Below are 58,072 nucleotides of genomic sequence, written 5' to 3' on the forward strand. Positions count from 1 at the left end.
CTCATGAACACAGAACAATCTGGCAAAGCTGACCGCTCGTTTGTGTTATTGAATGCAAGCGGAGCTGACAGTAATGAACAGTCCACTTAAAACATTTCTTAGAGATATTGTAAATCTAAATCATTGCGATACTACCTACTCGGACAGTAGGTCACACGCATCCACTATAGTACTGGAGATAAATGTATATACAGCAATATTCTCACAAATAAAGGCCAGCAAGTTCGTACACTTTGGCAGAGCCCACTGGTGGCATTATTTAACTTAAATCTGTTCAGCTTCAATTAACTTGAATTTGAAGTCTTCTCCAAGTAAGTATTGGTTACATTAACAGTTATCTAGCAACATTGGATCCTAAAAATCCTGAGAGATGCTCTTTCAGTCTGACACAGTGCCATCGTCGACCACGAGGAGCTGCAGTTCATTTATCCACCTGTCTGCTCTCAGGATCGCACCTGGCTTCTCAAGGATTGTCCTTGGTTTAAGGTATAAGGAAGCACATTCACATTTCTGAAGCTGGCGTGGGATTTGTCCTCACATATTTTGTGAAGTGTTTTTTTTTTTTTGTCAGTAGCATGCAGTGTATTATCAGTTAAAGCACATTTGATTTTCATTTGACAGTATTAATAGTCCAGGTGCAAGATGAGTTCATGAAGGATGAATCTGTTTCTAGTAGTTGTGGAACATTTCTGTAAGAGTACAGAGTAACTCGGCACAGCATCAGAGTGTAATGCACAAACCAGACAGGGTCTTTCTCTTGAGCCTTGCAAGTGTTAAGACGCTCGCTCGTGGTGTGTGTGGTCACTGCTGAGTGCCCAGTCTCTGCCCTGTTACTCAGGCTAATCTAATGGCTTAGAACACTAAAACAGGTTTAGGATATCTTAGTCCCATTTAAAATAAAATAAGTGTTGCCCATGAAGAGTTTATTTGGGTGCAGGTTACGTAAAGCTTGCATAAACTGTAGCAGTGACTGCAATCCGACACAGGGCTGTCCAGCCAATCACAGCAGGCAAGGCAGTGGAAATACTGTCACCTCTGTCATCACTGGCACAGCTCAGCAGTGGTGCAGAGTTATTGAAAGGTGGGACTGGGAGCACCCCGAGCACCCCTGTCCTTTTAATTGATTCATTGTTTAATGAATGCACATCAGTCACTGCTGTGTGCCGACCTCATAAACACTTCCTGGAAAGAACTACAGCCATGGTGCCAACGTGTGTCTCTTTCTTTCAATCCGCTCCAGCCCTGGGCCTTGTTCCAGCCATGCTGTTAGTTACTAATTGAAGCAGTGCATAGCTTCAAGGTCCTGGTTTGGAATGGAGTCTCTAAGAGCACTGCACATAGGTGAAGAATAGCAAGGTGTAGTAAAGCATAGGTAAGCTTTGTAAGAGTGGTATGGTAAAGCATATCTCCCACTCATTGAATGTTATAAAGTTTGTGTAGTAGCCTACATAATTAAACAAAACAGTGTGGTTTATATCTGAATTTATATATATATATATATATATATATATATATATATATATATATATATATATATATATATATATATATATACATATATATATATATATATATATATATATATATTGACCAGTTCAATATCCTATTCTGTTTTGTGCCATGCCTACGACCTAGTCCAGCAGAATTGGTAAGATGGGGGACGCACATTAGAGTTGCAAGCTGCATTTAAGCCAATACGTGTAACATTGTTCTTCTTCACCTCTCTTCCCCATAATCCGCCTTTTCAGAGAAACTGTAGTTAGTCAGAACACATAGGATATTACACAGGTAACAAATATATAAAAAGTAGATGGTATAAAATATCCTTAAATGTACAGAACTACACCATAAAGTTAACAACCTGGTTTTTTGAAGCGGATCCAATTGATTCTATTAGTTAAGAAATAATCCCACAGAGCACGTTTTCTAGTGGACTGTTTGATTAGCAACAGTCTACAAGCAGTTATCTGATTTTATTTTTAATACTTCCCAGTTAGAAAGGCTACACAAAATGTGTATATGTAAGACAGAAACCCCTATCTCCAGTACAATGTACAGCAGTGAGTCTCTGCTTTGGACCTGTACTGCTGTCTCTTTGCATGTGTGCATAAAGAACCCCAGTCTGTTTTCAATGAAGAAACAAACATGTATTTGTAAGTCTGTGAAGCATTTTCTGATTATCCAGTTCATTGTAGCGGTGGAGGTTTGGTGCCACACTATTATTTAAATGTGTGCTGATGAGCTTCTCTGAAGAATTGGCTGCGTTCAGATATACAGCTTTAGCAGCCACATTATCACTGACAGAACAATTGATGCTTTCCTAAATTATTTCATTGAACTTTAATCTTCAGTAAAGTGCCTCTTGTCCGTTTGCCAGCTGATCTCTGCATTCATTCACAGTGCAGAGCCAGAGAGTGCTAGTCATGTGAGATAATCAACGAATTCACAGTGTAGAGCCAGAGAGTGCTAGTCATGTGAGGCAATCAACTAATTCACAGTGCAGAGCCAGAGAGTGCTACAGTCATGTGAGGTAATCAACTAATTCACAGTGCAGAGCCACAGAGTGCTACAGTCATGTGAGGTAATCAACTAATTCACAGTGCAGAGCCAGAGAGTGCTACAGTCATGTGAGGCAATCAACTAATTCACAGTGTAGAGCCAGAGAGTGCTACAGTCATGTGAGGTAATTAATAAAGCCACTTAGTGAAGCTGTGTGCATTGTGTTCAGTATGGATGAACTATCTTAAAATAATGTAAACAGCATGTGTTCTTTTCTTATGTCTGTCATATTTAGAAAGTAAATAATTATTTGTGACCACAGTGCTACCTGCACCAATGGACTTATATATGTATATACAGTAGTTCCTGTGCTAGACCACACGGACCCTGTGAATTTCTAAAGCACTAGTTTAAGCTTGATATTCCATTTATAGTGCGATTTTAGCTTTAAAACCCTCTTGACACATAATTTTCAACGAGAACCTTTAATCTCAACTCCATACTCCTGAGATGCATATTTGTGTACGTCATGCAATAAGGTCTGGTTGTGCAGTGAAGAAAGTGTCTTGCTGAGTACAGTGCTTCAGCTTACAACAGAGTTAACCCCCTGGACTACAGTATAGCACAGCCATCGCCACCACTTCACTGTGAAGTCTATAGGGTTAAAATTGGTTAATACAAAAACACAGGAATGTTTTGAAAAGTTTTCAGCAGTTTAGGAAATTTGGCAGCATCTTAAGGGAACTGCTGATTGTGATCTAGAACAGTGTGTATTTCTGTGAGAAGAAAAAGGCTAAATAAAGGGACTTAGACTAGGATCGGAAATAGCTTTTATTATTATTATTATTATTATTATTATTATTATTATTACTGACACGAAGTGTAGGTTTTGTAAATAATAATAATAATAATTTCTTGAGCATTCCGTATTGCCATCTTGTTTCACAAAGACGATTGCACAACCATGCCTTTGAAATTTGATTACAATCAGGTTAAAAGATAAAAAGAAACTATACAAATAATTTGTGACTGACAGAGATCTCTTGACAGGATCCCTGCTGGAATGGAGTAACCCAGAAAAAAAAACAGAAACAACACAAATATATTTGATAATGTTGCAGATATACTTTTTAAAAGTAATTTGAGTTTTACTAGTCTGTGTATGGTATGTGAATATAAGCCCTTAGTGATGCAGTGCTGGTGCTCCGGGGTCTCTGAAGCCCTTAGTGATGCAGTGTGTGAGGGGATGCAGTGCTGGTGCTCCGGGGTCTCTGAAGCCCTTAGTGATGCAGTGCGTGAGGGGATGCAGTGCTGGTGCTTCGGGGTCTCTGAAGCCCTTAGTGATGCAGTGTGTGAGGGGATGCAGTGCTGGTGCTCCGGGGTCTCTGAAGCCCTTAGTGATGCAGTGTGTGAGGGGATGCAGTGCTGGTGCTCCGGGGTCTCTGAAGCCCTTAGTGATGCAGTGTGTGAGGGGATGCAGTGCTGGTGCTTCGGGGTCTCTGAAGCCCTTAGTGATGCAGTGTGTGAGGGGTTGCAGTGCTGGTGCTCCGGGGTCTCTGAAGCCCTTAGTGATGCAGTGTGTGAGGGGATGCAGTGCTGGTGCTCCGGGGTCTCTGAAGCCCTTAGTGATGCAGTGTGTGAGGGGATGCAGTGCAGGTGCTCCCGGGGTCTGTGATTGTCCAGGCAATGCATCCTTCAACATTATTAGCTAAAGGCAAATTTTATATTTTAAAATTAACTGCAACTTCAATTGATTCCATATAGGAGAACACACGGCCATTTGATTTATTTATTTATGTATGTATGTATTTACTTACATTTCAGGTGAATTAAAAAAAACAAAAAAACAAAACAAACTTTTTTTTTTTTTTTTTTTTAAAAAGCAGTGTTTTCTACCACTTCTTATTAATCATGCCTTTGTAATGTTTATGTACTTTTCTGTTTTGTGTTCCATCTTCTTCCCAGAAATAAAAACAATGGAGCATTTCATTTTAATTATATCCATTGAAGTGAACCATAGCAATAAAAAAAGATAGGGTGATTAGAAAGTAAGTATCACATCAATGACATGTTGTGTTTATGTGGTAAACATACTTTTCAATCACCCTGTACTCTTGGCAATAAAGATGAATGTGGTAACTATTTCCAAGCCTTGTGTAGTTACTGGTGGTCTGTTTACAGTAAGCGCCTGACATTGCAAAGTCACTGGAACCTTTTGAAAAAACTTTTGGGCAGACTGCAAACAGCCATGTTGATTTTCTCATAGTGGAGTCAGACAAAATGTCTGTCTCTGTGAATGTGAAATCTTTGTAAGTCTAAAGAAATGTGGGTGAAGTCATCCAAGTGTTGTTGCGTATGAGACTGAATGCTAGAAGATGTTCGTTTCTGTTAAACACATCTACCTGAACAAAAAGCAAGGGCTGTCTTTTGTCTCTATAAATGTATTACACCATTGAATTCAGCTAGAATGCTTGCAATTATGTGATGGAGTTCAGTTTTCTCTTGCAAATCCACAGTTTTCATAGAATTATTCAGCTTCAAGACTGAAGTCAGTTTGGCTTTGCAAAAATGTCATTAAAGACGCACATTTAAACAGCAAGCGAAAAAAATAAAAATCCTTAACGACATTGTATTTTACTAAACATTTAACTGAAATTTATTGGAATCTTGCATTGTTTTCAGATTTGTTCAGAAACGTTTGATGCATTGTAAACCGCTCTAATTGATACTGTATTGGAAAATGAATGTAACATTTTAAATCAATACAAAAGGGAAGTAATGACTATAAATCCCTCCTGTCGCTGGATACGTGGTCAGCAAAACAAGCGAGTCTCCTTGGCTGTGGAAGTCGCACCAAAACACAGCAGTAGTGTATGATCATTTAAACACAGAATCTATTAAACTAATGTGTAGCCTTAACTCTACTGTTGTACAGTGTATGTATAATGTAATTGTTTAATAAACCCAAACAAGTTGAAGTTCTGTTTTTATAAAAGTTTAGTAACAGCATTCAATATTTTAGTTACATATTTGTGGGGTCACATTTGTGTCTGTTCTAACAACGCCTCCTGATTTTAAGGTGCTGTGATGTGTATTTAAAAAGGTATTCATGATTTCTTTTGTTTTTGTCTTTCAGGGCCTCCAGTAAGTACTGTGGATTCCCCTCATGAATCGAATCCTGCAAACAGGGATGCTTTATGTACAGTCCTGGGCTGTTTCTTTTTAAATGTGATGCTGTTTGGGAAGGAATTGATACCAGATGATACAGTTTCAGTTGTAGACTGTAGACCAATATTATTATTTTTAGTTTTGTTTCAGCCACTTCCCGCTATACCCCGAGGGGTTTTCACTGCACTGTGAGGCTACAATCACTTTTTAAATAAGCAGCACTTTAAGTAGGCAGTGCTTTAGGATGCAGTAGGCCCTCTAGAATTTGTTAGAGCTGTCATTGTAAAAGCATTCATCACCTCTTTTCCAATGAGTTTAGTATGTGAGTCACTGTAAGTAACAAATCCAGCGATTTTAAAGTAGCAGTTTGATAATGAGGTTGGTTATTTTCTCTGTAGGACTTTTTCCCCATGATTACTGTAAAAGCGCATTATCTGCAGATGCCTTTACCACATGGTATAAGATGACGAGGAAGAAGACGTTTTTGTTCATTTTTAAAGGTGTTGTAAATGTTCTAACTGGAAAGGGCTGCTGTGCTCTCTGCCCACCAATAATACCAGAGGACCACCAGGGGCTTGTCTAAAGTAGCTTCAGAGACCTTTTCAGTTTGTGGGTTTGGTATTAAAGAACATAGTATGCCATATTAGTGATCTTAACTTCCGCATTCACTTTGTATCATTTTCTGTTTCACAACCTGTGACCTCAATAGAGCACTCAGAATCATGTCTAACTCTTTAATAGTCATGTCTAACGCATTATTGGTCACCAGAGTGTAAATATGAACCTGTTCCCCAGTGGAAGTAAGAAACACTACATTTGTGTTCTGTGTGTTGCTTCTTACTGATGTAACAAAGTGGTTACTCTGTGTGCCAGATGTATGTGGAGGTCATGATTCACCAGGATGCAGTGACTGAAATGGAATGTGATACATATTGTAATGAATCTAAACCAGAAGAATTATTCCGATATTTCACTCCCATTACTGGGAGCTCTTTAACATGGCCACATACTAACTTTACTAGTGTTATGGTGTGGTGGTTCTATTTATTACTACATCCTGACTTGGAGTGCATGTTTTTAACCATTCTGTTTGTCCTTTATTTCATGCTCATAGGGAACACCAGGACGAGATGGCTACCCGGTAAATAAGCACTTTAAGATATCTGTGGCACCTTCATCTAAAGCCATCTCTCTTCCACACACACTTCTCTGTTTCTCTGTCCACTACCTCTCTCTTGTTTCCATCTTTCAATATTCTTTTAATCCAGTTTCCATGTTTCAATAGGGTATTTCCTGTAAAACGTTATAAAACAAATCCATTGAGGTATACCAGACCTTGAAGATGCTGCTTGTTGCATCCTACACTACTGCTGCGCGCTGGAGCAATAGCAGGCCAGTATTTAGAGCGGTGTACTGTCAAGCAGGTCCCAACAGGGGAAGAGACACTATCCGAGCCCAGAGTAATTAAGCTATTATAAGGTTAAATTGGTGCAAACTTTTAAAAGTGTATGGACAAGACAAATCATTGGGGAACTTCATGTCTCAGCTGTAGCACTGTGTATAGTGAGAAGCAGGTTACTATTGCATGTAATGGATAAAAAAAACACTTTGTTATAAAAATATGAGTGTGCCTCCCTCCACTTACATTGACTGAGCATAAGCATCTGTGCTACATTTACAGTGCATAATAGTCTTGAAAAGTGACTTACATATAGTTGCATCAGGTAAAGTAGCCACTAATTACAGATGATGGTGGTGTTCTTTCTACCTGACATTATTTGGATAGTTTATATATTAAACCTTTCTCTCTAAAAGGAATCCAACTTGAATTCAGGCAGGGTGGCAATTGCCAGTCAAAGTCTCATTTAGAAGGTGCCGTGCTTCCTAATCCATTCGCAAACACACACTGCTTCTGAAAATCAGTTCTAGCAGGCGACTGAGAGAAGAGAATGTTGCTCATATTTACTTCTCAATCAATTTGCCTTTCACGTGCGGTGGGGCTGTATCTTGGCCTGGTATGCTAGTGCTCTGTTCGTATGCCTTGGTTACCATACATATCTGGTTGATTTTGTTTTTCTGCCAGATGGGATTGCTCTACACAGAGGTCCCCACATTGTTTTGCCTTGAAGTTAAATAAAGATTGGGCTCTGTACACAAGATGTTATTCCCTCTAAATGGTTGGGCTGCTTGCACAGTTGCCAGAGAGTAGTAGGGAATTCTCCCCTGGCCTGTGCTGCCAGAGAGTGCTGCAGTACTGGATGCAGAGCTGCTGTAGTGGGGAAGTCTCCCCTGGATGCAGAGCTGCTGTAGTAGGGAAGTCTCCCCTGGCATCTGTCTGTTGCATGGCACAGCTGTGTAATGTTCTAAATATATGTATTGCCATTCCTTTCAATAGAAATCTGTCAATTTATAGAAGTTTTATACAGAATATTCTATAGATAACAATATCCTAATAAGGATTGAATAGAAAGAATTTGCAGCATACCACCAACAGCTGACTTACTTTAACTTACAGAAACGCTACTATATTTATAATTTCTGATCTAAACCGTGGCGTACCTGAATAAAGAAGGATTCATATTTCTGATCTAAACCGTGGTATATCTTAATACAGCAGGATTCATACACAGAGTTAAATGGTGGCGGTATTTAGATCTACCACTGTTTTAGATTATTAAAATAGATGCCAATAGGCTATAGCAGGGTGGCAAAGTATTGTATCCTATGTGATGCACCAGTGAGCATGAAGGGGTTAAAAAGAATGACACGACACACACTTCAGAAACAAATGTAAAACAATCTGTTTAATAAACAGTCTTGCATGGCATGTGAAATCACTATAGCCAATCAGTAACAACAAACAAGCTCGGGGGTGCTTGAGTTCCTATTGCAGTGTCACACACCGGGGCGTTTCACTGTGTGTTTAACCTACAACACATCTGCGGCAGTTTAACTTGGAACTCATACTTTATCAGCCAGTAGCATCACACTTTACCAGATTCCAATCAGAACATTAAACTAGGGGCTCGGAGACGCAGTGACGAAACTGTTCCATGTAACCCAGAAGAGACTGGGGGCAGTGTGGCCTTAACAGGTCACAGAGCATATAGGAAACAGGGACAGCACAGCTGGCGTTAAAACAGTCCTGAGAAATGACATCTACAATCTGTAAGTGTGAATTAGTAAGACACTAAGCAATGCTGTCGGTACCCAGTGTTCTCTTGTTTTCTTATCAGCAGAGAACGATATCTGCACTGGCCTTCAGAATAGTGTTAGCCTTGGCATTGCCCTCTAGTGGCAAACATGTGCAACAGAATCATTATTGATTTCTACCTCTAGCTCTAGTATGATAATAGCCTTAGACAAGAGTGTAATATATTTAACTATTGAAACCTTTGCTCAAAACTCTTAAGTTACATGTATTCATCAGGCTGTGCTTGGAGCTGTCACTATCCTATTGCAAATGTCCTTTCTAAGCTAATAGGGCTTTAGAATCTGGAATCTTTCACAACAATCAGATTCTATGCAAAGAATCTGTGGCTTTATAATAGCATTATAACTGACTTGTAATACACATCCGACCCCATTAACAGAATAGTACAGCAGCCAGTTGCTGAATGATTTGATTGTATTACTAAAATTCAGGACCTTAAAGGAAAGACCAAAGCACCTGACATATAAAAGCTATAACTGTTGGACATGTAGATGCTGTCTAGGTATTCTAAATACCCAACCTACCTCTCTATTTAAAGGTGTCTTTTCTGCATGTACTCCCATTGTTTTGAATCATGTATCGCAGGATTAGTGTTGGGGGACACTTCAAGTTCAGTAAAGAGATTTCTACTGTACTTAGGCATTCTGCTGATTTATGATTAGGATGATATTAATAAAGAAAACATGGTCTAATGTTAGCCTTTCTCCCAAGTGGCAATCATGCTCTGCTCTGTTAACCCACAGACAGGTCAAGACCAACAGTGGTTCCTCTACCTCCTGCTGTTTAGAGTCAGGGCTGTCTTGCATGGCGGTGCGTTTCCACTGCTCATCACAGAACGGGATTCCATTAATCAGACAGCACGCTAAAAAGCCTATTCTGTTAAACATCAAAAACCGCCCTAACAGTCCTGACTTTGTGGAAAGAAAGACCACAGATGATTTCTAAGGCTGCGGATCATTTCAGCACAAACCTTTATTGAATTAGACGTAGAACAATGCGTTGCATGTGAGGTTTCAAAGGGAGGCAGTGGGTTAGGGAGTTTGTCTTTATCTTTGGCTCAACCCAAGGCAAGACTCAGTCTACCTCACATTGTGAAACGGATCTAACAAAGTACGTAGCAGTATTTTAAGCCTGCTTGCTCTGTAGAATGTATTCAGAGATCAAAGTGTGGTTGTACAGTTTCTAGTGAGATCCTTTTGTGGCTGGAGTAGGCTATGCTTGCATTTCTTTCCTGAAGTTTACGCCACCGTCTTTTTTAATTTCCCCCTGGACGATTTGAGTATAAATTTCCTCCGAGAGTTACTGTATCAGAGAGGCCTGCTGCAGGGTTTTTGGAACCTGTAAAGGAATTAATTAACAAAGGTTCTTTAACTTGAAACATATCTGCTCTAATAATTAACTCTCTTGACATTATTTAACCTGTTAAGGCCCAGTGATCAGAGAATGATTGCATGTGTGCTGTAATAAAAATAAAAAAAATGTCCATTCCAAGTTTTATAAGCAGAAACAAAATGACATCCTAGCAAGAAGCAATAATGCAGGAATTTCACTGCTAACAAAACTTTAGCTATATAAATATTATTTTCTGTGAATCTCAGACTTAAGTGATAGAAATTGACAAGAGCTACATTTGAGTGTTTCCAATGGAAATGCTTGATCTTTTGTAAGTTTTTTTTTAAATATTTGTAATATAGTACAGCTATCGCCAATACCTGAGATGTCTTGGTATGATAGCAAGAGCATGTGCACTATTTAATACCAGGACTTGGCAGCAGAGTTTACAGTCGTGTAAACTTTGTCAAGCACAGCTCTGTCTGTGAAGTTTTACCTAAATTGGTCTGTATCGCATTTTGACATAAGAATAAACCTCAGTATGCAGGTCTGCCTGCTTGGCAAACCATTTTTTTCTTTATTTAGTGCGCAAACAAAGCGTAAGGTTTGACCAATAATTGATAAGCGTGATATTAGACACAATTTGATTATGCTTGATTATTATTATTTTTTTAGCCGAATATTGCTAATTGATAATGTCATTATTATCCAGCACCAGCAATACATGAAAGTGGGTCAACACACCAGACTGATAGAGGTGAATGAAAGAGAACTAACAACACAACACACCAGCTGTCCTATTTTATACCGTCTCCTGACCCACCTCGCGAGGGGGTTCAGAGACGGCACTGAACCGTCATAACTGTAACCAGTGCTATTCTATATCACCTTTTCTGTACTGAATAAAAGACGGTTCCAGCAGTATCATTTTTTTTAATTGATAGCTAACGGTAAGCCATGGACACCTTTCATAATTTGAATGTTGGTGAGTATATCCCTTCCCTTCCTGTGTTAGTATGGGTATTTGTGGCGTATACCTCCCTTTTTTAACAATCTCCAATTTTTCGAAGAAAGTTCTTCCTGAAAATCGATTCGTAACCAAATCGACTACGATGCTTCTGTTGTCTGACATTTAAAAAAAAAAAAAAGTGTAAAAAGCAATTCGAAATATTACTTCAAAGTTCTCTATCATTTTTAATAACGGTCTCTATAATAAGCAATATCACGGGAAAACGATCATATGTATTGCTCGCCTCTGCTCACTAGTGATTGGACAGCTGCAAAAAAAGGGCAGATCTTTGACTTTCCCATTGGTTAAACTTACTCAAGCCGAGGCAGAGAATACCTTCAACTGTTTGTCCCACCTCCGCTCACTTATGATTGGACTGCCTTGGAGAAAATGCAGACTTCTATTGGTTCCTGTTTCAGTACTGGAGCAATATATTCAGGAATCTTCCTGAAAGGGTTACAATTAAGGAGTACAGCATGTTGCTCTCATGATAGTGTACTGGCACGGCACACATTAACGAATGGGCCTCTACCAAAGCATACACTCTTAATGTTAACGGATACTCTTGGCAAAAAAACAAAACTGTGATGAAGTATGTTTATTTCTGAGATTAGTTAATTCTCATAATTGGAACCAATACACTGATTAAGGCTTTTGCTGGGAGATTTGCCTACTTCAGTTTTATCTTGGAACTTGCACCAACTTTCAAAGGAAAGTATCCTTCACCTAATTGATTGGATGGAAAAACAGGTGTAGTTGTGGCACAGCTACAAAAGCTTCCTCAATGGTGCAACAGTACTAGGTTTACCCCTGTTTCCACACATCAGACCATTCATCTGTACTGTAGCTGCTACAGTATTCATCCATGATATTCCAGTTATTAATCCCCCTTCTTTTTTAAAGTTTAATAGCACTTCTTGAAAACCATCTTCATTGTTGTGATTTATATCAACTCTTATTATAACAGAAATCCTTTTGCCCAGTTTTCAGCCCAAACTGCACAAGATCTCTCATAACAAAAAGAGAAAGCCAACACACAGCATATTAGTGTGGGTTTAACTGGGAAGCCAGGCAAAGACCAGGCAAAATTCAGTGTTGGAGCAACATAATTTAAAACCATGCAGAAACAAAACAAATCTAAACATGTTAAAAATAAATATGTATTGTATTTTAAAGCAGACTGTGAGCAGTACAAAGTTGAATATAAAATCCAGTGTTAAATTCTGTACAGATTGAAATGCATTTGAGCAGATGTGTGCTTGCTGTGCTAGCTGGTAGTGTAGTCCTACATCACTGAGTCTGAAGTTCGTTAGTAAGGGAGAACATAAGAACATAAGAAAGTTTACAAACGAGAGGAGGCCATTCAGCCCATCTTGCTCGTTTGGTTGTTAGTAGCTTATTGATCCCAGAATCTCATCAAGCAGCTTCTTGAAGGATCCCAGGGTGTCAGCTTCAACAACATTACTGGGGAGTTGGTTCCAGACCCTCACAATTCTCTGTGTAAAAAAGTGCCTCCTATTTTCTGTTCTGAATGCCCCTTTATCTAATCTCCATTTGTGACCCCTGGTCCTTGTTTCTTTTTTCAGGTCAAAGAAGTCCCCTGGGTCGACATTGTCTATACCTTTTAGGATTTTGAATGTTTGAATCAGATCGCCGCGTAGTCTTCTTTGTTCAAGACTGAATAGATTCAATTCTTTTAGCCTGTCTGCATACGACATGCCTTTTAAACCCGGGATAATTCTGGTTGCTCTTCTTTGCACTCTTTCTAGAGCAGCAATATACTTTTTGTAATGAGGTGACCAGAACTGAACACAATATTCTAGGTGAGGTCTTACTAATGCATTGTAAAGTTTTAACATTACTTCCCTTGATTTAAATTCAACACTTCTCACAATATATCCGAGCATCTTGTTGGCCTTTTTTATAGCTTCCCCACATTGTCTAGATCAGGGGTGCCCAATCCTGGTCCTGGAGGGCCGATGTCCCTCCTGGCTTTTGTTGCAACTGTGCCCTAAATGACTTAATTGGACCAATCAAGCCCTTATTAGAAGCATAATTGGTACAATTAATCAATTTAGTGTACAGTTTGAACAAAAACCAGGAGGGCATCAGCCCTCCAGGACCAGGATTGGGCACCCCTGGTCTAGATGAAGACATTTCTGAGTCAACATAAACTCCTAGGTCTTTTTCATAGTTCCCTTCTTCAATTTCAGTATCTCCCATATGATATTTATAATGCACATTTTTATTGCCTGCATGCAATACTTTACACTTTTCTCTATTAAATTTAATTTGCCATGTGTCTGCCCAATTCTGAATGCTGTCTAGATCATTTTGAATGACCTTTGCTGCTGCAACAGTGTTTGCCACTCCTCCTATTTTTGTGTCGTCTGCAAATTTAACGAGTTTGCTTACTATACCAGAATCTAAATCATTAATGTAGATTAGGAATAGCAGAGGACCTAATACTGATCCCTGTGGTACACCACTGGTTACCTCACTCCATTTTGAGGTTTCTCCTCTAATCAGTACTTTCTGTTTTCTACATGTTAACCACTCCCTAATCCATGTGCATGCATTTCCTTGAATCCCTACTGCGTTCAGTTTGAGAATTAATCTTTTATGCGGGACTTTGTCAAAAGCTTTCTGGAAATCTAAATAAACCATGTCGTATGCTTTGCAGTTATCCATTTTCAATGTTGCATCCTCAAAAAAGTCAAGTAGGTTAGTTAGACACGATCTCCCTTTCCTAATACCATGCTGACTGTCTCCCAGGATATTGTTACCATATAGGTAATTTTCCATTTTGGATCTTATTATAGTTTCCATAAGTTTACATATAATAGAAGTCAGGCTTATTGGTCTGTAATTACCTGGTTCGGTTTTGTCTCCCTTTTTGTGGCTCGGTATTACATTTGCTATTTTCCTGTCTGTCGGTACAACCCCTGTGTCAAGAGACTGTTGCATGATCTTAGCGGTTTGTAAATAACTTCTTTCATTTCTTTGAGTACTATTGGGAGGATCTCATCTGGCCCAGGGGATTTGTTTATTTTAAGAGCTCCTAGTCCCTTTAACACTTCTGCCTCTGTTATGCTAAAGTTATTTAAAATTGGATAGGAACAGGTCGACATGTCGGGCATGTTGTCCGTGTCCTCCTTTGTAAAAACCTGTGAAAAGTAATCATTTAATATATTTGCTATTTTTTTTTCTTCATCTATGATTTTGCCATTTGTGTCTCTTAGATGTTTAACCTCCTCTTTGAATGTTCTCTTGCTCTTATAATATTGGAAAAATATTTTGGAATTGGTTTTAGCCCCCTTAGCAATATTGATTTCTATCTCTCTCTTGGCCTTTCTAACTTCCTTTTTGACTTGTGTTTGCAGTTCCAAGTATTGATACCACCTAGTCGTTGGTATACAAAATAGCCTTTATTTGCATTTGTTGGCATTTTCAGCAGCTTCTTGCCAGTGAAAAGTCCGACCCCACAGGCAGGGGTGTCTCAGCATTTGAGCGTGACTGGCCCGCTGTATTCAAAGCCAAGCTCTATTTGGTTGACAAAACTTTGGGAAGCTGTGGAAAACCGCTGTGTTTTTTCAGGTGCCACCACAAATCCAACATATTTTCCTTTAGGAAAAAATATATATTTTTGTGGTCTCGACTCCTACCGCAAAGGGTGGTCCAATCGTGCCAACGTGCTTTCAGTGCAGTGGCTTGGAAACATTGACTATAATTTTCGTTTCTTTTTTTTCATAATGAAGTGTCGAATGTGGAATAGCAGTTCTGTACTGAGGGGCAAAGGGCAGCTACATTGGGATGAGCTACTGGGGGAATATGCAGTGGAAGTGATAACGTTGTTATAAATGGTATCCCAATGGCATGAACCAATACACAGTGCGGCAAATAGGTGTCTTAGCGGTATCTATTACAAGTCACATACAACAACCAATCAGAGTTAATGTATACACTGTCCTCTAATACAACAGCAGAATCTTTGTTTGTAATAAAACCACACACACGTTTCTTTTGGTTTGTAATACAGGGTTATAGCGCGCCGAACGTCTGTGTATGTGGGTAATGTCTGTACCAGTAGAAGTGAATGGGCCGAGTCTGAAACGAAGTCGAGGTCTGTTTACACTGTGCATGCCGATATAACAAATACACAGACACGTCCAGTCCGATGACTATTATAAACTGCTTCATTATCAAGTTTTTAAAAATCCAGCTATATTTGTTTTTTAATCATTACCAACCTGTATTTAGTCCATTTCTTTTCATTGAAAAGTTTGAGGACAGTACCATTAAATGACTGAGGTGGGTGGCTGATTGTGATGTCACCGATTTTGCATTTCAGTTGAATTCCGAGGTGAACTGCACGTATGATTTTTTTAAAACAGGTGAGGTGAACCGCGATGATGTGGCGAATACAGCACGTAAAAACGGAAAGCAGCATGGCTGATGTCATGAATAGGGTTTCTGCGTGGTGTCGTGGAATACAGAAGGTGAAACATGGGATCTGATTGGCTGAATATAGTTTGGCAGTCTATAGTTAAAACATCTCTTAGCATTTCTCTTACCAAACTGAATCAGATGACATCACCTCTATAAGAGGCACTATACATCAAATCTAATAGTAACTAGTAGAAGCATCTTTCACTGAAGCATCAGTGGCAGGGCATGCTAATTTGCAAGCAGCTGACTTATTGTTTCACATGTGAAGGAAATAAACAGATCTGAGCTGTACTTATACAGAGTAAGAACCTCGTCTCTTCCCTCTTATTACAGACAATTCAAACGCCATTCTGTTTCAGAACAACAAGCATTTATTCGTCACATAATAAATAACAGGCTTAGACATATTTCCACACATCTAGCAACTAATGAACATGAAAGATATGTTCATCCATAAAACCTAAATATGTTATTTATTAAAAAAAAAAGTCAGCATATATTGCAGATAATCACCACCGACAATTATTTAAGAGCACAGGATTGTGCGCAATTGATTCGTGCTGGACATAAATCTAAACCAGAAATAACTTTAATAGAAAAAAGCATTTGACTATTTTCCCAGATGTTGGTGCTGTGCTTGTAATGTGTGCAAGACATGCATTACAGTTTTGAACCCACACAATGAACGCTGTATCCAGAAGCACAGATTTAGAGTCAATTTAAAAAGTTCTAATTTTTTGGCGCAGTGCATATATCCGGTAACATTGTTAGATAACCAGGTTTAGCATGTTTTTATAGACTCCTGTACCTTGCGTGCCTGCTGTCCCAATTAAGAGTCTGTAACTTTAAACAAACTGGGTTGTCACGGCAAGAGGGCTGGGCATGTGCGCTGACCGGCAACCGAGCACCTTAACCACTCTGCAAAGGAGCCAGGCTCATCTTCATGTGCAGCTCTGGAACCTTAAACCTCATCTCATCGACACAGAATTCATAAAGGCAGCACATCACACATCAGCAAGGTTTTCCACCTGATATCCTGCTCTGTGGAATGCACTGAAGGCTGTGTAAAACATAGTAAAAACAGACACGCATTAATTATTTTAGTGTAAAAATAACTGGAATTCCAATAGATCTGTTGCCATTTCATTTGTTTTATTGGTCTCGCATGCTCCCACATTGTTTGGCAAGAACTCCTTATTATTTTCCATTTTAAGGATTGAAGTTCACAAACCGCTTTAAACAGTAAACATATGAAATAAACGGAACTGTAAAAAGCAGATGGGTATCATAATTAGGGGTTCTGATTTTTATTTTTTGAGTACTGCCCAAAATACTGCAATAAATCACTCCCATTTTAGAGGAGGGTATTTGATTTTGAGCCGACATTGTGAAACTTGGGCGACACGTGGCAGAAGATTTGATCATTTCCATTTGTTTTTGCAAGCTGCAGCTTTAAAGCTGGACAAGGATATCAAAGAGAAGCCACACTGGACCTGACATACAGCGATTTTAGAAAGACCTGTAACATTCTTGGAACTGTAAGAGTCATTCCGATATGTTCCAAGTGTATTTGTGATGATTCTAAGAACAAATGTGCTACAACTGACATTCCACTTGCTGACTTGTCCCCAGGCAGGCACATGCAATTGCATCTAGTACCTGTTGCACATTAACAGATGGCACTATGTTTTAATGTACTCAGGTCATGGAGGGTGATTATTTTGGTATTTTAGGCCTGGAGATCGGTGCCTTGACTCTCACTGTGAGGGTTTGGCTTGCACACAGCCTCCACCCTCATTAGTGTCATAGAAATGTTCATCTTTATCAGCAATGCTCTATTCATTCCAGAGGCTCTTTCACAAGCAGGTAGCTCTATATTTGAATTATTTAAAACTACATGTTCTATGTGAAACAGAAAGCTTACTATTAACAATTGCAGAATGGGTTGATGGAGTTTAAAAAGGAGCTTATGCTGAACAGCATGTCCTAGCATAACTGTTTCCATTCCCAATCCACATTGTTCAAATAGAAATTCACTTTACAAAAACGTAAGCAGTGTTCTGTGCTGACAGGATCACCATCTTCTGTAAATCAAACTAATAAGCTGCAATGGGCTCTGTTTCCGGATCGTGTCTGCACGCTCTCTCTCTCTCCATAGCCCTGAGCTTGGGTTATAAAAGAGGGGAGACCACATCCTTCTGCAGCCAGGATTTCATTTGAGACCATGCAAATACTTTACATTAACTGACTGGAAATTAGGTAATTTGAAAACTCTAGCAGATAGGCGCGACCTACTTCCCTTCTAAAGAGGGTAGGTAATGTACTCAAAGGAGACGCACTGTAATATTGTTTGTCTGCACTTTTTTTTTTTTTAAATGTTGTCTGCACTTCTTTTGTGAGGTGTTCTTAATACTGTCTAAGTGGTCTAAACAATTGATCATAATGCTGGTGGTTATGAAACATTGAAGCCATTGAGACGCCATCCAGAACAGTGTCTCGTCTTCCAGTGGTTATTCAGTATAGTGTAGCTGCTGTCTGTCAAACACAGGTTTAGTAAGAGAATGGCTGAAGTGCTCATTTTGCTTTCTGACATACTATTTTTCCCTCAAATTTGTTTAGTTTTCTCTGTTTATATATATATATATATATATATATATATATATATATATATATATATATATATATATATAAAATGTATACAGACGTGCTCAAATTTGTTGGTACCCTTACAGCTCATTGAAATAATGCTTCATTCCTCCTGAAAAGTGATGAAATTAAAAGCTATTTTATCATGTATACTTGCATGCCTTTGGTATGTCATAGAATAAAACAAAGAAGCTGTGAAAAGAGATGAATTATTGCTTATTCTACAAAGATATTCTAAAATGGCCTAGACACATTTGTTGGTACCCCTTAGAAAAGATAATAAATAATTGGATTATAGTGATATTTCAAACTAATTAGTTTCTTTAATTAGTATCACACATGTCTCCAATCTTGTAATCAGTCATTCAGCCTATTTAAATGGAGAAAAGTAGTCACTGTGCTGTTTGGTATCATTGTGTGCACCACACTGAACATGGACCAGAGAAAGCAAAGGAGAGAGTTGTCTGAGGAGATCAGAAAGAAAATAATAGACAAGCATGGTAAAGGAAAAGGCTACAAGACCATCTCCAAGCAGCTTGATGTTCCTGTGACAACAGTTGATGTCAGTTTCTGATCGCACCATCCGTCGCTTTTTGAGCGAAAGTGGGCTCCATGGAAGAAGACCCAGGAGGACTCCACTTTTGAAAGAAAAACATAAAAAAGCCAGACTGGAATTTGCTAAAATGCATATTGTCAAGCCACAATCCTTCTGGGAGAATGTCCTTTGGACAGATGACTCAAAACTGGAGCTTTTTGGCAAGTCACATTAGCTCTATGTTCACAGACGAAAAAATGAAGCTTTCAAAGAAAAGAACACCATACCTACAGTGAAACATGGAGGAGGCTCGGTTATGTTTTGGGGCTGCTTTGCTGCGCCTGACACAGGGTGCCTTGAATCTGTGCAGGGCACAATGAAATCTCAAGACTATCAAGGCATTCTGGAGCGAAACGTACTGCCCAGTGTCAGAAAGCTCTGTCTCAGTCGCAGGTCATGGGTCCTCCAACAGGATAATGACCCAAAACACACAGCTAAAAGCACCCAAGAATGAATAAGAACAAAACATTGGACTATTCTGAAGTGGCCTTCTATGAGTCCTGATCTGAATCCTATCGAACATCTATGGAAAGAGCTGAAACTTGCAGTCTGGAGAAGGCACCCATCAAACCTGAGACAGCTGGAGCAGTTTGCTCAGGAAGAGTGGGCCAAACTACCTGTTAACAGGTGCAGAAGTCTCATTGAGAGCTACAGAAAACGTTTGATTGCAGTGATTGCCTCTAAAGGTTGTGCAACAAAATATTAGGTTAGCGGTCCCATCATTTTTGTCCATGCCATTTTCATTTGTTTTCTTATTTACAATATTATGTTGAATAAAAAATCAAAAGCAAGGTCTGATTTCTATTAAATATGGAATAAACAAGTGTGGATGCCAATGACTTTTGTCAGTTTCAAGTTATTTCAGAGAAAATTGTGCATTCTTCATTTTTTGTGGAGGGGTACCAACAAATTTGAGCACGTATGTATATGTATGTTTGATGTTAGTACTGGTCTAGTTATTTCTAGTTTACAGCCTAGTTGTTTATAGTTGTCATGCGGCCTATGTATTATTATTATTATTATTTGTTTATTTAGCAGGCGCATTTATGCAAGGCGACTTACAGAGACTAGGGTGTGTGAACTATGCATCAGCTGCAGAGTCACTTACAATTACATCTCACCCGAAAGACGGAGCACAAGGAGGTTAAGTGACTTGCTCAGGGTCACACAATGAGTCAGTGGCTGAGGTGGGATTTGAACCGGGGACCTCCTGGTTAGAAGCCCTTTTCTTTAACCTCTGGACCTAAAAAGCCTCCTCTATTAAGATTGCATATTAAGATTGCATGTGCCTCAGACGTTGTAAAAAACAAAAGATCAAAGTAACGTCCAGATTTCATTGCATCTCAGGTTTGTGGTGAAAGTGATATTTATAACCCTCAAAGGAATAATTATAATAATAATAATAATAATAATAATAAAGTATTGTCAAACTATCCCTGTGGTGATGGAAATAAAGGGCTTATTGAACCCCGTGTTTGGTACCAAGTTACCAATTCAAATAGATTTTTCTAATTGCAAGACCATCTGTTTTAAAAAGGAAAGTATGTTTTCTAACAAGATTTCTTCAGTGTCACAACTCTTTGTGGCTTTTCTTTAACAGTGATTATGTTTACTTGTGGTGGTTTTGTGGGGTATCACAATCAGGCTTCTGGTATGAAGAACTTGATTTTAGGCTTTCCATAGATCTAGTTTACCTGAAAGTCAAACATTGATGTCTGCAGTCTATAGGTCAGCACCAGTCTTTATCTACAGAATGGAGGCAGTGAGATATTCATTACATTTCTCTGAACTGGGGTCAATCTTTGATTTAGATTAAAGAAGCGGCAATTAGGTTTATTTATTTAACATCCCCCAGCAATGTTGAGATTGAGGTTCAGTTCTTTGATGGCAATACACTGTTTTGCATTTTGATTGTATTTAAAGGTAATTTTCCTTTGTCATGGCCAGTATTACATTTTAAAAAAGCATTTCTGATTTAATGAGTGTACTATAGAAATAACGATGGAAGTAATTAAATTATGCTAAAACACAAAATAAATACTTGATATTTGGACACAGTGCAACATTGGGTTACAATGGAATCAATTTCAAATTTGGTGGAACCTCCATGATATATACAGGATGAGCTCAAATACTTGTATGTACTCCTATTTGACAAGTGCCATTCACAAACATCACAAAAGCTCCCATGCACAGCGCAGCTCAGCCTATGAAAACGCAGACGGGGGAGTGGGGGGGGACACGACACAGCAGTCCACAGTTAAGAAGTGAATCAGCAGCAACTGAAACAAGTCAACATCTAGATTTGTATTTATTTAAAAAGATTTGAGGTTGAATATGTTTCAAAGCTTTGATTTGCTTGTGGACTTGGACGTTCAGGTCTTGGGTTCTCTCCTTGTACATTTCTGTGAGCACACTTTACAGCTTCAAGATCTTCTTTTCAAATCCTTTTCTTTCACTGTTTCTTTAACTTCTTTTAACTGTAATGTGTGAGGAGATTCTGCATTGATTTCCATTCATTCATAGCCAGAATTATGTACTGTATTTACAGTAAAACCTGTCTAATCCAGCCCATCTCTAAATCGGTATCCTGTATAATTATTATTATTATTATTTATTTATTAGCAGACGCCCTTATCCAGGGCGACTTACAATCGTAAGCAAATACATTTCAAGTGTTACAATACAAGTAATACAATAAGAGACATCATTGTGGCTCCTGACCAAATCCCTATTAAAACGAATGGTGTGGTACCCTGTACAATCCGGGAACCTGTCTATTTCGTAATCTGGCATCAATTATACGTCTCGTTTGCCTAAAATCAATGGAAATTTGACTGTGCAGTCTGGCAGTTTTTATAATCAAGTATGTTTCATGAATACAGTGCAGTAAAACCCGTGTTTGCATAATGGAGAAAGGAAATCATTGCAATCCTTTAATTGCAGGATACACCTGGACTGTACATCTACTGTATGTATTGCAATAGTTATTTAAAGTGTTCAAATATTTAGTCATTTATACTTTAGGTTTACAGTACTTCTGTAAACCCTCACACTGTAAACTCCAGTCCCAGCGATGCCCGATTAGACAGGTTATTCTGGTAAACCATATTTAATAACGTTTAATAATAAAATGAGATAATATCTCTTTGTATGAACATGTCCTTTGTACTAAAACATCTTGTTCTCAGATCAATCTGCTGCTGTAAAAATTGTCACGCTTAGTCTACTATGAGTTCATTACAGCAGCATCTTTATCTTTTATTTTCTTTATCAATTCAAAGTTGTTTGTTGTTCTTTTTAGGGTCCACTTGGTATGGATGGGAAGCCGGTGGGTATCAGCAATAGAAATTCTCTGTTATGATTTAGATTAGAATGTGTTGCAGGCAAGTAGAGCTGAAGAGGAACTCCTGAATACGGAGGAACGCGCCTTAACGGTGAACTGTCAAAACAACAAACAGCACAGAACCTGAGTGATTGCAATAAGAACCACGTAGAATGATTGCAAACGAAATGAAATGTGAAGCTGCTTACTCTTTCATTGAACAAAACATTACTCTCCAAGCTACCGCTGCCCCTCAGTTTCATTCTGTCACTGGTCTAGCCTTCATTGCACATTGTAAAATTAGTAAGGAAGCAGAATATATGGTTACCATCACTTTATGGAACCGCACCTATTTGTCTTGCATGGACAATTTCTGTTGAACTGTTCCCGATGTCCAATGGCCATGTTTGTGTATGAATAAGCTGCATTACTGTGAACTACTGTGAGATTAATCTTGAAGAATGACAATAAGATGCATCTGTTTCCATATATGTGAAAGGATAATGGCATGGCTGTGGCATGTTATGAGGTAATAATGGAACTCCCAAGTCAATAAACAAGTTCCATTATTACCAAGGAGCACAGAGCAGTGCAGTTATCACTATTACACTACAACGTTTTAAAGTTCCTGTATTCATGTATTCACAAGGGAGTTCCGTTATTACCGAAGAATACACCATAGAAATACCATTATCACAATAATACTACAGCTTTTTAAAGTGTTTCTGAAAGATTGCTGTCCACTGAAACAGTTCACCCTTTGTAAGCAGGACTCCAGCACCTGTAATAATGGGTCAACTGACCGCCATAGAGAACAATGGGAGAGTCCGGATGTTGTAAAATATTAGTTGGTATTCATGTGGTCTGCCTGGCCCCACCACGTTCAAAGGGATTTCTTGCAATTTTGAAAGATTTTGAGTTTGGTTTGTTTTTTATATGCAGACAAGGCCAATGCTGCACATTCTAATTTGCACTAAGAATGCTAATAGTTGTGAAAGCCAAGAAAAAGAGCTGTTTAACCTAAATACTGTAGTGTTGGTACGAAGCAGTGCTGAAGTACTGTAGTGCTGATTCCTCACACCTGCAAGCCTTCTGAGCATCGTTAAGTGAACCATTCTTTTAAAGGAGCACGTTAACTTGACTGCTACTACTGCGGTTAAACCCTGAAGAAACGTTTGGCTCTGCGTGAGGTTCTTTCCATCTTGCTTGTTTCAACCAACATACATAAATAGAACACTGAATGTGTTTTAAATGTAACAAGTCAATCTGTCAACTTCAGATTGGCTTCAAAATATATACAGATTCCTTGTGGCCAGATCTCCTCATAACAATCCTTTTAAGCTGCCCATTACACACAAAAAACAGTCGAGATGTTTGTCGGGCTATATAAATAACTGACAAGCAAAGACCGAATGCACAGCTGGTGGAAGCTTTAACAGTATGAGAAACCTGTGTTCGCTTTCAAAGCATTTGTCTTTGATTAGGAATCAGTTTAAACATATGAAGGGAGCACAGCATATTCAAAGGCTAGCAATCAAAACCATTTGATAGTCCACAATTTCAGGTTCGCTTCATTTTGCCTAAAGTAATTGAAGCTAACAAAACAGTTAATACAATGTCTGTGACGTACACATGCATTCATTGTATAGGTTTCAAATGTGCAGTTTTGAAAGAAACACATGCTATAGCAAGCATGTATTTTCATTTAAAAAACATGATGGCTGGTACTACACAAGGTTAAAGAAATCTTTGTTTACAAGGCTTGCTTTTAGACTGTCTTGCACTTCCTGCCTAATTTAACCTAGAGAGTGAAATTGTCCCCACTTCATCAATGGCTTCTTCCCTGTCAATAGCAAATCAGCTGCTTCCCCTATTGGCTGACACACAAATAACCCAGGAAGTGCAAATGTAACGGATGACCTGAGAAGGCGGCATGTACTATAACATGTGTTTCTTTCAAAGCTGCACATCGGAGGTCTATGTAGACAATGGATGTGCAAAATGGATAATAAGAGGCAAAGGATAGGTTTTTTCCAAAACACCAGTTTATTTTAGCAATGTTTCTTGTCTGTTTTTTTTTCATTCTGTTTCACTAAATGGTTAATTTCTGTTCTCCTTATCCGAAGTATCCCAAATAGTAAGAGGCAAAGGTTCTCATTACTGTAAGCTTAATCTGTTCCGTTAATATTGTGCTTGAAGACAGATGGACCCTTATGAATGTGACAGGAGTGTAAAATGACACAATTAACAAACCATTTGCGCTTGCTTTAAAAAGCCGCCTAATGATTCTCTCAGGACAGTGTCTGGGAGCTATCAATAACAGATGGGCAGTTCATGCTTTGTTTTCTATTGCAATCTGAAATGCACGCCTCAGAGTTTTGACTTTGGAAACTCTAACTTCAAGCCCCAGGTGTGTGTTTGGCCAGTTACTGAAAGTGGACTGGGATGTATAGGGCAGGCGTCGACAGGAAACGGTGTGTTTATCCCTTCAAATCTTTGGGGGGGAAAAGGTGTACAGTCAACTTTTTTTATACAGTCATTTGCATCAACAGGAGGAAGATATGTGTTAGTCAATAACATACTGACTTCATAATAATAATAATAATAATAATAATAATAGTGTTAGCTTGACAGTAAGTCACGTTCACTCTTAGTTGCATCTCTTTGCTGTTCGAAATGCATTCGCAAAAAGAAAGAGGCATGTTCCAATTTAACATCTGAATTTTATTAAAAACACGCTAAAAAAAAAAAAATCTGACAAATGTTCTACTTCTAATAAGTAACATTACTTTAGGAAGGGTTTTACTTTAGAAGTGACACTTCTACTGTTCAAAAGGTGAAGTGTATCAATCTGTGTTACAGTTTTACCCTGGAATTTATGGTTGAGTGAAAGTATGAAGGATATAGTGATGGAAACAAGCATGAGTAACTGAACAGGCGAGAATTACATTGATGAAATGTAAGAGCACTCCGCTTGGAAAGTGTTCAGTACGAGGGATTAGAGCTGGAATTCCTCTATAGAACTAAGCCTGGTGCATTTGGAGGTCCACAAGCAGTGCCCTAAAGCTGAAGTAATTGCTTGTTTTATTTTTAACAGGGCCCCCCTGGACCGAAAGGAGATAAGGTACGAAACATGTTCCACGAAAACAAATGCATTTTTAAAGCTGTCCCGCTTTCACTATTGTTTCACTAGAATGAGGTTAATACATCCGAAAAGAAATCAAGCATATTAAATGATGATTTGCTTTTCCGCAGGGTGACCAAGGGGACGCTGGTCCAAGGGTAAGTGCAGATCAAACAAAAAATGTGTGTTGCTTCTGGTAACTCATGATGTGCTTAAATGGAGTTTTGTGAAGTATTTTCCATTCCCGAACACACAATGTATTACACAGTCAGTTTATTGCTACAACACAGCTGCCTGGCTTTCCGTGCCTTCATATGCATTCGCATCGCTTCGCCTATCTCAGTGCTTTGCAGCTAGCTTGGTCGAGCACTGTTTAATGATCCTGCATCAAACACTTAAACTGAATTCTTTAGGAGTGCTTTTCTAAACACTCGCTACCCTATTGGAGAAAGTGAAGGTACTAGACAGGGACTTCCTGGAGATTTCCTTTACTCGTCGTAACATTTGATTTGGTTTCGATTTACAAGAAGTCTCTCTCCACAGACAGCTGTCGTAAGTGTTTATGAATGAAAGCCATTGCAGCTAAAGCTATTTAAACATGTAAGCTACGCACATCCTTCCACTGAATACATCTCAAAAGGGTTTTAGCATCTTCATTTTAAAACCTGATGTCTGGTATGAGACAATCCCTGTTTTCAGCCCAGTCTTGCACTTCCCTGGTTATTTCCCCTGGAGAATGAAATTGTCCCCAACAGTCCAGGGCCGCCTTTCCAGTAAGTAACCAACCAGCTGCTTCCCCTCATGTCTTCACTTTCCGTAACCATTTGCAGTATCAGATATCCTGTTTTAAAATGAAAATACATATTTGAAGCCTATAGTGAATGGAAGAGATCTTCAGCATGGTAGTGGCTTCTAGTATAAACTAAGGCGTGCAAGAGAATTGCCTGACACATTGGAATTCTGCACAATGAAAGACACACTGAGCTTGCTGAATAAACTCTTATTAACAATCAACTTGCTAAACTTTTTCAGACATTTACTGCTAAACCGGTTCAGACGTGTTGGTCTCGTTTCAAAGTCACATTGCAGGGCCAGGGGCTATCTCTGTCCTCTAACCTCATGCTAACAGTTTGTTTGAACAGTAAAAAGATTCCTTCCCATAGTTAGAAAATAAATATATCTTAAATGTATTTGATTGTATTTCACGTTTGTGATCGATAGCTTCAGACAATCATTACCTAAATAAACTTCTGTACATCGAGAAAGACGCTTTGTGAAAGTGTTATTTTGGCTAAACTCTGAAATGTATGGAGTATATGACATGTATATGTGATGAACACAGAACCATGTTTGTTTAGGACATGTTTAAAATCTATGAAAGAAGCTGTTAAGGGACCCACAAATATGTTTTGAATATTTAAAAAAGTGATTCACTCTGATTTAATCAACAGTTTGCCCATTTGTAATGCTATTATTTATTTCAGGCTCTTTCATGTAAACTGTTCCAAATTTGAGTTTTAGTAAATGTGCCAATGATTTACATCACAATGCATCCAAGTTTTCAGAGGGTAGTGTACAGCATGTTCATCTTGCTATAGGGGGCATTTCAACCAATCAAAACCTTTATTCTCCAGATAAGGTGATTTGAGAACAAATTTGCATTTACAATGACTACCTGGGAAAAGGCTCACACCACCACAGCAAACAACATCAAACAATAAATAAGGAGTAAAAAAAACATAAAATCAATGATAAAACATACTAGCTCAGCACAGATGTCAGTCTGCAATGAGTCGACCCTACAGCTAAAAGCAACCTCAGATATGAATGGTTCTAATTTGAACTTTTGTTGAAAGTCATTCCAGTCATTGGCGACTGCAGACTAGAATGAAGTGCCTGATACCTGGTCTACATTATTATTATTATTATTATTATTATTATTATTATTATTATTATTATTATTATAGATAGAAAAATAGTTGTTCCAAGTATAGAGCCTTGAGGGGCTCCTGTTGTGACTGCAGTCCAGGTTTAATCATTAGGACTGCCGATGGTGGCCTTAATACTGAGAGTGGCATTGCTGTCAATAGGAGAAAATCAGGACTGTAAAGAACATGTCTGTGGACCAATGTTACAAATCCCACTGTTATTATACCTGTAGCTTAACACTTAAAATGTATCCTGATAGTGGGGTGGGGAGAGCCCCAGACCAGCTGCTGCGAGAGGGGAAGTGTCTTATTAGAAAACCAATTTGGGCTATTTTAAAAACCATTAGTGTTATTTTACTCCAGACATAAATGTAACATTTCTGGTATAATGATCTGAGAACCGTTCTTGACCTTTGATAGTTTCAATGTCTGACAAGCATTTCCCCAAACACTTGCTATATATATAGTGAGTGTAGCAAGTGGAAATCAAGGTCACCTCCACACTGAAATCAATGCAAACTTTACCCGTCAGTGTGCCTGTAGCGTGTTTGTAGTTACCCCAGCAAGAAAAAATTCAGATCCAGTTTGTCTACTTTTGTTAAAAAAATCTGACAAACGTTTCAACGAAATCCTACTTGGCAAACCCACAGGGACTATTGATCAATTTTAAATGTGTGTACATTTTAATGTCAGTTTTGAATTTGTATAGTTTGAATTTGTACCGTCACATTTACAGCATCGCCATTCTGTCGACAAATTATAAATTCAGTTAGTCCGATTCAGATCAAAAGCAGAACATAATTCTTTATTTTTAATGTATTTATGATGCACTGTAACAGGAGTGTTTGTTACATGTGTGGGTATCCGCTGATTAACAGGAGAGACACAGAGACAGATGCTGAAAGCCTGGCCACATGCCATACCTCACTCATTACCAAGGGAGCTATTGTTTTTTAGGTTTGAAGTTTTAGTCACATACTGTGCATGACTCGGTTCATGTTGAGGAGCCTGTACTGCACACCGCTGCTGTTCATTCCATTAATGCTGCAGTACCTGTTTGAGTAAGGGCTGTGCTGCTGTATGTATAGCATTGCCTCACCCTGTCCTGTGTTGTGTTCATAGGGCTACCCTGGCTCAACTGCTGCAGCACTACTCAGTAATCAGATTCTTACAGTGAAGGTTTGTGGGAGCGTTTGATACAACCGGGTCAGACCTCTGTCCTCTGACTGCTTCTCCACTGTCCCTCAAGACTTTACTAACAACTGCAATCTCACTGCCGCCTAAATTTAGTTCATCTGCAGCACTGAAGTTCAACATGATGTTGATAGTAAGCATACTGTCAAATAGACAAGTTAAAGTAATTTGTTCATCTTGGTGAATAATACGTGTTAATACGTATCGCAAAGCTTCAACTCAAGTTTGATTAAGGATTGAAGGACTATAGGAAAGATTGACTCTTGCTGAATTACAGTTGAAAGGGGTTTTATGAACTGAAAACTAGATTTTATTGTTCAAAAGGAGCTTTATAAAAAAAACAGTCCTTAACAGAATAGTCCTTAATGATCCCGTAGGTTTTTGTGAATTCAGACCAGTGTATCAATGCATTACGATTTTGTTGTCCGTTTGGTAGTTACCAGTAAACAGTCCGTTAATAATTCTCATTGTATTCAGAGTTATTCAGTATTCTATTCCTGTCGCTGTACGTTTTAGTTGATCTTCTGCATTCAAAATGAACAACAAACATGTCAACCAAATATGATACTGAGGCAGACTTTTCTTCTTTTGTTATTAACCTCATTCCATGGCCTGACACTGAGCCATTTCTACTCCGGGGTGACGTTGTTCTTCTCCAGCCTCTGTACTGTATTGTAACTGCCTGGTTCCTGTTTCTCTCTACCCTCCTCCTCCTCCTCCTTCTCCTCTGCCTCCTGGCACCAACTCCCTGGCTAGATGGTCTTTCCACGCTTCGATCACGGATTCCTCTCCGGCGATCAGCCGAACTTTCAAAGGAGGATTCTGAAGGTAGCGCTGACTGTGACCTGAGTCTGCTTGTTCTCCTGCTCTCTTTCTGCACATTGTGAAACTGTCTTGTGCATGCCTCTTGTAAATGTGTGTTTTAAAACTGAACAGCTCACAGACCCTCTTCTTTCTTGAATGTGTTTCTGAGGACCCTGTTTTAATGATCAGCGATCCCCACTTGTGGCTTGACCAGCCCAGGACATTGTTCCAACCAGACTCTGATCTAAATGGTGGCAGATCTTAATGCACCACTGATTTAGATAATACTGTACAATAGGGTCCGCTTATGAAATACAACAGACCCTATTCCAAAAGCTTTAACTCGTGAGTTATTTGGGAATGTTTATTTAAAGTCAGTTTTGATGGATTCAATATATGCACGCACTGTGAAATTAGCAGTTTCATTAATATCAACTTGAACAGGGCCCCGCATCTCTAACAGTGCATGTCGTGAGAGTCCGAGTGATTGTATTTAGATACGCCGCTGTTTAGATCATATACATGAGATCCTTGTCTGATTATCTTCTCTCTCTTCTTGTGGTCAGGGGGATCAGGGGCAGGCCGGCCCCCCAGGGCCACCTGGCCCTCCAGGACCCAGGGGACCTCCAGGGAATACAGGCAAAGATGGACCACGCGGACCTCCTGGAGAGCCGGTGAGGGGCTTGTTTGTCTTAAATGCAGTGTTCCAGAATCACGTTCCATTGTGCACTGCTTTAGAATTCTTTGGTGTCAATACAGCCTTTCATCGTTTAGTGCACTCTCCATCAGAAAGAATGCAGACCTTGCTGACAGTCCAGTTTGTTTGCCCCGTGGTACACACCTCCTTCTTCCCCCTTGAAGCCAAATAGAAATGCTTGTGGTATTAAAAAGTAAACTAGTAAAATTATTTTACTGACATCTTATTTATTGCATACAGATGTTGAAAGACTTTTTGCCAAATAATCAGTCATTTATTTGTAGTACTTCTATGGTCCTGCTGCTTCTTGCATTGGAAAGATTTTTTTTAAATGACATCTTCAAAGCCAGGAAGCTTCCCATTCCCTGCCCCGCTTACAGAGTTGTTAAGATTACAACCTTATATATCAACACATTTCTATGCACTCATCTATTTGCTGTATGAACGTAAGGGAGCATGCCTCAGAATCCTTCTCTTATGCTGTGATTTGACCTCCAAATTCTCAAAAGGTCCAGGTAGTGACACGGAATAGATGAGACACAAACAGGCCAGATAATGACACAGAATAGATGAGACACAGGCAGTTTTTATGATTCTGACTCACTGGGACAATTAAAGCAGATCGCTGTGCACACCAGTGTGCTGCGGCTTTTGTCATCCCAATAAATAGATGAACGCAATTCAGAATTTCATATGGTTTTGATAACTAGGGCTCTACCATCGCTGGGACCTTAACGTATTTTGGTTTCGTATCATCTGTTTGTTTTTTTCCTATTTTAAAAACAATCTGGCTAGCTGCTGGTAAACGTAGTTACTAGCATGAGCTTGAATCGCTTCTCCTTAAATTCTGGCACATCATAGTCATGCAGTGAAACAGCCTACAGCACAATACTGCGGTTCATTAGAAACCCCTTGAATTCAGTCTTGTATTGAGAAGTGAGTTGAGTTGCCTTTAAAGGCACTTCATACTTTCTATTCTTTTCCCCAATACATTCTTTTCCCAATACATTCCTGTTTAAATGATACAAAATATGTTCATAAATCTTCTACTTCCATTCACTAAACAGGTCTCAAATGTGCAGTTTCGAAAGAAACATATAACATCTCAAACACTTGAGAACATTCGTTTTAAACACCTGGTACTAAACTAGGTTAAAAAGTTCTCATTTGACTTGCCTTCTATGAAATATGTTAGGCTTGCACTTCCTAGGTCATTTGCCCCAGCATTGTCTTCAGGGCCAAGCATCTTACTGGCTGTAAAGCATGTCAGTCACAAAGGGAAGCAGCTGGTTGGTTACTGACTAGAAAAGGTTCTGAAAGGCTGGGGACAATTTCACACTCCAAGGCTTGCAAACAGAGATTTCTTCAACTTACCAGGTGTCATGTTGTGACAGGGTAGCCGAGGGTGGTGACGTCAGGCCAGAAACAGATACCACACAGACAGGTACTCGGGTGAAAAAGCACACTGCGGTGCCGTATTATTACACAAAAATGAATACAATGTTTTTAACAGAAACTGCTCACAGAGCAAAATAAAAGTTTTAACAAAAACCAGAGTCTCGAACCCAAAGGAAAACCAATACCCAAGTCAGGCTGGGCAGTCGCCTTCACTGATCCTAACAGTTTCTAGACTGATAAACTTCCTAGGTCATTTCACCTGGCTTCTTTCCTGTTGATAACCAATCAGCTGCTTCCCCTGATATGCTTTCAAACAAGTAACAAGCTTTAACCCAGAAGACATTGCTGGGGTGAAATGACCAAGCAAGTAAAGCAGTACCAGACTTCCAGGACGGCAAGGCCAGCTAACTGAAAACTATTTAACCTAGTGTAGTACCAGATGTGTGCTTTAAAATGAAAATACATGTTTGCTATAGCATGTGTTTCTTTCGAAACTGTACATTTGAGACCTATGTAGTTAATGGAAGTTGAAAACGGGTAAGATTTATAGAATTGTTTAGTTAGCTACAATTACTTTAATGCCAAATGTCCTATTGGGTAACTGTGCCAACCCCATATCAATTTAATCTCTACCATTGTCATGTTTCTGTCTTAATTCCCATTTCTAATTTAATGTTACATAGGAGACCAATACACAACTGTTTTCCAATTAATCTGATCGGAAAGAAACCAGCAATAGCTGGGCTTGTATGATCGTGATATAGGGCCTTGGGGAATAGACCAAGGATAATTCACTGCATTCCCAACATCTCATTGTGCTCGGAGATGGATTGCACACACATTTCTCTCCCTGTGAAGTGTAAGTCACCACAGCACAGAGAATATTCTGCAAAACATACAATGTGGTGCTTGTCAGTATTTTCAGTTACTGCTACCCTGATGGGAGAGTAGGTGGGAATTATGATCTCTAAATAACTAGATTTCTGTGTTACTATGACCTGTTTTAATACTTGCAGTACATGCATCCAAAACTATAAAACACAGTGCTTCATTTAGAAATGCTCAGAGAAACAAAATAAATGAAATGTCAAAAATTGACAAGATACATTAAAATGCTGTTCATTTCCCTTGTAGAACACTGACATCTGGTGGCACTACAGTGTAATTGACACCAATTAGCTTGCTTGAGGTTCTTTTCCGAACGCTGTGAAACAAGGACACAGCAACCTATTTTTTAATGGTACTGCCCTTATAAAAGTTTCCCACGCTAAATGTGCACAGTAATTCTGCAGTTTTCCTAGGCTTTTCCCATGGTTATACTATGCATTTACCATAGTAGGGCAGCAGTGTGGAGTAGTGGTTAGGGCTCTGGACTCTTGACCGGAGGGTCATGGGTTCAATCCCCGGTGGGGACACTGCTGCTGTACCCTTGAGCAAGGTACTTTACCTAGATTGCTCCAGTAAAAACCCAACTGTATAAATGGGTAATTGTATGTATAAAATAATGTGATATCTTGTAAGTCGCCCTGGATAAGGGCGTCTGCTAAGAAATAAATTATTATTTATTATTATAGTTTGCCATGTTTTTTCATGTTTTACCACGCCTCTGTGGGCTTTATAATGCTAACAGATACAATGCTTACCTGTACAATGTGCCGCCATTGTATGTTATGTAGCAAAGTGAAAAAACATTTTATTATTTGGACATTTCAACTAGATTGTTGCAGGGGGACAGGTTAATAGTTACGCTTGGGTATACCTGATGAACTGTACTTAGATATGATTCTGTTGAGGCCACAGAGGTGCTTTTAAACTTTCAAAAAGTCTGCCAGATGTGCTGACTGGAACACAAAATCAAATAAATACATCTAAACAAGAAGGAGAATCCATTAGTCGAGATAAGCGACGTCCTACCAACCCCAAGCATCCTTTTAAACAGCTCTGTCCCACAAGCATAGTAAATAGAATACCTTGGTGTCTGTTTAGAACATCATTCCTGGAGTTTAGCCTTCTGTGCATTTTAGACCATGGTTTTCCCAAATTGAAGATTGTCTTTAACAGAACATTTTACAAGAATCCCTCACAGAGCTGACACTTTCAACAGGGCATCAACCTCTTTGAGAACAGTTTGTAAAACATTAAAACATGTTAAAGGGTGCTACAAAGCTGCAATAGTTCTACTGTCATAGTCCAGAGTATTCAGCTAGCAGTAATCTAGTTAAGAATACATACATCTACAGCTATGGGCAAAAGTTCTGCATCACCTAGAATTTTAGGATTGAGGCATTTTATATATATATATATATATAAATATATAAATCTTATTTAACATCATGAAATAAAATCAACTACAAAACAATATTGCAAATGTCTACCACAAGCCACAATAGTAGTAAAGTATTTCATGTTGGTTTTTGAAATCTCACATTTTTAATTTGTCAGTTTTTTGTTCAATATATCCTAAAATTCAAAGCGGTATTAATTCAATATGTTAACATAACATTATTCAGCACATTTCATTCGACTTTGTGAAGCAAAATCAGTTAATTTTATAGGGTGCTGCAACACTTTGGGCCATGGCTGTATGATTGGAATATGAATAATATAGCTTCATGAAATTCAACAAGCTGGTTATGTTTTTTCTTATAAGTGTGCAGTATTTATTACAGTGTGTTTTAGATCACTTCAAACTGCTTGAAGAGGAATCTGAGCGTAGTCTTGGAACTTGAAGTAACGTGGGCCCCTCTGTGGGTTTTGGTTTTTTTTTTTCCCAGGGGGAAGATGGTGCTCCTGGACAGAAGGTTAGTAACAAGCAATGTTAGAACCGTTTCGGAGCAGGGGTATCCACGGGGGCTCCTGTTTTGGTCTGTGAGCTGTGTCCGTGGTAAACCATTTCAGAGCGGGCATGGGGGCTCCTGTTTGGTCTGTGAGCCATGTCCGTGGTAAACCATTTCAGAGCGGGCATGGGGGCTCCTGTTTGGTCTGTGAGCTGTGTCCGTGGTAAACCATTTCACAGCAGGGCACGGGGGCTCCTGTTTGGTCTGTGAGCCATGTCTGTGGTAAACCACTTCACAGCAGGGCACGGGGCTCCTGTTTGGTCTGTGAGCTGTGTCCGTGGTAAACCATTTCAGAATGCCAGTTCTACACATGGAGCCTCTTGCTCAGATTTTCACTGGCAGCCCTTTCATCAGCTCCTTATCCAGTATGCATGACAGAAGGGTTATGTGACTGAAGGCTGATTCTTTCCCAAACACACTATCAGAGAGTAGGAAACAGGCTGCCCTGCTCCCCTGGTGATGCCATGCCTGTTAAAATTCCCCCATGTGGTTTTGTTTGATCTGCTCCCCTCTGAGCCAGATGAGCTATGTTATTTTTTTTGTCGTCGTCTGATTTTTGGAGTCTTTTATGTGTGTATTTGTCAGAAGTTCTTCAGCAAAGAAATCTCATGTGACTGGTTGCACGCAGACATTGTTGGTGAAGTGACCTGCACCAGATTTGTCTGCATTGCCCCAACACGGTGATGTAATGCTGGAAGTCTAGCACTGCGCTGACAGAAGCCAGGTCTGAGTTTATATTATGCTTATTATTGGTTCTGTATGTTTGTTTTTTAATTGCCTTTATAATGGCTTCCAGGAGAGAGAACATTTCTGCAAACAATCTGGAATGCGAGAATACTCCGAATCGATTCAGGTTTTACCTTTGCTTGCCAACTACAAGCAAACCAATAGAATGTGTGTTGATGCCAGTTAGGAATAGCAGTTGAAAGGTCACATTGTCACATGATTTGAATAGAATGAGGAAGGCTGTTCAGTCCTGGTACTTACGAACTTATGATTCTTCAGACAAGCTCAAAGGAAGTTGAAAGCCAGGAACTGGGAACCACTTTTGGTACAAAAGATTTTTCCTACAATTCTTTGTTTTTGAGAAATTTCTGGAAATTATAAATTTCCATTGGGGATTGTAAACTTTTGACTGCAACTGTATATAGGGAAAAACAATTGGCATGCTACTTATTCTTTAACTGCTGGGAATGTTGAGGTGTTTAATTGATCTTCTGTTGTGTTTTTCAGGGAGAGAAGGGTATTAACGGTTTCCAAGGTGAAAGAGGAATCGATGGATTGTCAGGAACTAAGGTAACTTACCTGAGCCCACTTCCACCACACTAGCTTTCACTGCCCCAAAAACACTGGTGAGCACAGTTAATCAGTTCAGTAACGCTTTCTTTAATGTGTTATCAGGGAGATAAAGGAGACATGGGTGACGTGGGCAAGCCTGGGCCTCAAGGGATCATGGTTAGTTTAATTTAGATGTGTCAGGATGTGAGTGGTGCTGTAATAATAAAATGTCCACAAGGAAAGTATATTTATAAAAAAGGTCCCAAACAAGAAGATTCCCAAAATAATACAACAATAAGGTGTGCGTATGGGTTGAGGTGATGTGGCAGTGTAGATGCTCTGGGTGGTAGTGCTGGCTCCATTGCTTCAGCTCCCATGGTGCTCACCTGCCAAAAAAAAACCAGCGTCTCACTGTATCAGCGTAAGGGCCCGTACTCACGTAGCTGCCTCCCCTTTGTACTGTTAAACTGCTCCCTGTGATCAGCACGGTGCCACGCTCTATCCAATCGCCACGCGTGAAGTTACAAACTGGCAGAGCTTTTCAGATGGTGTCAAAGAGTCAAACCAGTTCTAATAATATACATACAATCCACCATATATCAATGCGCTATAGCATGGAAGACCAGCCAGCTAATTCAAACTTGCCTATAAAGAGATGTTTAAGACAACCAAAAGACGTATTTGAAATCTTTTTCAGTAAACGACTCTAAACTGTTTCATTAGTTATACTGTCACTTATTGTTGAAAATGTAAGATGGTTTTATAGACTGGAAGAAAAATTGGGTGCAACCATTTTCTGGTCATTGCAGGGGGAGATGGGAGCGCCTGGAATTCCTGGATTTCCTGGGCTAAAGGTAATACCCATGATGGTTTCTTTCTTTTCTTAAAGGACTAGCTAATAATTGAAAGAGCTTCATGTAGTTTACTGTTCCCTTGCCTATTTATGATGTTTACAATCATTGGGAATCAGAGTTTACAGGAGTTCAGGAACCGATACTCATTCCTAATTGCCTCCCATAGTGTCCATATAGCAGTAAGAGCCGGCACCATTGTGGTGTGCCACTTTGGATCAGGTTTCCTTTTGTTTTGCAGGCAGCACACTGCACACAAGGGTGTTGGTGCTTAGTAATATAAAGATACTTTAGATGATCTATTAAAGGTCAGGAGACCAGGGAAAAAATGTAATTAAAAAAAAATAATAATACACTTGAAGCTGCTTCAAAATCTACATCAATTATCTCTTACTGTTTGTTTATCGTTTCAGATATTAATCCATTATTTGAATAACAGCACTTTAGATTAAAAAGGTTCAAACTGACAATTCCTGTACCCCCATCTGTTTCTGTTTTTAAAAACTTTCAAGGCTTTTTGATTTAGTTTAATTTATATTGTTGTGTTGTGTTTTTAGGGTGAACCAGGAAATGATGGGCCAGCTGGTCCCAGGGTAAGTATTAATTAATGTAAACTGGAATGAGAAAAACTCTTTCAGATATCCAGAGTTTTTTCATGTGTTGGTCATTCTGTTCTAAAGTACCAATCTTTTATATTTCTGTATTTTGTTATATTTTTTAAAGGGTCTACCTGGTCAGAAGGGTCATCAAGGAGCAACTGAGATCATAGACTACGATGGAAGAATACATGAAGCCCTTCAGGTAAATAGTCTTCAGAGGAACATATTATTGTAGGGTTCGAATTGAACCATTCTGGGCTAATGAAATGCAATCCCCAGGGTTATCTGTTTGCCATTTTACAGCTAGGAGTGCTTCAGGTTTCTGGAATTCAGCCTGAAGATTTTGACATGGCAAAATGCAAACAGAAAAAGTTATATAAAGTTATATACAGTCTGGCAGTGAAGCATTAGCTTGTAACTGATGGAAGATGTTGGGATGTTGGAGTTGTACTGTGTCTGTACATCTCTGCATGAACTCTCACCTCTCAGAAATGAAGACCTGGGCACAGTAGCTGATTTCATTGCTCATTGTGTTTTCTTAAACTCTGAAGATGGTAGAACTCAACAGAGCAGCCTGCTCTTCCATGTTGGTCACAGGTATTGTTCTCCACAGTGTTTTAATGAAACAGGACAAAGGGGGCTCTATACAGCACAGTAGATACAGACCAACATTGAGGAGAGGACAGAAATAAATCTCCCACCTACTCAACTTTACAAAGCTGAGGCGGGTAACAGCCTCTGACATACATATATCTCTCTAATATTGTGTTTATCATTAAAACAGGCTATCCAGACTATCAGTGTCATGGTAATGAAGGAGAGAGCATGCTGTGTGCTGTGCAGTGAAAGTTTACTTGCTACCCCGGTGAAGCTGTGTACTAAACTGACCACAAAGTCAAATTATTCTGGTGAAACGCTATTTTTATTTTACATCCCCTGCTATAAAATATTTTATTAAAAAAACTATATATATATAAAATACATGGATGAAGGCATAATACCACGGTAGTGACGTCAAAATGTGATAATTCGTCTAGAGGAAAATATACTTGAACTTTGACCCATTCGACTCCTCGAGACCATCACTTTCAATTCAAACACAAAATGTCTAGTTTTCAATCACTCGACAACATACAGTACAGTTCACTAATGATCAACAAAATGAGAATGCGTTAAAAAAATGATGTAAAGCTGGTACATTCATATCTCAGTGAAACTGGAGAGGAACGGGAAATTAAAACAAGGTAAAGGCAAGCATCCAAATAAAGCTAACGCACTAACAGATAACGACATAGAACGTCTGTACAGCACTGAAACACTAAGTTTAAAAAAAAACAACAAAAAAAAAAAAACTGCACTGCTGAACCTCGTCTTTTTTAATATGAGCATCACAAGGGTATCCATGTATTATAAAAAAAATAATAGATGGGCCTCTTGAGTTACAGGAAAACAATTCCATCTCAGGGTTCTGTGACGGTTTATAAATTACTCGACCTAGGGACTCATAATTTATGACATCATAGAAACCCTAGATGGAATTATTTTCCTGTAACTCACTGAAGCCCATCTATTATTATATATGTTTTAACTAACTACGAGCGATTGATTAGTTAAACATCAATTTTAATAAATAAGTGTTGTGGTATATTTTTTGTTTGGAATTTGACCTGTAGCTAAACATTAATATTGTGTTTTTTTTTGTTTGTTTTTTTTGGTAAGGCAAATGTTATTGAAATATGTATTTAAATATTTTAACTGTCTCTTTAAAAATATTTATTTAGTAAGTATGTGTCCTGCTTTAATAGATCAACAAAATATAAAACAGATTTTACGTTAAAATGGATTTTTACAATACTGTAGTAGTGATTCACAAGAAAAATAATTACCATGAATGACTTTAGCGTACAGCTGATTTCTAATAAGAAAATACAGTAAATGCATGGCATAACATTTTGTATATTGTTTACTAACATGGGTGTGCAGTGTGTTTCTTTCTGTGACAGAACCCAGAGAGATATAGCTCAAAAGGCTCATTTAAAGGACTGAGTTATTTCTCACTAGTGTTGTATTGCTGGTGGATTTTCTTTCTTCTTTATTTGATCATTATTTGATTTAGCCTTACTGGATATCAATCAAAAAACACAACTTCAAAACAATCCATTGAAAGGTAAAACTTAAGTCTTGATTTGATCGAGCTATTGCCTGCTACACTGTGCCACAGCTGGATTATTTAAGAGCAGTTCACAGCACTGGATTGAGTCCACCACAATCTCATGACAACCACTTCTGCGCCTCATCCAGGCAGGGCACAGGCTGATCAAATCAACCCCGAAGTCAAGTAGACACACATTTTGTCCCGTGCCTTCATCATTTTCCTGATGAGGCATTAGTACGCTGATGAAGGCACCTGTGTAAACATTGGTCTGCTTGACTTCTTGTACACTGATAAACATGACTCCCAGCTTTGTGGCCTCTTTCCCGGTCTCTAATGCTGTCAGTGGGGCTGCTGTTGATTAGTGTCAGTTAGGTGAGATTACAGGAGCCAGCAATCCCTGGGTTTCTCTACTTTTTTGATCTCATCAGGGGAGAGGCTGAATCTTAATAATTGCTTCATGCTGCAGGAGGGGAGAGGAGGCTTGAGCTGCGTTTGGCATTACTAGAGCAGATCTGCACTGTCTCTGTGCATTCCTCGCAGTTATTCTCTCGGGGTGGTTGCAATTCTAGGTTTCTGACGCATATTTTTCCTTAAATGCAGGCTGGAGCTGTGGTTGCCAGGCCTAAACCACAGAACAGTTCATTTGCTTATCTTTTGTTTTTGCATCGCAGTCAGAGGTACACGGAGCGATCACTGTAGCACAGACTATTTAAAGTGTCATACAATTCGTCTATTAAATATGTGTTTTATAAAAGATAACGTCACTGTATTTTCTGCAGACCCCAGTTTGAGAATCTTTGTGAAGACACTGAAGTTTGGTCAGTAACGACAAGGGAATGGTCAGAGCAGGGTCTTAAAATTACACAGTTTATAAACAATAAGACGGATAGAGCAGCAGTCAAGTAGACCATGTTTACACAGGTGTTGTGGTGCCGCATTAATGTACAATAACTGTAACCTGTCCTTGTGTTGTGTTTCAGGGCCCCGCTGGTCCCCCTGGCCCCCCCGGTCCCAAGGGAGATGCGGGACCCAAGGTAAGCTTAATGTCATTGTGATGCCTCATAATAGGCAGTAGCACTTATTTTTAGGCACTATTTGTATTATAAAGCACTATATTTCACTGTGTCTTTTCTTTGTTGGGACAGTATTCTTTTTGGATATGCATTATAAGCTATTGAAATGTGTTGAACAGTCATTTTCTATTATTTTGTGACACAGGGTGAATTGGGATTACCAGGTACAGCTGGAGTGGATGGAGAAAAGGTAATTATATACACATTGAAATTAAACCACTTACAGTGCTGTTGTAAAAGTCCTGTATGCCGTAGTTTGGATTGCATGCTTTCTGAAGAGTTGCTTGTTTTAAATTTAAGTTGCTTCTTTAAATCGCATTGAGGTGAATTTGAAGTAATGTCTGATTTATGAAATGTTTCAGAGATGTTCTGCACAATCATTATTAAACTGCCACATCTCTTTTGGAAGCTTGTTGTGGAGCTGTTGCAGTAAAACCTTGTATTTGAATTGCCTTCACCCCCTCCAGCAATGCTCCCCCGTCTTCCTGTTAGTTAGGAATATTTTGCAGAACGCAGTGGAAGCAAACCCACTACAGTGTCCTTCCTGTGAGGCCCACTTGACTTCAGTTCGCTTTTTTTTTTTTTATTTAGCGAAAAATTCATTTGGATAGTTAAAAATCATAAAATGTCATCTAATTCTGCATACTATTCTAGTTACCCTCTCCAAAGAGTGTAGGCTACCCCACACCAGCGTGACTGGCAGCCGTTACATTTTCATCTCCTTGTTTTCTTTATTGCTACGACAGAAAAACATTCAGTAATTCTAGCAATGTAAAGTACCCACTAGACAGTTACAGGATGCCTTTGTAGTGTACACAAGTGTCATTTTAATCGTTTTGTAAATGTCTCTGGAAATCAACCAGTGACTTTTCTTTACAGTTTGCGCAGTGATTTAAAAAGCCATGCTCACTTCCAGTTCTCAGCCCCTTGTACACCTTTTAAATGAAGTGAACTGTGTCCTAGGGTCCTAAAGGTGAGAAAGGAGAGGATGGGATCCCGGGGTTTGCTGGTCAGAGAGGAGAGAAGGGGGAGATGGGCTTGTCCGGGCCTGCGGTAAGTGGAGCAGAGGCAGGGGTGCTTTAGTGTATTCCACCTCGTGAAACTTTTTCTCCTGTCAATACATTTTACCCGGCAAGCGCTTCATTGTAGAGTTTTTTTTTTCATTGCCTGAGAGGGACAGGAAACCTGGCAATAGGATGAGGAGGTGTGAGTCAGCTTTGTATTTTCAGCAAGTGCATGCTTTCCATCACTGTTCACTAATGATCCTGCAGAATGTCATAGAGACATTTCACCTAAGAACCGCAGTCTTTTTGATCTCTTGCTGAGGGCAAGAACAATGCAATTAACAGACTTCCCAAAAGTGATGATACTTTTAATAGGCAGTTCACGTTTTGATATTAAAACCCTAATGTTAAAAAAGTCTCTTATTTCTGTTATGATGTTCTTGCTGTCATCCAGTAATGGCTAATGAAGAAATGACAAAATCAGCCTAATGTCATTTTACACCTTAGATTTCCTTTCTGAAAATCATGATTTAGAACTTTGTAAAAAAAAAAATGCAGTCATGTAAATCTAGTCTGTGTTTTCTTGTGCCACTATTAAGGAATAAAACAGCATTTAGTGAAGTGCTCAGTACACAGCAACATAACAAAAACACAACATCCATTACAGGCTGTCAAAATATTATTTTCAAATTAGAATTGTAATTATCCCAATGTACATAATGCCGTTCTGGTTGTCTTAAAATACCCTTGATTTTGTCCCGTGCCATTAGTACTAGGTAAAATAGTCATTTATTTTGAAGATTTATTTTCTACATCCACCCAATTTTGGTTTTAGTTCACAATTTTCTCAAAGTAATGTGTTACTGTGTGTGTATCTGAAAGTAGAAGAAATGGAAAGGTATCCAACTACTACAAAGTGTAGCTATTGGACTTCAAATGCTTAATACCAAGGTCAGACATGTAAAGGCATTTATTAACAACCTTACAACCTGATGACTCTGCTTCAGTGAGTTTGTGTTTATCAGGTACGTACTGCACTGCTTCAGAATATTACACTTTAAGGGTGTGCGTCTATTGTAGTTAGCAGGGCACTTATCAGTTGTTCTTGTTTAAGGGTATTGATGGTCAGAAAGGAGAGAAGGGAGAACCTTGCCCATCTAGCTTGGAAGACCATATTGTAAGTGTGAACATTTATTTTTGCAATGTATATAATGTTTTATTTTAATATATTAGGTCTGTCACTCGATTCAAAATCGGTTCATTTATGGGCATTAGTTGATTAATACAGGTAATTTTTATAGCGGCTGTCCTGCATAGTAATATTAAGAAATCAGTAGAATCTTAAAAAAATTAAAAAAGCAAGCCCAATGGGAATTTGGTCTTTTTAAAAAGCATTTTTATTTTTTGTATTTGAGTAAATGTAATACATTTTCACAGAACAATGTCAATCCATGAAAGAGTTTAATAGCAAAATATAATGCACAAGAACTGAGAATTGGATTTTCTTTTGTCTTTTGTGCAAACATAAGTAACACTTAGTTATGAGCTCTTTGAACAACCTTCCTTTTTTACATTATATTATATTCAAAGAATAAAACAAAACCAATAATAATAATACGAAAAAAAACACAGTTTACGTATGTTACAGGATCTTTTAAAATGCACAGATTCCAATACATTGTTATATTAACTCTACTGTTCAGGGATTGGTGCCACAAACAGGAAATACAGTGTTCTGCTTCTTAATCTGCTAATACCTACTTTATAGTAATAGGATGAGCAATTCAAATGGTAACGTGGGGTGACTGCAAACTACTCGCACTCCCCTTGCACGAAAAACTTTGCTTGCAGATGAAACAGAACACCCTTTCTTTTTCTAATGATTTTTCCTTCCAAGCCTAATTTATACCCCGAACTAGATTTGAGTTTTCCCTTCTGTTCATAACCCTCCATTTTCTGTTCTCTCCAACTATCTCCACGTGATAACGTTTGTGACGACTCGTGTAATTTCCCACGCGTTGGCTACTTTGGATTTTAATCCTACAATGCCAAAACAGAAAGAAAACAAAAATTCTGCATGATTTAAATTGAAAAAAAAAACCCTAATCTGCGATCAACTCTTTAGTTGATTAATATCTGTGCATGTGCAGATATTGAGCTTATGTCTTTATGTTTTAAATTGCTTCACCTACCAGCCCTGACCCCTACCCCCGTGCACGCTACACTCCCTCCTGTCAGCCTCAAGTCCGTCTTCGGACTTGCTGACCAGGCTAGAGGCTTCCAAGTGCATGCCGGGGTACGTGCATCCCACTGCTGACACCAATGTGGCGAACCTCGGTTCCTGCAAGCAGGGGCTTCTCACAGGCGGAGGTGTTGAATTCGAAATAGTATTATATTTAATTAACTTTTAATAACTTTACTACTTTCATTGTTTTATTTACAATGTCATTTAATGTTGAGCTTGTAAGAAGCAATGTGGATTGGGATTTAATCAGAGTCTCTGTCTATGTCAAAGATCACTTTTTATTTGTTATTACGAAAGACAAGATAACTTTGACACTAATCGGTACTGGAGTCTTTTGTAAGGTCAGGACAGGGTTCTTAATGTTTTTGATGTAAATCAAACATTTGCTTTATTAAACTTGTGTTTTTTCTTTTAATATTTTTTCTACTGATAACAGTACAGTATAGATTTATTTTGTTCAGAAGCAGCTTGCTCTCTATACAGTATAAATCTTGCTTTGTTTTTTTCATTCCGTTCATATTCAAATAACCTGAGCCTTCATTTCCAGTGTGTTGTATAAATCCAACATTACAAATATTATCACCTATGTACTTAAATATCTTGAGTTATTTGAGCAAAATACATATGTCAAGTTAACCATTAGAGAATACAACAAGAGAGTAATATGCAACTAAATTGAGGAATACTAACTTATTTATGAATAGCTTCAGTATCAAAATAAATGAAATAGAAAAGATCATCTCTGAAAGACAATATTTAAACTACTGTTGCTTATATATGGATGTTTACTGCATTCTTCCTTAGCTCAGCTATCTCCACTCAACTGCTTTAGAATGCAGACTTTGCTAACATTCCAGTTTGTTTATAGCTTCTAAAGTTTTGCACACTACTGTGTATAACTTGTGTGATTTTAAAGCAGTAGGGGTATATTTAAGTTGCGTGAACAAGAATATTTTGCATCAGAGTATTTCATCGATTTTTCTTACAGTTCCTTTTCCAGCCAGTCTTGTATTGCAGGGGCCTTGATGATCCTAGAGTGAATTCTTCTTCTTGATGGTCTTGCCTTGCTTTGAGCAGTGCTGAAATAAAGCTCCTTTGTTGCACTAATACTTTGTCAGACACTACAAGCAGACCACTTCTAGTGTAGCACATGCTTTAACCACGCAAAAATGTGCCAGAATGCACCAATTTGATCCCTTTTTTCATAATTTCCAGTGGGAGGGTGGACACCCCCCTCCCACACACTCACCCCTTGCCACAATGCGCCTTGATGAGAATGGCGCCCCCTACTGCCTTGTAAGTGCCACATACTTCAAAACAAATTGAAACCCCTGTTTGCATGCTGTGTGTAGGAGTGTAGAATTAGTCTCCCAGCCAGTTGGTGGTGCTGTCTCCTGTTCTCTCACTCCTGCTGTGCTGGGGTTTGTTTGCTTGCTGATGATGCTGTCAGTGGGGAATCAAAGTTGCCAGTGCTTTAAACAGACCATATTGTGCCAGGATCATACTCGCTGCTGTCTTTTTGTGCGTCAAGCTTGGACATGGGTATTTCTTCTGGGTTTCTGTGCTCTCTGATCTCAGTTAGATAAGATTTTACCAGAGCAAAGTCAGATTTTGTTATTTTTCAAGTATGAAATGTAACCATTACTGAATGGGTATTCACCTCCTAAACCATATTTACTGTACCAACCCACTGTTACAGTCACCAAACCGGTAACGAATCAATCCAGTACTGTTCCAGTTCCGACCCGCTACCGACCGGTACTTATTCCCCGGTCCAGTACCAAACCGGTCTTGTTCGGGTCTTGACACACCCGGTTGCTATCTGTAAGCAGATTGAGGCAGCACCTGTACATCTGTGTACTGTACACTGTACATCATGCCTACGTTTTACCCCTGCAAGACATGCAAGGCCAGTCTGCCTGAGGAGGACAACCATGGCAGTTATACTGCAATTTTTGCATGACCTGTTTGGCGAGGGGAAATACCCCTCTACATTTAAAGGTCTATCCGGCAGCTATTTCAGCTTGCCATGTCTTTGGCTGCCTGTGAAGTGATGCTTAATGCACTTATGAAGCCTCCATTTGAGCCCATGCATTCAGCTGAGCTGAAATATTTATTGCTCAAAGGGTCTTTCTTGCTTGCCATTACCTCTGCAAAGCGGGTGAATGAGAGGCAGGCATTCTCCATTGCAAAAGCCTGCTTAATTTTTACGGAGGCCAGAACAAAGGTTACCAATCCTGCCTTTTTGCCAAAGATGATCTCGGCATTTCATGTCAACCAGTCTGTGGAAATTGGAGGCTTTCCATCCACCTCCTTTCCAGTCTGACAGGGAGTGACGGCTCCATATGCTCTGTCCTGTGCGGGCCCTGGAGTGTTATGTTGACAGTACAAAAAGTTGGAGGCAGTCTGAACAATGTTTTGTCTGTTATGGGGCTAAATCCCATGGTCAAGCCCTGTGTAAACTGAGGCTGTCCAAATGGATAGCAGACATAGTCAGGGCTGTCTATGAGCTGGTCAATTTGCCCCCTCCAAATTAGGCCCTCACTGCCCATTCCACCAGGGGCATGGCAACTTCGTGGGCTTCATTCCAGGGTCAAAGACATGTGCAATGCAGCAGTGTGGGCTACTCCCCATACCTTCAGTAGGTTCTACAGACTAAATGTTGTGGATCCTCAAAACCCTGGCTTTGGACCTGTTTAGAACGGCTTTCGAGTCAACCCTTATAACACAGGCGAGTTCTCCCTTGATTTTTTAGCCCTAGCTACTTGTTACTGGGGTTCTAAATGGTAACGCACAAGGCAGCCTCGGCTTAGTCTTGTAACATTCCGGGCAATCTTGCCCTTGCGACGGCTTGGGTATACTGACCCATTCAGTAATGGTTACATTTCGTACTTGATAGGTTATTATCGTAACCCTGGTTCCTTGGACTCTGCAATGGGAAGTGACCAGTCTGTGTGTTTTGACTGGACTCTGCAATGGGGAGTGACCGGTCTGTGTGTTTGATTGGACTCTGCAATGGGGAGTGACCGGTTTGCTTGTCAATGTGTTGCAGGTCCAGATGATCTCCCAGCCTGGACCGCCAGGGCCTCCCGGTCCACAAGGTCCCATTGTAAGTGACCAGAACTTGCCCTTGTCCACAATGTTGCAATAAGGAATGTAGTGTTGTATGCAGTTTTATGTATAACAAATACAATATATTTAAGTAGCTTGACAGGGGGGTACACAGTTTATATGCCCACAATGAAAATATCAGTTTTACATTTTGTTTCCTGTTAACACCAAAGCATTTGGAAAAGTAATTTTGTATTTCTCTACGAACTGAGCTGTAAGAAAGCTTGATGATACAAATGGATCCTTTACACTTTTGATTTCTGGCACAGTAATATCAGGCACAGGAAGCTTAGGTTTGAGAAATTCAATGCGATAAAGAAATGTTCTCTGCCGGTTTGTGTTTGTAATTGAGATTGTAGCTTTGTATTGACTCTAAAACCAGCAATACTGACTTTAAACTTTGACTTGCTTTTACAGGGGCTTACAGGCGCTCCAGGCCCAGAGGTAAATTTCTGAAGATTTTTTAAATAATCATCATCTTTTCAATACTCAATGTCTTTGTAATGTGAAGTCTAGATTTTTTGAAGTATCCTTGCATACAAGAACAACAGTACACTACCATTCACTGTGTTATACAGGGGGAGTCTGGGTTAGACGGCTTGAACGGAGAGAAGGGGGAGCCTGGAGAGAGGGTAAGTCTAGTTGGTATTTAAGAACCTTGTCCCCTTATAGCCAATGGCGAGGAAGTGAGAGCTATAGCTATTTCTTGTGTTAGCAGCATAACAAAAACAATGTGTAAAATGTTTGCTTCTCAAGCTGAAACAGAGCTTGTATTAAGTATCCATAAACTTCTACTGCTGCGTTCATTAATCCACACACAAAGTGCAATTCAAGTGCTGTTGCTGATTTCTGAATCGAGTGTGAATCTCCAGAATGACAGACTAGTTTTCTTCTGAACACCCAGCGGTGGCAGACAACACCATCTAGTGGAGGATCACAATAAAGACCAGGACAACAGAATGGAGAAATTTTTGCCAAAAAAGTTTTATGACCATTTCTTTCACCCAACATGGAGCCGTTTTAGCATTTTGTGAATTAACGGCCTAATTTGAATGTTGTCAACTTGCATTACATCACAGCTGGCTTTCTCAGAGCTTCTCTCTCAGATATGAATTCAAGTTATAATAGTAAACGCCCTCATTGTGACCAGCACAATATAAAGCCCAGCTAATCAGAAGACCTGCTCTCAGTGCGAAGAGGACCAGCTTTGGAACAAACCCGTTTCCTTTGTCATGTTTGTGTTTCTTTGTTTCAGGGTCCTCCAGGCCCCACAGGTTTGGTAGGCCTTCCCGGCACCAAGGGAGAAAAGGTATCCTTCTCATTCGCAAAGAAACCGTGCTGAGCTATATACACTGCCTGGACAATTTATTAGGACCTTTACTTAATATCGTTTTGAGCCACCGTTATCACAGCCTTGACATAATGTGGCAATGGTGCTGAAAGGTGTCTCAAGAGATGTGAACCAGTCAGTCATTAATATTGCACACAACCAGTAGAGAGAGGCAGGGAGATGATTGTGATGACAAAGGTGTTCAAATTAATTCCAAACATGCTCAATTGGATTGAGATCCAGGGATTGTGGTGGCCATAGAAGACATTTTTGTCATGCTCCTCAAACCCTTAGCGCACAATTCTGGCACGCTGGATGGGTGCATTGTCATCTTGAGTGTAGCCATAATCATCAGGTCCAATTGTAGTGTTGTTGACGTGAGCCACAATGATGCCAAGTAAAGTAGAGCAGAGTAATCAAGGGACCCAGGGTATACAGGAGAACACGCCCCACAGCAGGGTATACAGGAGAACACGCCCTACAGCAGGGTATACAGGAGAACACGCCCCACAGCAGGGTATACAGGAGAACACGCCCAACAGCAGAGCGAGACCAAACCCAATCGGACAGACAGGTCCAAATAGTGGCCAGGCAGTGTATATTGCTGTAGAAGATATTATTCTTTGTTTTTAAATTTACATTAAAACAGTTTACTATTGTTTACATATAATATTGAAAGCCTTGAACACCCAGAGTAATGTTAAAAATAAATAAACACATAAATAAATAAATAAAATCAGAACAGGGAGCCTTGATGAGCAGATATGAATAGAAAATGGATCTACATTATCACAACATGACAGACTTAATCTGCATTATCACATCATGACAGAATTAAACTACATTATCACAACATGATAGAATTAGCCAGAGTGATTAGGCATACAATGGGGGAATTATTTTTTCCTTTTAATGATGTGTATTTTCCCCATTGGGTTTTAATCGCATATAACAATTGTCAGGTCTAAATCTGTTTTCTGTGCATGGTTGTTTCGATCTCTTCCACATAGCAGGTAACCAATAAACCCCTCATAGACTTGGCTACAATGCGCTGTTATCATTATTGCCAGTAACAAGTTGGTTGGTTGTAGATTGTGGATTTCTATACATGAGCAGTTTTGTGAAGAATGAAATTAATTGCATGCTTCTCTACCCACAGGGAAAGACTGGGGAACCAGGATTAGACGTAAGGATTTTTTAAATGCATCATGCAGTCACAGCGTACTGTATAGTGTCCCAGCATTGTGGCTTTGAATTATACTGTATTGTTACCTCACAACTACCAAGACACCCATGTAGAAATTTCACATGTGCATCTAAGATGTACGGATATCTTACAGTGTATAACTAACTGATAGAAAATGACAATTCTGAATCAAAACCTTATTTAATGATAAATACAGCACTATGTAACATCTGTGTTATTTATTTGATGCAACAATTATGTACGATTTATGTTATTCAATCCAAACATGCACTTCTCCAATACTTAATTGCGTACACTACAATACATTTCTCAGCTTGTTTTTCAATTACATTAACTTTGACTGAACTTCTGTCCTCGTGGTCCGTTCAGGGTTTTCCAGGGCTCAGAGGTGAAAAGGGAGACCAGGGTGTGAAAGGAGATAAGGTATGGTGTTTTCTCCGTGTCCTGCTTCTCTCTTTATGTATTGTGGAAAATGTATTGCACAACATAAATCCAGATCTTTGAGCCAGTTTATTTGAGCTTACTGGCATAGAAAAGGACTGGCTTGTGACCAGAGCGCTTGTATTATTTCTCCATATTTAAAATGAAAGCTCCACTGTTTGTGATGAATGTTGTTACTCAAGTTTGGACAGCTTCCATTCATTGTTATTTAATATTCTCATATCAAAAGTTTCCTTCATTTCTCTATCACAATTAATAGTTTTTCGTTTTTGAAAGTACTTTTAAATTGTCGCCCCTTCAAGCAGGTTGATTCATGTCGGTTTGTGTCGGCTCATCACAGCTTCTCTCTCTCTCTCTCTCTCTCTGATTAGCCTCTGATCTGCAAAAATCCATGTTCCATTTGCACAATACAGACCGATGCCTCAACTAACAAACTACGTGACATTTTAAGCATTTTAGTTTTCTATTCAGTAGGGAAAGCACTATTTTTACACTGTATCTGTGTGTGTGTAGGCTATAGAAAAGTGAATGAGTCAGATCTGCCCACAAGAAAACTTCAAAATCATAAATACAACAAGGCACTATGAGGAAGTCAAGAGAAAGCGTTTAGGGCCCTATTCATTAACACACTGTTAAAGTCATAAGACTTGGAGGTTCTGTATCATCAAGGGTCTTAACAAGCTGTTCGTCATACAGTGAGGTCTTCACAGGATCCAATTGCTTTGACCGCTTGCTAAGACCCTTGGTGGTTTTCATACAGTAAGATTGACAGGAGGCCTCTGTGTTTGCTTGTGTGTCGCCGCACTGCGAGCGTCACTGTGTTCATGTGTTTGTGTTGCCTCTTGCTCCTGCTTGATGTTTGATGTTGCTAAATCATTCTCCAGCTGTGCTGTTCACTCTGAAACTGTCTGGCTCCTCCATTCCAGCTCCTAGTCTGCTCCTCTGCTGCTCCTTTGCTTTTGCCCGCCTCTTTTCCCTGGTCCTCCTCCTTTCCTCATCAGCAGACACTCTTCACCCTGCTTATTTGTGTTTTACCACAGTCACTAAATGACTGCTTAATTACTAAATGCTTAATGTGTAGGTAATCCTGCGCCTCAGACTGGCCCATTTTCCCATTCACGTTGCTGATACCACATGTTTAATGTGCAGGTCCATTCACATTCCTGATACCACTGACCTTGTGAGATGGTGGCATTTTAATGGGGAGTGGGTCATTATTCAGAGATAACAGGGTAATTCGTAAGCATGGGTTCTGAGTGAAAACAGAAAACAGTGCATGTTTGTGTTTGTTTGTTTGTTTGTTTGTTTGTTTGTTTATTTATTTATTTATTTATTTATTTATTTATTTATTTATTTATTTATTTTGTCATCGTAAAGCAAAAAATGCCTATAAATGTTTTTCAATCAAACATTGGGGCATATTTTTTCTCACTGGACAATGTGTAGGAACACTGTAGAGCTGTATGACAGTAAAGCTGTAAATACAGAAAGCATTCATACCCAATTTAAGAGCCTGACAGATGATGTTGTTGTTGTTGTTGTATGTTGCTCCTTAATTAACAACAACAAGGTCGCTTGCCTGATTAAAACAATGTTGACAAATGGATTGTGTCCACAGGGGGAGAGAGGGACAACAGGAAAGAGAGGACTAAAGGGGCACAAAGGAGAGCAAGGACCCCCTGGATTGGACCAACCATGTCCAGTGGTGCGTGAACATGCTATTATTACAGCAATCATTTCATTGCCATGCGTTGCAAACAGCCACTGCTATAGCCATTGCATTCTGCAGGGGCTTGGAAATACATGAGCTTCATCCACCTCTCAACCAGTCTCGCCCAATGCAGAGATCCAGGGCTCATTCTTAAAGGCTCCTGAGTCTCCGTTTCAAGAGTTCATTCAGGTCATGCATATTGTGTTGCTTTGTTGAAACTAGATCCATAAAGTGGTTGTAGCTGACAAAATGATTCCTAAATCTACCAGTTCTGCACTTCCATTAGCTACATAGGTATTTAATCTAGCAGTGCTTTTTATGAATAAAATATGTTGTTTTATTGTTCAATGTTTATACAGAAAGCAAATAAATTAATTAAATGTGCAGTTTTGAAAGAAGCACATGTTCTAGCATGCATGTATTTTCATTTTAAAACATGGCATCTGGTGCTACACTAGGATAAAGAAAGTTCCCAGTTTCTGTGCTGTATTCTCAGGTTATCTGTTAGACTTGCTGGGTCATTTCCCCTCAGCAGCTTATTGGTCATGTAACTGATGTCACTCACAGATATCTCCACCATTCACCATTCACCATTGATTTTATACAATAGCTCCCTCTAGTGGTATGGATATAGTTTAACTATACTATAAAATACCTGTCTATTCCTTTCTTACCACCAGTTGAAAGGGACCTACACCTGTGTTTTTTCAGAGATGTACCAGTTTTGTGGCTGTAGTTCACAAAAACATGACTCCAGGCATATGTTCATTATTTTCATTCGCTATGACTCCAAAATAATTCTATACTTCTGACTGATTTACTTCTCAAACTATTATCCACTACATGGTATAAACCCTGCGCTGTCTTTTGTTTCACCTCGTTCACAAACATTTTTAATATCACCAAGCGGATGTGATAAAAGCATCTTGCGACGTATCAAACAAGCGGCAATACAAACCGAGAATACTGCTTAGTAAGATGACTGCTCCCTAATCGCCTCCTGCTTTAGTGCAGTAAATACGGGTACATTTACAGACGAGTACGATGAAAGGACAGAGAACGTTTTTGTGATTCAAATTCAGTCCCGAGCCTGACCTAAAAATGACATATTCTGACCCGCACACGAACCGCAAACCGCGAAAAGGTTCACATTTGTTCAGAGGCCCCTCATTACAGCTGCACTGTCGTATGTCAGCGCGATAAGTTTAGTTTTTAAATGGTAAGGCTCCAGTTCTTGCTTCAGAAGAGTTGTTAATCCTTCAGTTGTTCAGTCCCAAAAAACACGTGAAACCTCTCAACTACAGAGCCCTTAGTGATAATATACCTCACCACAATCACTAGCTGAGTGATTTGTCTTTTCCTCGTTTTGTGCTGCCACGAAGCTTGCATTTGAAACTAAAGTTTTCATTTTCTTCTTGTACACTTCCAGCATACAATCTAGAAGTTTGTTCTGTATGGTCTTGATGTATTTTTACATAACTAAATAAACTTTTAGATTAGCAGGCAAATCTTGACAAATATGTTGTTTTCAATGTGTGAATATAGCTGTGGAGTTACAGCACAGGGGGCGCACATTTTTCTGAGAGGTACAGTATGATACATGCCCCTTTGACGTGGTCCTGCAGTACTGTAGTGCTGTCCACCAAAGGCACAAACAGATCACAGATTCTTATACCCGTATCCCTTACCTTCAACTTTATATATTTTGTTTCTGCTGCATTTGCCTAAACGGCCTTCTGGATTTTTAGAATGAACTGGTATGTACCAGTATACTCAGAAATAAGACTATTTTGTGTTATTAAACATTTCGTCATATAACTTGGAAGTGTGTTATTACAATGTAATTTAACCCTTGCTCTATACTGGGGAGCACAAACAACGTTTTCTTTCTCAACCTGCAATGGGTGTGGCTGCTCTAGTGTTTCCTGCTTCACTAGTTACACAAGAGGTTCATTTCACAAACAGGGGACTCCAGGAGGTAGAGGAGGCCAGGGGGAGGTGGGCTTGCCTGGCCTGGATGCTCCCTGTCCCTTGGTACAGTATTTCACTCTTTCTTTCTTTCTTTTCTTTCTATTCTTCCTTCCCTCCCTCTGCTACATGGGTTTTTCTGCCTGTTCCTAGACTGTGCATCCCACCCTCTCTGCTTGAATTGTAGTAAAATAATCGGAAGGTGATGCTCTATACCTGTCTGCTGCTTGTGAGTGTAGAGTGTGTGCATGCTGTTCTGTACTCTTGTGAGCTGTGGGGATGTGGTTTATCTCTTGTTTGAGTGTGTGCATGCTGTTCTGTACTCTAGTGAGCTGTAGGGATGTGGTTTATCTCTTGTTTGAGTGTGTGCATGCTGTTCTGTACTCTAGTGAGCTGTAGGGATGTGGTTTATCTCTTGTTTGAGTGTGTGCATGCTGTTCTGTACTCTTGTGAGCTGTGGGGATGTGGTGTATCTCTTGTTTGAGTGTGTGCATGCTGTTCTGTACTCCTAGTGAGCTGTGGGGATGTGGTGTATCTCTTGTTTGAGTGTGTGCATGCTGTTCTGTACTCTTGTGAGCTGTGGGGATGTGGTTTATCCATTATGCATCTCTTCAAACTCTGGCATTATTGGACCTATGTATAGTCTTCTCTTATCTGTTTCTCCAATACCGAGTTATCCTATAAATGTCTCCAACTGGCTTTCAGCTGTATTTAATGCTTCATCCGTAATTGCAAAAAATAAGCCATAAAATCGAATGTAAACTAAAGTCCACAAAACAAATGTTTAGACAAGTCTACTTTTTTTTGTTTTTCCAAAATTGAATGCTGGCGGACTAAATGGCTGTTAATTAACTTTGATTTCCTCATGCAAGAAAGTGGCCTTTTTAATTGCAATTGATTTGATAGTTTTATTCACATCCTTGGTCAGAAAAAAAATAGAACCCTTATTTTCATTTGACATCGGCCTCTTGCCATGAAAATGCCTTGAAGCATAACATCCACTGTTTGCACCCAATCAGAACATTAACTGTTTGCACCCAATCAGAAATATTTGTTCCCTGCCTGTGTGTTTCTAACTATATATGCTCTTTCATTGAGTGTTTTCATGTCCACTGTCTTTGACAGGTTCCTCAGTTTGAGGCTTGTTGCTTTATTGAACAGGGGAAAGGGAACCATTCAAAGCGCAATTTGCAAAGAAAAGATTTCTAGATGTCCCATTCTAAAATGAGATGCAGAAGCAGGCTAACACTTTATATTAAAATAAGTGTGTGAGTGACTTATTGTCAAACAGCAAGAAAATCAAAGCAGACAAACAATACAATAAACATATCCAAGAACCCCGCTCGCTGAGCTCCAAGAGGATTTGTGTGCGTCTAGACCAGGTGGGGTCTGTCGTGACTAATCCATTTGTCGTTGGCTGCATGAGCGCACACTTCGAAACATTTGCTCTGCATTTCTAGAGAATTAACAATCTGTTTGTGTTCTAGAGATTGTGTAATCGCTGGCAGTGTGGGTCTGATGAATGGTTCCCCTCTGTAAATGAGGCCACTCTTGTTGGATATTGATCGGTGATTCAATGGAATGTTTTGAAACTCATTTTGGGTTTGCATGATCAGTGCAGTGAACCCCCACATCTCGCTGAATGACTATGTGAATGAAGTGATGGGTGTAACAATGTACCGATGCAACAGGGAACACAACTCAGACTGACATTAATTTATTTTTTTAATAATACAGGGTCCAGATGGACTTCCTATACCAGGATGTTGGCATAAGGTATGTAACTTCTGCAAGAAAGACTGGCATGTTTTTTTTGTTTGTTTTGTTTATTGAGTCTAATGTGTAAAACAACCAGGAGGGCATGGATATTGTAAACTGCCACAGTTTGCACATAAAGCAAGCATGTCAGTTTCATTCATCCTCCTCTCCAGCTGTAACTTCAAAACTAGAGCTGTCGATAACAGTAGACCAGCATGAGCAGTGTCCACTGTGTGTGTGTAAGAGACAGTGTTGTGTGATAAGTTTAAAAGCTCTTAAAACCACAAATACAGATGAGCCTGGCTGTTTTGCATAGTGGTTAAAACACTCGCTTGCGATGTGCAAGATCGACAGTTTGCACCCAGCCTCCGCCCTTTTACAAATGCACATGGGAAACTCTAAGATTGACATACGGGACAGGAGGACAGATTCTGATACTCTCAATAGCTTGTGCTACAGTATCTCCAGACCAAGTCCCATTTATAACTCCTGTTTCTGTATTTGTGACCTGCCCCAGCAGTAGGGAGAGTCAGTTTCTGCTGTGTGTGTGTTCTTATAATCTCAATATCCTCCTGAAATGTAACCTTGTGTTTCCTGTGTTTTGCAGTGATCTCTAACCATCAAGCATGGAGTGTGTACATATTGATATGGTATATTTTGTGGGTTGAAGCCTTTTTTTTTTTTTTGTAAAAAAAAAAAAAGTTTGTATTTTTTTTTTTTTTATAATATATTGAGCTATTATATTGGACATGGTGTATGAAAAAAAAATGGAACCACAAAGAACTCTACTCACCCACTGAAAAAAATGAACTTTCCAGTGCTGTGGGCTATGAAGTGCTGCTACATGGACTAATAATGACCCCTAACATTATTAACAATGACTGATCATCCTTGTGAACACAGCGGAGTGATGCATGGAACACTAGTTCACATGTTAAGCTTCACAGCACTAAGGAACAGTTTGCTTTTTCTTCCCACTAAAAGGGTGAACCAGCTTGGTTCAAACCCAAGAGGAAAAGAATGTCTCAGCCCTAGACGTCCATAGTGAAAGAAACTTGTTTTGTGGGCTTCTCTACATGAAGGGACGGATGGCCCATTGGAAGAGGCCTGCCAGCATGCATGGGATTGCACCAGTCTGGATCCCAACCATTTATTAGACTGGGAACAGGGCGCTTGAAGCTGTGCCGTCACAAACCAGGCCGGTCTTGTGTGCCCTGCAGGGACTCCAAGTAAAAGCAACCCTCATTCTCCTCCATTCTTCCAAAGGGGATGTGACACACACGTGTCATTTTATGTCTGTTAATAGAAAGATGCCGCACTGAAGAAAGGCATTTCTGTTGGGATTGTATCTTCTTTTTTAACCCACATGTTGGTACACATGGCAAAAGTAAGACTGGTATTAATATTTTAAGATCAACATACTGTCAATAAGTCTGTTTTTTATATTCTATAATATGGCTCAATTTACATTTATGTTCATAACAGGTAAAGCAAAGCCTATATAAAATGTATTTTGCAATTACAATGCATGGTATTTTCAAAGCAAGTTTGATTTTCTTTTTTTGTCATTTTAAAGCAAGCTGAAGTTTTGTATTTAAAAGTAATTATGTGCATGAAGATAAACCCCTTTTTTAAAAATGTCATTTCTAAATCACTGACAATTCACTGAAGGTCGTGTTGATGTGATTTTGCCAAACATGGTTGGCATTTTCTTTTGCATTGAACTTGCATGTTCTGTATACAGTCCACTTTTTTCAGTATTACAAGATTGGCTAATTGAAGTGATTGCATGCATGTATCACAAATACAATTGTTTGCAACTGTATTTAAAATAACTTGTCAGAGTGCAGACATATCAAAGTATCAGGAGTGTGTTATAAATAGTTTGGTAGATATCAGTCTACACACACACACACACACACACACACGTATATGCAAGAATTGGACACGCGCCAGTATTACCCATGTTCATACTCAGATGCCATTAAATCTGATTGCTTCCACCTCTTCCTAGAATACCTTCTCCAAGAATGGGATGTCTATCCACAACTGTAGCATAGTTCTTACTATAGAAAGTGGATATTATTATGCACATGTTACTAGTTCAGATTCATGCCATGGAATTGAGAAGCAGGTTACTTATTTCACTTGAGCAGATATGTATGGGTGCTAAAAAGAAACTGGAGTTGAAAACAAGACTCCCATTGCAGAGTTATTCCTCAGTTTACTGTGTGCTAGAGACTAGGACCTGTGGTTTGTTTCATCTGAAAACACCTTTTAGAATGGGAGTCTTTTGCTTTCACTTTTTACAGGGCAGATTTTTTAGAACCCTCAACATACTAATCTCTCAGTATCGGAATATCCTGTATGAATCGATTGTGTAAGGCTTCAGTTGAATATCAACGTATCATTCACTACTAACAGTACTTTTAGTGTTGCATATTACAGAAATAATGCACTTGTGGAAAATCTATTTCAAACACATGTTACATTTATTTGGAGAGTGCCATAGAAGGAATAAAAACCCTAAAGGAAATGTTCTTGTTTTTTTTTTATTATTATTTTCCCTAAAAGTTTTGGCCACTTTGTAAACCACACCATCCTCTTTGTGACTTGCTAGGTATAATTCACACCATCCTGTTTGTAGCTTGCCAGGTATAAACCACACCTTCTTGTTTGTAACTTGCCAGGTATAAACCACACCATCCTCTTCCTTGTAGTCCTGGTTTCATTGCTTTTCAGGGCTTTGCTTATCCCCTTGCATGCCTATGTACTTGTCATGTCAAGTGACTTTTGAATCACTGTATAAAGCAAGGCCAAGAAATAGAATGTGGTTGAGATACTACTGCATCTGAAGAAAAGTGGGTTCACTAACCATTTAGAAATTCCAAATTGCTTCATACCCAGAATTGACATGATATATATTTGTATTGTTTTATTATGGCACATTTCTCTAAGCTTGTAACACAATATTTTCTGGGAGATTTATTAAGTCTGCAGTGTTTTGAACATACAGTTTATTTGTATTCGACAGTAGCCCTGTAGGAAATCTTTTAACAATGGACTGGATAAAAACAAAAGAAAAAGAAAAAAACGGATGTCTCTGAAATATGATGGCTTCC

At 39.2% G+C, this 58,072-nt stretch overlaps 1 protein-coding gene across 1 annotated transcript; it reads left to right on the top strand.

Moving 5' to 3' along the window:
• The first annotated feature begins 6,787 nt into the window (after positions 1 to 6,787).
• Positions 6,788 to 57,486, top strand: LOC117968157 (collagen alpha-1(XXIII) chain-like). The gene is made up of 27 exons (XM_058996710.1): positions 6,788 to 6,808; positions 22,217 to 22,243; positions 25,335 to 25,361; positions 25,493 to 25,519; positions 29,240 to 29,311; positions 29,854 to 29,961; positions 34,157 to 34,183; positions 35,453 to 35,515; positions 35,621 to 35,674; positions 36,307 to 36,351; positions 36,906 to 36,941; positions 37,072 to 37,149; positions 37,732 to 37,755; positions 40,083 to 40,136; positions 40,321 to 40,365; positions 41,139 to 41,228; positions 42,294 to 42,356; positions 46,477 to 46,533; positions 46,953 to 46,979; positions 47,114 to 47,167; positions 47,791 to 47,844; positions 49,025 to 49,051; positions 49,442 to 49,495; positions 51,132 to 51,218; positions 53,190 to 53,258; positions 54,930 to 54,968; positions 55,558 to 57,486. Exons 2-27 carry the CDS (start codon positions 22,229 to 22,231, stop codon positions 55,558 to 55,560), a joined length of 1,299 nt encoding a protein of 432 aa, XP_058852693.1. The 5' UTR covers positions 6,788 to 6,808; positions 22,217 to 22,228; the 3' UTR covers positions 55,561 to 57,486.
• Positions 57,487 to 58,072: the final 586 nt, after the last annotated feature.

The sequence above is a fragment of the Acipenser ruthenus genome, chromosome 23 (genome assembly GCF_902713425.1).
Source record: "Acipenser ruthenus chromosome 23, fAciRut3.2 maternal haplotype, whole genome shotgun sequence".
Lineage (NCBI taxonomy): Eukaryota > Metazoa > Chordata > Actinopteri > Acipenseriformes > Acipenseridae > Acipenser > Acipenser ruthenus.

Excerpts from the sequence above, each read along its gene's own strand:
- LOC117968157 (XM_058996710.1), top strand. Across the intron at positions 34,184-35,452 it reads ATGGTGCTCCTGGACAGAAG|GGAGAGAAGGGTATTAACGG; the intron begins GTTAGTAACAAG and ends TGTGTTTTTCAG. Across the intron at positions 40,137-40,320 it reads AGGGAGATGCGGGACCCAAG|GGTGAATTGGGATTACCAGG; the intron begins GTAAGCTTAATG and ends TTTGTGACACAG.